This window comes from Anser brachyrhynchus (genome assembly GCF_964034855.1).
Source record: "Anser brachyrhynchus genome assembly, chromosome: 1".
Lineage (NCBI taxonomy): Eukaryota > Metazoa > Chordata > Aves > Anseriformes > Anatidae > Anser > Anser brachyrhynchus.
This window is the reverse complement of record NC_137694.1, coordinates 199219526-199291614: the sequence shown is the minus strand read 5'-3', so window position 1 is coordinate 199291614 and position 72089 is coordinate 199219526.

Sequence of the window (72089 nt, the reverse complement as noted above, 5' to 3'; positions counted from 1 at the left end):
CAAGGCTTCACAGGAGTTTAGAGAGAACAGTCAGTAATGGATGAGGGCTGAGACAGGTACGACTTGCAAGAATTCAGCCCAGAACAGATGTCCTTGCAAGGAGCCACTAACTAGTATCTTTGAAGGGTCATGGACATCTAGGGAGGTGCCTGGCAGATGGAGAAACATAAATATTTTTCATATTTTAAAGGAAAGCCTAAAGAATAATACATAGAACAACAGGTTGCTCAGCCTCATTTTTATCCCTGGAAAGCTCATGAAGTGAGTGTCCTTGAAGTACATTTCAAGGCAAATGAAAGAGAAAAAAGGTGATGAGGTTTTGCAGATTATAGGATTGTTTATTTCAGTTTTTAAAAGGCTTTCTTTCATCACTGTCTCCCCTGATATTCTTGTATCAAGTTGGTGTTGTGGTTTAACCCGGCTGGCAGCTAAACACCACACAGCTGTTCGCTCACCCTCCCCCCTCCCTCTCTGGGATGGGGGATAGAAACGGGAAAATGAAGCCGGTGAGTTGAGATAAAGACAGTTTATTAAGACACGAATATAATAATAACAATAATAATAATAGTGATAATGATAATAGCATTAATAATAATAATGTGTAAGAAACAAGTGATGCACAATGCAATTGCTCACCACCCGCTGACCGATGCCCAGCCTATCCCCGAGCAGCCGGCCCCCCACCCCGGCCAGCCACCCCTATATATTGTTTAGCATGACGTCAGATGGTATGGAATACCCCTTTGGCCAGTTTGGGTCAGCTGCCCTGGGTCTGTCCCCTCCCAGCTCCTGCTGCACCCCTAGCCTGCTCGCTGGCAGGACAGAGCGAGAAGCCGAAAAGTCCTTGGCCTGGTGTAAACACTGCTCTGCAACAATTAAAACATCAGCATATTATCAGCGCTCTTCTCATCCTAATCCAAAACATAGCACCCTACCAGCTACTATGAGGAAAAATTAACTCTGTCCTAACTGGAACCAGGACAGTTGGGTTGTTACAGTCTGGACTGGTGGAAAATTGAAGGGATAAAAAATAATTCCATGATTGTGCTCAAAGGATGACAGCTAATGGGCTATTCTTTACCTAGGACAACCATAGTACTACAGCGGTCTGTCCTGGGACTGTCTTGTTTAATATTGTCAAAGACCTGGAGGAGGAGATCAAGTGCACTTTTGTCAAGTTTGCAGATGCTGCCAGTCTGGAGGGAGTATTCAAGCAAATCCCAGACAGGCTGGAGGAGTGTGCCAACAGGAACTTGACAAAATTCACTAAGGACAATGCAATGTTTTTTATCTTGAGAGGACACACCAATGCAGCATCACAGGTTGTTGCCTACCTGGGGAGCAGCTCTGCGAGAAACCATTGGGAGTCCTGTTGGGTAGGAAAGATGAGGCACACAGGGTGCCCTGTCAGCAAGAGGCCAACAGTGACCTAGGCAGTGGGAACAGGGCCAGAACCAAGAGATCCAGGGAAGTTATATACCTCTCTACTCATCTTTAAATAGATCACTCCTATGTACTGTACACAGCTTCAGGACACCAGTGCAGGAAAGACATTGATAAACTACAGGTTGTTCAGGGCAGGTCCATCAAGATGGTCAGTACATCTGAATGAAGGAAACAAACCTGAGAACATTGTCACTTTAAGAAACAAGAGGGAAACGCTTGTGAGCTGTCCCAAAGCAATCAGGAAAGGTTCTTCTGGAAAAGTGATGCAACTGATAACCCAGCTGAAGTGCCTCTACACCAATGCACACAGCATGGAAAACAAACAGGAGTTAGAAACCATGGTATAATTAGACAAATATGACATGATTGCCATCACGGAAACATGGTGGGACGGATCACACAACTTCAACACTCAGAATAGAGGGCTACAAGCTCTTCAGAAGAGATAGGCAGGGAAGGAGGAGAGGATGTTTTGCCCTCTGTATTAGGGAAGGGATCAATTGCAAATAGAACTTGTGGGTGAAAGTAAAGGACCACACCGATAAAGGACACCTTCTGTTTGGGGTCTACTACAGGCCGCCTGAACAAGGGGAGCCTGCTGATGAGGCTTTCTTGCTTCAACTACGAGAAGCATCACGCTCACACACTGTCAGCCTGATAGGGGACTTCTACCACACGGATGTCTTCTGGAAAAGCTACACAGCAGGCTGTGAGCCTAAGAGCCTCTAAGGAGATTCCTAGAGTCCGTCAAGGATAACTTTCTGGTGCAGGTATTAGACAAACCAACCAGGGGAGAAGCATTACATCATCATTCTATGATGATTCTATGATTCTATGACTGGAAAAATTTCCTTGTGAGGAGAGGGCAGGAGAAATGGGCTTGTTCAGCCTTGAGTAGAAGTGGATTCAGGGGAACCTAACAGTAGCCTGAGTGACCAAAGGGAGGCTGGAGTAGTTCAAGACTCAACTGGATAAAGCCCTGAACAACCTGGTCTCACCTTGCAACTGACTGTTGTGAGCAAGAGGTTGAACTGGAGATCTTCTGTGGTCCATCCCAGCCTGAGCAATTCTGGGTTTCTGATATTGCTGTTCTGTTTCCTGAAAGACTTGAAAGTATTACAACTTTGAACGATTTTTGGGGCATGCAAAATTAATTGTCTTTTTCAGCTCAAGGTGCAGGTATTTGGGATCACAAAATGCCAACTATCACATATTAGTATTTTTAATTATTCAGCCTGCAAATACGTTCTGTAAGTATACCAAAACCAAATAACAGTCATTCACAGATCTCAGATATGAATCATGAATAAGTGAAGCAAACAGATCACCATAATTCACATAAATAAAATTCCATGAATACTGTAGAAATGATCCAATAATGACTACATTTACAGAAAATGGAATCAATCTCCTAAAAGCTTGCAGTCAATATTAATTAGATCATTTATCAATGAGATGATTTGATTAGTTCTACTATATACACCATATGTAATGTAAACAGTGCAAGATCACATTTGGCAAGTAAAATGTCATATTTGCACTGTGGATGATTTCTATTCACCCAAAACTGCTTTAGAAAAGTTGTACCAAAAACATTGCTATGCCTCGTCAAAGGGCTTTATTCCATCTTTTAATTACTACCTCAAGCTACACAGTAACAGTCTGTTTTTCTTCTCATCTTCAACATCAGACATGACATGCTTGTCTAAAAAGTGGTTTAGGGATTCCAGGGACACATGAAACTCACTTTTTTTTTTTTCTTTCTTTCTTCCTCTTTTCTAAATTACTAATTGCTTACTGACAGAAAAAAAAATCCAGCACAATGTATTTGCTTTTCTTATAAGGAAGAACTATGTTGGATATTCAAGCTTTTCACTGTTTCAGTTTTTCTCAGAGGCAAGTATATGCATCAGGTCTTTTAATTGTTCCATATCAAAAAGTAAACATCAGAATGCAATCTCAGAGAAACAAGTGCTAAAATAATTACGCTTCTAAACTACAAAAACAATGAGCCCAAAACCATAAATACTAATAGTCAGACATGACCTTCCAGTACTTCATTGTCTAGTTATTTCTACTTGGATAAATTTGAACTCTATTTGAATTTTACCCTAAAAAATCAGCATTGTTCTCTGTTTTTTTTGTTTGTTTGTTTGTTTTCCTGATGATATTTACACTACATATTTTGTAGTACTTTGCCTGACAAATCTAGTGGCCTTCTATGACAGGGTTACAGTGTTGGTGGATAGAGGAAAAGCAACTAACATCATCTACCTGGACTCGTGCAAAGCATTTGACACTGTCCCCCATGATATCCTTTTCTCTAAATTGGACAGACATGGATTTGACAGATGGACCACTCAATGTGTAAGAATTGACTGAATAGTCATACTCAGAGAGTTGTTGTCAACAGCTGAATGTCCAGGTGGCTATAGTAAAAAGTGATGTTCCTCAGGGGTTAGTACTGGGAATGGCACTGTTTAACATCTTTGTCAGTGACATGGACAGTGAAATTGAGTGCACCCTCAGCAAGTTTGTTGATGACATCAAGCTGTGTGGTACAGATCACATTCTGGCGGGAAGGGTTGCCATCCAGAGGGACCTTGACAGGCTTGAAACGTGGGTCTGTGTGAACCTCATGAAGTTCAACAAGGCCAAGTGTTCAACAAGGTCCCGCCTCTGGGCTGGGGCAATCCCAAGCACAAATACAGGCTGGGAGAATGGATTGAGAGCCGCCCTGATGAGAAGGACCTGGGGGTGTTGATTGACGAGAAGCTAAACATGAGACAGCAATGTGTGCTTGCAACATAGAAAGCCAACTGTATCCTGGGCTGCATCAAAAGAAGCATGTCCCAGGTTGAGGGACGTGATTCTTGCCCTCTTCTCTTGTGAGAAGCCACTTGGAGTACTGTGTTCAGCTCTGGGGACCCCAGCACAAGACTTGACTTGACTTGACTTGACTTTGCTTTTCCACAGTAAAACAAAAACAAAAACAAAAAACAGGGGATGACTCACAAATCAGCATGGTATTACAAGGACTATTAATGAAATCTCTACTTTCATTTATAAAATCTATAGCTTGGGTAAAACACAAACCAAACATTTAGTAAGCTCAGGCTTTTTAAATCCAACTCTCAAAGTCATAATTTCCTTGAAGCTGAAATGTTATTCACTGTGGAAAAGTAAACTATGAGGGTGGATAGAGCAGTGGAACAGGTTGCCCAGAGAGGTTGTGTAGTCTCCTCCAGGGCAACTTGCTGTGGGTGGCCCTGCTTGAGTAGGGGGGTTGGATCAGATGACCTCTAGAGGTCCCTTCCAACCTCAACCATTCTGTGAATCTGTGAAACATGAAAACTAAAAATGGGAATGCTACAGCAGCTCTTTTCTTGGTTTGTTTCTTTATCTATCTATCTATCTATCTATCTATCTATCTATTTATTTATTTATTCATTACATACAGGATGAGGAATGTCCATTTGTGTAAGACTTCTTAGAAATATGAGGAGCCACTGTGTGAGATAACACAGACCCAAGCAGAGATACCAAAACTAGTTCTATACCGACTAATGCTGATACCAAAATCTATACGTGTGCTTTATAGCGGCATGCTATCCAAGCAGATTCAACTTCACTTTTAGGTAACCCTGTACCTGAATCTGTCAACGAAGAATGTGAACCATAAACTGGTTATTTGTGCATGATCATGTGCAATTTATAGCTCAAAATTCTCATTATGGCAAAAGCCTCTATCTTAAAGATGCTCACTGTCTAATGAAAGCCTTAGCTCTTCAGTTTAAAAGAGATATATATTTCAATGAAAGGTTGAATGGGAATACTCTCAGAGAAAGGAAAGGGTTAATTTTGCCCCTTTCAAAGAGCTGGGGTGCTTTCTAACCACCAGGCAGCTATTACAAAGTGGTTATGTCTTCCTCTGACCATTATGAAAGAAACAAGTAGCTAAAAATATGCTTCGGGAAGATTTCAAACCTCTAACTGTGTATTAAGACTCTGAATGCCTACAAGACGAAAGCTCCTAAAGAAGTTAAAGAGACTGATTTCTGTAACCACATTAATTCAAACTTTGAGCTTTGCATTTTGTCTAAACTGTGACTTTTGCACCCCCCCCCACCCCCACCCCCCTCAGTCCTTCCAGAATACAAGTCTAGAAATCTATGTTTTTGCATTAGAATTGCCTACAGTATGTGAAGATCTCTAGGATTTGACAGCACTGTCATAACAGTTTTCAGAATAATGGGTTTCAAAATCAGAACCTAGAAGTCTAAGCTCCATCTTAAATTTTTTGGAGAGGAAGAGGTTTGAAGAGGTTAAAGGTGAGGTCCTAAATTTGAAGGAGAGCTGAAATAAAATTCCATGAGAAAATGTTCATCTGCAGAGGTGTAAAGGCAAGATGAGATGAGACAAAATAAGGCAAATTCAGAGAAGAAAACAGAAAATCTTCCCAGAAATCTGTCCTCTAGGGTAGGTGAAACAAAAAACAATTTAATAAAGCGCTAAAATTTGACCCTATTACTGTGAAATATTTCAGCAGCAAATGGTCCAAGAATATACAGTTGCCTAACTTTATTTTAATAGCAATTGATATCTCGGGACATTTAAAATAAAGTTCATGGAAATATACATTCAATAAGTGTCCTATGATAATTCAGTTATCCAAACAGTCTACAGTGAGAAAGGATAACATTTCTTCACTACAGAACTGACAACCATTTATAGGTAAGTTTAAAACACCACCACAAATCAGCGACCTGATCCAATATTAATACATAATCTTACACAGCATGCCTCCTGTTTTGTTTTCCAGCTACACTACAGACTGTTATGAATGTATTTAAGAGGAGAATCCTGCTTTACACATTATCAGTATATTTGCTAGTTCTGTGTATTTGTTAACATTTTGTCTTTGAACTGTACTATTACCTTTTACAGTTTCATGCTAGAGATGTTTCTCTTCTACAAAATTCATTGTTAAAAATATCAAAGCCTTTATTTTTTGTTATTTTAATATAAATGTTATTAGATAGTAGCTTGTCCATTCCATTATAAACTCTGAAGTTTGTTTCCAGAGTCCTGAAATCAAATCTCACTTATGATGATTTTATTTGAACTTTCTATCTGGTTTTATTTTTCGGTATGGTCAGATATACAAACAGTTCCTAGTCTGCATTTGAAGTTTTCACATTGACTTCATGTTACATTATTAACTTGCACTTTCCTTTTCATTATTAGCTTATTGTGTCCTATGGCAATATTTAATATCTTCATAGACAAGTTGACAAAGTACAGGTGAGATAAGTGAACAGTGATGTGGACGGAAAACTAGCTGAATCAGTGCTTCACCGTCAGTAGGTTTGCAGACAATACCAAGCTGAGTGGTGTAGTTGATAAAAGAGAAGGAAGGGATGCCCTCCAAAGGGACCTGGACAAGCTTACGAAGTGGGCCCACACAAACATAATGACGTTCATCAAGTCCAAGTCCAAGGTTCTGCACCAGGGCTGGAGCAATCCCAGACATGAGTTCCTCATACACCATTACATGCTGAGGATCTACCAGCTGCAAAGCAGTTCTGCAGAGCTGTGGGGGTCCTGGTAGACACAAAATTGACCATGAGTCAGCAATGATACCTTACGGCAAAGATGCCAGTGGCGTCCTGGGCTGCATTAGGAGGAGTACTGCTGACAGCTCAAAGGAGGCAATTCTTTCTCTCTAGTCAGTCCTGGTGAGACACATCTGGAGTGCTTTGTCTTGTTCTGGGCTTCCTGGTGAAAAAAAGATACCAGGTTAGTGGAGTAAGTCCAGTGTAGGGCTTTGAAGATGATTAAAGGACTGAAACTTCTGTCATACAAGGAAAAGCTGAGAGATGTGACATTGTTCAATCCAGACAAGAAAAGGCTCGGGGGGATCTCATCAGTGTGTAAAAATACTTGATGGGAGGTAGTGAAGAGGGAGCCAGACTCTCCTCAGCAGTGCTGGGTGAATGGACCATGTGAAAACAACAAAATATTTTTATTACTTTGAGGGAGGTCAAAAACTGGTACAGGTTTCCTAGAGAGGTGCTGTTATCTCCATCCTTGGATATAATCAAAATCTGACTGGACAGGTTCCTGGGCTATGTGTTCTATCGGAATGCTTGAGCAGAGGAGTTGGATTAGATGACCTTAAGACATCCCTTCCAACTTAAACAATTCCAGGTTTATTGTGGGCCAGTCAATCAACTCACATTCCAGAAGGAATTTCACTCCTTGCTGAGATTAGTCAAAGTTTAAGTCCATATATTTATCAGTCAAAAAGATTAGAAGAGGGTTAAGTCTGTTAGAGAGATCAAAAGATTGATACAAAGATAAAAAAGATTGTTAAAAAAAAAGTAAAAGAGCATCTTTAAGTCATCTTAGCAAACCTAAGTGAACCTCAAAATGCTCAGCAGATAAGAATCTGGATGCTAATGTAGATGACATTTACCTATATAAATATGTGAGCAGGCATATGTTCACATATATACAAATAATTTCTATGAGTGGTAAGACTTTTTGCTGTTTGAAACATTTCAAGTCTGTTATTACGTTTTGAATTTTTCATAGGTCTGTTCTAATTTTATCTAATTGTGTTTGATTAACTCCCTCATTTTCAACAACAAAAACAGTACAAAACCAGTATTACTTAACCTTATGACAAATACCCAGGGAGGCTTCCAAATAGAAATGGATATTCATGTAGGTGCTCATATGCTCTGGCAATGATGAGCATATACAGAACCTCAGATAGAGACCTACCTGATGAAGAAAAAAATGTCAGTTTATTACTCTCCAAAAGGTTGCAAGCAGTAGTAGAGTCCTCAGACAGGATTTTTACCACTTACTCCAATGTGTAGCTCCATCTCTAAGTACTACCCAGACCCAGAACTCATCTTGCTAAAAAAACATACAAGTCCACAAAAAATGGTTGCTATGTCCCAACCTAGCACGTGGAGTAAAAATCAAGGCTGAGACAACGTTTCAATTCAAGGCATGTTATAGGTTTATTTGTCTGTTTATCTTCTACACGATAATAATTGGTTATAACTAAAGGATCTGGAGTATTTCAGTTTTTTATGTTGGGAAGTTAGGATTTAGATTCTAAACATCTAAAGATGATGTAGAGAAGAGGATGCCCGAGAGTTTCCATTCTGACAGTCCTTGAGGAAGCAAGCACAGCAGATTGCTCCTGGTGTTGTAAGGATAAAACCAAATTGTGAGTAGAGTGCCATTTTAATAAATATTCTAATAGAAGACTAAAAAAAAAAAAAAAAAAGAAGAAAATGCTGATGGCAACAGAGTGAAATTCTGGATATGCACCTTTCAATCTGGAAATACAGCAGGAAAGAAAAGCAAAACAAAACACAACAAAATAAAAACAGAAACAAAAACCCAGAAAAGATGATGAACAATATGCTCCTGTTTGGTTAACTGGTGACTTGAGGCCATCGATGCACAGCCATCTTGAGGAATTCATTCCCAGAAATATAGGAGGAGTGATTTCCCACTGCATCAATTTGCCTTGCTTTCTTAGCCTACCAAGCACAGTACACACAGAATGTCCCAACAGGTCTAAAATGTATCTTCAACTGTCTCAGCTAGTCATGTAGTTTAGACTGAGCTTGCTTTTATTTTTGCTGTGGGAAATATTGAAAGGCTATCAAAGCTACCAAGGTTCTTTCTTAGTAGAAAGATATCTTTAGTGTCAACCTCAAAGGAGATTGTATTTGTATGTGTATGTGTGTGTGTGGGGGAGGCTGTTGGTAGTATATTACATGGGCATCCCAACAGAAAGTGTTTTCCTGTGTATACTCTATATATTAACAGAAAAGTCATTTTTTGCGTACATACATTCCCTTGCCTTTGTAGAGTACCACAACTTTACCTTGGTGACTTTACTGTGTGAGTAAGCTGAGTGAAACTCTTTCTCCACTGCAACTGAATATTTCTTTCATTTGCTTCTAAATAGCACATCTGCACATTATGTTCTTGTGTACCACTTGCTGGTATGATAATCAACTTCAAAACAGTGTAGCTGTTAAAACAGCAGTATTCATTGTAAGCAGTAAATATAAAAGCAATCATCAAAGTAGAAATAGAGATTTTTTTTTTCCTGTGTAGTATGGGTTCATATTAAACAAATGAAAAATTTACAATGAACATATTGCATTTGAAAGGCTATATTACAGCCAGCTTTCTAAGATCAGGAGCTACCTGCTCTAATCTTATGTGCAGAAAGAGAGGTGATGGCAACCTTTGGCATCTCTTCCATTACAAGTGATGTCCAGTGTTCAAACTGTGTAGAATACCTGATGAGGTGTACTTCAATGAGACCTCAGTTGCCACAGTGGAAAATCAATGAAAATGGAGGCTATCAGTGCTTCTCTTTATGAAGGTATGGAGCTAAATCCACAAAAGGACCTAAGGACTCCACTGAGTCTCATAGGGCTTTCTTTTCTGATTTTCTCATTTGAAATCTATAGCACTGAGTAAAATGTGTAGGTTCCCTGATACACTGCAAAGTATTCACAGATCACAGCAGGTAGATGCACAGGAGAGAGAGCACAGGGAGTTCATGAACAATACTGAACAACCCATCCAAGCAACTTCTCAGCTGGAATTGTTTGTCTCTTCTGAAAACTTGCATATCAGCCAGTAAATTGGTTCAATTTCATACTAGTTAAAACAGGATTACAGGAGTATTTTCTGGTGCTTGCCTAAAAGAGTTTTCTAACAGTCAAAACAAAGCCATTCCTCAACATCATCTTCCCTGTTACAACCTTGTTACAACAAAATTCACTGAACAAAATAATTCTCGAGGAAGAAACCCACCTTTCATAAGTATCCTACCTGATTTATAACCTAATATGAATTACTCAGTGTAAAACAACTTTCTAACAGAAATATTTCCATTTGTTTATAACCCTGATAAGGTCCTGTACTGATCAATGGTTAAAACAATAAACAAAAAAAATACCTATCCTAACACTAAGCTATGAAGACAGACAATTCTCTCCAAACTGCCTGTTAAACTTATGAAAGTACTAAGGGGGAAAAAACAAACAAACAAAACAAAACAAAACATAAAAAACAACCAACCAACAACAATGAAACACTTGTAAAATCTCTACCCTCTTCTATTATTGCAGGAAAAAAAATAAAAAAAGAATACTATACAATAGTCAAAAATGTGGAAACTATATTCAGTCACTGACTCCTCACTAAAGGATAGAAACTGCTTATCACTATCTGTTACACTGTGACCACAATTGAAATTGTCTAAAATAATACCTTCCTTGAGTAAAGACCATATACTTAAAGAAATGTACCTAGAGTCCTCTCTTTGTGATTTCATGAGCACATGCTCACTGTCAGTTTCCCCAGCCTGGTACACAACTTCACCATTTCTACTACCAGTGTAGTTATTTCCTCCAAAAAATAATCATAGTTTTTTCCCTATTCTGCTTTTGCATTGTTTTTATTCTTATAAGTTCGTAAAAGTGTTTTTTGTGTGTGTGTGTGTGTGAGAGAGAGAGAGAGAAAAAACAAACAAACAACAAAAACAAAACAACACAACCTTTTTCATCTGACATGAAAGGAAACTGATTTATTTTATGCCTTTTTTTCTGGAAAAATGTTTTTTATTATTATTTCAGTTCAAGGAGGACTAATTATTATTGTTATTGTTATTTCTCTACCAGCCATGCATTGTGGTTTAAATGATAGTCCCTTCTGTGACAAATCTGGTATAACAAATGGCTGCTGTTTCCACAAAGATCCAGTTACTTCTCAGATTGAGAACACTCAGTGGCCAGAGCAACAGCTGAATCTGCACAGTGCAGGAGGTGCAATCACTGCCATGAAACAGGGGTAATAGGCAGAAAAGCATGTCTGAAAAACAGGCAGTGAATAACATCAAGCAGTAGCCTGGAAACGGGGCATGGTTTCTAACTCCTGACTTCTTTTACTTTATATTCCCTTCATAATCAACCCACCTCTTAATCATCATTGACTCAGGAATGAGTCACACTATTAATCACAATGTTTATGATTTTCTCCTGCACACAACATTTTATCACATTATGAAGATTCTCCAAACTCCCTCTTTCTGCATTCTTTCTTCTATCCCCAGATAGCTGCCATGAATAGCAACACCCTTACTGGAGTATTACTTTACTTGTTATCATTTCTAGTGTTACAGAGGAAATCTAAATGCAGTCTTTGAAATGTAACATGAGCTACAGTCAGGATCCATTCCAGTTAAGCCCTTTCATTAACTTCATTGTATTTATAGTGACTGTTATCCTGAGTATTTCTCTTCAGTTCTAAGTCCTTTTGTTTCCAAAAAATGTCCTTTAACACCAATACTCTAAATTGTGAATGCAGTTGGCTTTGAAATTGGAAATGTTTTCATGGAAAATAAATAAAAAGGAAGAGCCAATTTTATCATTTTAATACTTATATTTCAATATTATCTGTCTGAATTTCTGATAAGACTTTTCTTATACTATAGTAATAATGATTTTCTGTACTGCAACAGTGATCTTTAATTTAATTACCATCAAGTGCTGATCACTGTAGTATTTAAAACCCTTGCATTCTCCTAGGAACTTTTCTCTACAGTTGCTATGATGTGCTTCAACAGTTTGAAAGTTTTTACACTTCATTGAGCTTCTTTCTGTTCTCGTCTTAGAAATAAAAGCATTTATTTTCTTTCATTACTATACCTTCATAAATAAGTTAAATTCTATCATAAGTTGAGATCATAACTTGCCCTGTTCTTGCATGAAGTTAACCCAAAATCCCTTCTGTGTGTGCTACTTATCATTTGGAGATCCTCATCCTCCATAGTTACTCCAGAAATTCTTGATACTAAATAATTTAAATAGAAATGGTGAAAAAACATAAAGGAATTGACTGTTATCTATATGTATGTGAGCAGTAATTTTCAGCTGGCACAAGACTGGGAAGTATATCTTTTTCTCTAACTGCTTGTGCTTCCATTCAGAGTAAACTTGACAGGCTGTAAAACTGGGCAGGGAGGAACCTCATGAAGTTCAACAAAAGGGAAATGCCAAGTCTTCCCATGGAGAGGAATACCCAGGATAAGTTTGGGGAAGTAACTCTACAGAAAAGGATCTATGGCTCCTGGTGGGCAGCAAGCCTACCACAAGCCAGCAACATGCTTGTATGAGAAAGGTCAACAGCCTCCTGGACTGCATTAGAGAGAATATTGTCACTGAGCTGAAGGAGGTGATCCTTCTCCTCTGCTTAGCCTTGGTGAGAGATCTCTGGAGTGCTTTGTCCAGTGCTGGGCCACAAAGATGATGAAGGTCTTGGAGCATCTGTCATGTGGGGAGATACTGACAGCTGAAATTATTCAGCCTGGTGAAGAGAAGTCTCAGGGGTTTCTCATGAATAAATACCTGATGGAGGGATTAAGAATATGGAACCAGACTCTTATCAGTTGTGCTCAGTGGCAGGACAAGAGCCAATAGACACAAAACGAAAAACAGAAAAATGCTGAAAGAGATTATCCATAGAGATTGTGAGTCCCCATCCTTTGGAGACATTCAAGAACAGCCAGGGCAGTGTCCTGAGCAACCTGTTCTTGGTGACCCTGCTTTGAACTAGGGGATCAAACCAGGCAATCTCCAGAGTCCTTCTCCCATCTCTACAATCCCATGATTATGTGATCCTTTGTTTTGTGCAATCACAACTTAGTTTAATTCTTTGTTTAAGCAAATAAAATGCTTTAACTATATTCACTGGGAGAATCATACTTGTGCTGATTGTGTTACATGCCCCGTACTGCTGGGAAGGGGAAATTGTTGAGTTATGACTAGTAACCTTCACAACCTCCCTGTTGGAAAGGTCTGACTTTTCAATTCCTTCTGGCATTGGTCTGTAACTTACATTTTGTTATCACTACCTTGAAACACTTATGGAGTCTTTCTGAAAGAGTTTCTGGGCCACACTTGTATCTCTCGTTGAAATAGATGCTGAGATGATCAGATTTTAGGAGATTTCTAGTCATGTAAATAAGAGAAAACTTCCAGGGTTTTGGAAGCATTTGCATCAAAACTAAGTTCCTGGTCGCTTCAACTCTAGCTTAATCTTATTATAATTTTCTAAGTTTTTTGCTGTTTGAATCAGTAACATATTTTTCCCAATTACGGTGAGCCTAAGGTGAACAGAATCTCAACTAAAGTCCCTTGGTGCTTAGGGACTTAGCTCCCTTAAACTTAGGCACCCTGGTCACTTAGTGGTGACTAAAATCAGATGATGAGAGATATCCCTGAAGAGTAAAAAACAGTGGAAAGACTTCTGTCAGCTTAATGTAATTTAGGATCCAGACTTTTTTTTTTTTTTTTTTTTTTTTATGAACAACCTTGTGTTTCTATAGGTGGTATAAAAATACCATAGATGTTACATTATTTTCAGGATATTATATTATTATGTTGTTGTATTATATACAGGATATTTTTATGCTATATACAGGATAATAGCATTAATATAGTATAATATAATATATTCAAGGTTATGTTGAAGCAAGATTGTAACCTTGAGTATGAAAGAGATCTTTAAATGGAGAGACCCATAACAGCATTTACTAACTGCTGATATGAGAGAAATAGATGTTTTAGGACCTTATCCATCCAACATATTTCAAATATTTATTTTAGTTTGAGGTAAATCACACCCTAAAATATCTAATTCTCACCAGCACTGTAAAGGGATACTCAATGACTAGCTCAGATTTAGGTTTCTACATTGTAAATAGTTATTAATGTCTAATTAAAAACCAAACACCCAAGTGTCCAGAAATAATATATATTCAGAAAATCTTCCTTCTGTTTGGCATATTCACTGTGCATGCAGCACAGAATTAGAATTTTTAATGAATCTGATATAGACAGAAAAACATTGTATATAGCAGTCTTTATTTAATGTTTCACTTAGGAAAATAAAAAATAAAAATAAAAATAAAATAAAAATAAATTTAAAAAAAAATCTGGAAACCTTCCAAAATTATACATCTGTTCCTTTTAATTTACTGCTCAGAAGAATGGGAAGACTAAAGAAAGCTAAACTGAATACATTGACTAAATTTACTGGTAACTGGTGCTCTCTCTCTAAACCATTTAAATGATTTTTTTCTGATAGAGAAAAACCTCTGGCTACACTTTTAGTGGTAGGACGTGTGGTCAAAACACTTCATTTTGAAGCCAGAGAAACCTTGAGGATAATGGAAATTCTTCCTGTACTTTGAAAGTTTTAATTTGGACCCCCATTGTGGATACAACGGGGTACAACAGGATGTAATTACATAGCAGACGCAGTTAAACATAACTTACTACATTTACGAAGCTTTGGGTTGGTTTGCAATAGTGTTTAGTCATAAAATAAATGAGCAAAAGGGTGCAATCTCTTCTTTTGGGCCCAAAAGGCACAACAGGAAAAAAATATGTTATTGCGATATACCTTCATAAGTAAGAACTTTTAACATAAATACTGTCTCAGCTATTTGCTGCACACCCTGGATAAAAATGTGTACACTGACTTCTCTAATAAACTGCAAATTATAATTACTGTGGGATTGAAAGTGGTGCTAACCATTCCAAGATATTGTTGGAGTTACCTGCAGTAGGAGGAGTAGCTTGCTGAGGTTAGGTTGATAAGGCCACCACTAAAGAAATCAGATACCTTTTCCTTGGATACAATTTGTATTGCTGTTGTTATTTTATCAAACAATTCAGGGTTGTTTTGTTTCATGAGCTGACTTTAGTCTGGCTGGATTTCCCCATAAATTCTTGAGGTTCTCTGGAAATACGTTGCCATTCATTGTACAATCTATAATGGTTAGAAGCTATGAAATAAGAAAAGGGAATAAGAAAAAGAATAAGAAAGATTATGCCATCACCCATCATGCTGACTGTAAAAAATATCAGGCAAGAATTTTTCATTGTGTAGTCTGATTTAAAGAAAACAATTTAAGATAATGTCTAGTTCACTTTCGGCATTGCATATCTGGAGCAGTATAGGGCGTTTTTTTTGGTTTTCTGCTCCTAGTCCTTGAAGTCTCCTCCTAATATTTACATTCCAATAGCATTATTTATTTTATTTTATTTTATTTTATTTTATTTTATTTTATTTTATTTTATTTTATTTTATTTTATTTCTTTATTTTATTTTATTTTATTTCTTTATTTTATGTTATTTTATGTTATTTTATTATTTTATTTTATTTTATTTTATTTTATTTTATTTTATTTTATTTTATTTTATTTTATTTTTTGTTGTCAAGATTGTTCCCTTCATTTCTCAGTGTGACAAGGTCAGAGTTCTTACTGCTGTTTTGATAATCATCTTGATCTGTCTATTCCCTATCACTCCGTTTGCTTTTTCCCACATCATTTGGGACATTTTTATAAATTTTAGATACTCTTTATTCTTTTAACTAGGTAATTTCAGCTGAATGTAAGTTATATCTAATCGTGATAAAGAGAAATAAATACCAATAAATAAATAGTCAGCAGGGGAGGGATATGCAGTCTCTTAAATGTATCTAAAGTATTTTTCTACCACATCTTTCATTTTTATAGAATATGAATCATGTGTGGTCTCTTCAAACAGCTGGTAATATACCAGATACCAAGGCAGCCTTGGCTTTTTTAGTATTCAGTATGATGTAGTGAGATTCCTGCTGGAATTAGAGAATTAATTAAACAGCCCGTATTTGGCAAAGGTAGCTAACTATTGGGCTGAGTAGGAGTGACCCAAATATAATAACCTGTAAGTACCCAAGGCACTCAGTCCTAGGGAAGGCCAGCAAGATAACAGCATAGATCTCTTAAAATCAGCTCTGAAAGACAAGGGAAATGTAGGGAGATGAATCAGCAAAGCTGTGACTGATTTGAAAACAGAGAGAGAGAATGAAAATGACTGATATTCACAGGGTATGAGATCTTTAAATTACGGAAACAAAAAATCTGAGGAAATTGCTGAAAGAACAGCACTGCAGAACAACGAGTGACTCTGGGCTAGCTTTAGTTTCACGTTTTAGGGCAGCTGGGGCTTCTGCTTACAGAAAAGATGGGACTTGTTTTTGGACCATACAGTTAGAAAAGTAATGAGTCATTCAACTAGGCCAAAATAATTTCTGTATTGATTTGTTAGTTACCCACTTTTTACACACTGTTGAATGAAGCCCTGACTTTAGGTGGTGCTTAATAAATATACTCTGTTTTTATTTTGAAGATTGCTCAGTCTTTGGGGGAGGAGGTTAACTGGAGATGAAAATGAGATCTTAAAGAGTCTCTCCAGTAAAGCAAGCATAAATATTATAGTGGCACACACACCTTCGAGGGAATAAATACCCCAAAACATCTTTACAAAAACCATTGAGTGAAGAGTGCTTCCTGCCAAACTGCCAGGAGCTTAAGCAGGAGTTAGTACTGCCTAATGCCAAGTTCATCTAAAGAATTCACTGACAGCTGCAGACCAGCATTTTTCCTGCATTTTAAGAGAGTCAATAGGGCTCTTACTGCTCTAGATAAACCCAACAGCATCATCACACTTTTTTTTTTCCTCAGATTGAAGATCTTCAGCCACAGTTGAGATGCCATAGCAATATTTCCCATCTGTATTATACAGAGAATTATATAGCGATATTATGCAACCCATTAATTAGAAAAAAGATTTCACATCATGTTGTGAAAAGAAAGAAAAAAAAAAATCTTTCCAGAAGTAATCTGTAATATCATTGACCCAGTGTGCTACCCAATGACTGTAGTAGGTGTGAGAATGCAACCATTGCTTCACTAAACTTTTAATATGGTAAATTTGAAACATCTGGCTTTTGAAATAGGGCTGAATTCACATGGGAAAAACTGATACCAGTTACTATAGAACTTTTAATGTTTCAAAAATCTCCCCAAAATATTTGTTCAAACAATATTCAAATTCAATATTCAAATTATATAGTCAAACAATTCCCTCAAGAGTGGAAGAGGCTTTGCAGAGAGATCTTGAATATTTAGAGGGCTGGACAATCTCTAATCACATGAAATTTGACAAGAACAAGTGTGGGATTCTGCACCTAGGATGGGGAAATCTTGGCTGTGTGTACAGGCTAGGGGATGAGAGACTGAAGAGCAGCCCCATGGAAAGGGATATGAGGGTTCTGATCAACAGAAAGCTGAATATAAGTCAACAGTGTGCCCTGGCAGCACAACCATACCATGGGGTGCGTCACGTATGGCATTGCTAGCTGGTCAAGGGAAGTGACTCTCCTGCTCTGCTCTTCACTGGTGCAGCCTCACCTCAAGCACCGTGAGCAGTTTTGGGCACCACAATATAAGAAGGACATAAAACTATTAGTGTCCAAAAAGGGCTACAAAGATAGTGAAGGGTCTAGAGGGCAAGATGTATGAGGAGCAGCAGAAGTCACTTGTTTTGTTTAGCCCAGAGAAGAGGAGGCTGAGGGGAGGCCTCATGGTGACCTGCAGCTTCCTCATGAGGGGAGCAGAGGGGCTCTCTCTGGTGACCAGTGATAGTACTGAAGGGAATAGCATGAAGCTGCATCAGAGGTTCGAGGAAAGGGTTCGAGGAAAAGGTTCTTCACTGAAAGGGTTGTTGGGCACTGGAACAGGCTCCCCAGGGCAGTGGTCACAGCACCAAGCTTACTGGAGTCCACAAAGTACTTGGACAATGCTCTCAGAAATATTGTTTGATTTTTGGGTGGTACTGCAAGGAGACAGGAGTTGGGCTCCTTGATCTTTGTCGGGTCCCTTCCAAATTAGAATATTCTATGATTCTGTGATTCTAGTAAAAAATATCAAGATTTTTAGAAGTGATTAGCCGTAGTGAATATACCAAATTTAGATACCCACATGAAGAATAAATAACTTTCTGGGGTGAAGGATCAAAGGCTTGATTTAAAGTTTACACTGATATACCTTTTAAAGAAAATGGCACAGATTTTCTTGATGACAGCTTTTATAGGAAGATGTCAGTTTTAGATTGCTTGACACTAGGATACCAAATTTGAGAAAACAGAAGGGACGGTAATCAGGATGTGCTCATGGATCTTTTTGGAAAGTCTTGAGTTCATGGAAAATACAGAAAATATTCATAATTATCCATACTTATCCTTGTTTATTTTCAGGGAAGTTCCTTCGTGGTATTTGTGAAAGTAGATTTCAATTATACTTCAGCAGATACATGGATGTTCTGAGGTGATACTATGTGATGACTGCAATGTGGCTTTGAGTTTGTTGCAATACCCCGTGAAACAACAAAAGAAAACTTAACGTGCCATCTAAGAGTCTTTCAAAAATTAAGCAAACAGACATATACCATGTCTGTTAACACAATGTGATAACATATTCTAATTATTTTTCTTATATCAGAAGTATTACTAAAAGATAAAGCTATAGGCAAATCATTCATAGAAGTTTTCAGAAATAACATGAGAAATAACATCCTAATGTATTTTAGGATCCTTTATTTATTTCTTACCCCCCTAAAAAGTGAAATGTTTCAGTAAAACTTGGCAGCAAGTTAAACATTTATCCAAGGGAAAGAAGGTGAAGTAGTGAAGCTACTCATTAAATAAGTTGTTCATATAACTATAAATCATACAATCGTGGACACATTACATTTAAGCAATGGAAGACATCTGATAACAAAAAATAAATAAAAGTATTGTTACTTTTATGAAAACATAAGAGCACAACAATAAATAAACAAATAAATAAACAAACAAATAAATAAATAAATAAGAGTACATTGGAAAGTGTTCTCACCTACCTACCTGCTGTGAGCACCAATCCTTAAACTGTGGGGATACAAATTAACGATGAATTATGGTATGAAGTGAAATGAATTTTGTAGGATCAGCTCCAGCTCAGAAAATAGTGTATGTCTCAAACCTTTAAGTTTTAATTCAACACAACTGACAGGCCTGTTCACGAAGTCCCCAGCACTAAGCTCCCTTCAGTAAACATTTTTTATTGGACATCAGGGTCAGAGAAAGTTTTAAAAATACAACTAGTTCCTTGACCTTTGTTAGGTCAAATACATTCACTTTTCTGTAAAATGATCGTGCCTGCTGTATGACTTAGCAATATCAGCACAGCTTTTTGCCATGTAATAGAATAGCTGAAGGCTCTTATTCGCTACCCCAGTGGACACTGAGTGCTTACTGATATAACACAATTGATACTGATAAAGAAAGCTAATGACTACGTGTGACTATGTGTCCCTCTTTATGAGGTGACCCACAGAACCACATTCCTGATTCTTTAGGCATGAGAAGACTTCATGGTTTAGTCTATAGCTGTCTCCCGTCAAGACCCCATTTAAGCATATAATAGTAAAAAGAGAGAATAACTAAACTTAGCTCCAGCTGACATCAATTGACCAGGTTTTTATCCTGACATGTACAATTGGGTGGATTTGTACGTATGCTCCAAAAGCAGTTCTTTTGGTGCACACATAGACCACTGAAAATGGTGCAGACTTCCTTTAATTAAGAGAGCTACATGCCAATTGGTACAGTACATTAAGTGGGACTGGAGCTGTGGTTTGTCCCTAGGCCTCCCAAACATGTGCTGTGCCAGATGAGCTCATGAAGCAGCTGTGACAGCTCATGCTGGCAGACATGTCTTTATAGATTGCCTATGCATTCCCTTACCTAAATTGTAGACAGAACAGGGTTACAACTATAAGAGAGGAAAAAAAAATCTTTAAAAAGCTCCTGATCTCTTAAAGAAAGAGAAACTCATAGTGAAACTTTTTATTTCAGAGGCACCAGGAGGATTGTATCCCCAGAGCTTCTTGTTTCTAAAAGTTGTTGACAAGCTCAGGGGAGCAATTACTTCCAACAGAGATGTCGGTGTTTGTAAGGCAAGAAAGCTTCTGCACAAGCAAACACAGGTGTAGTAATCAGAGACTGCAGAGCAGCCTTTTGATAAAGTTTATTCTTTTCACAGTTCATGGTCAAGACTCCCATGTTCGGACATCTTTTTAAATATTTGTAGGCGATCAGATACTACTTTCTAACAACAACAAAAAAAACGACTAACAAACAAGAAGCACTGTACAGTCACTTCATCTCTAGACAATACAGTACTACCTTTTTAAAGACATATTTGACCATATGAAAAGAAGAGCTTTCTTTTAAGAAAACTGCCATTTACCTTGAAGAGCTATATGAAAAGATGTTAATTGATATCAATAATGTAGGGTTCGGAATGAAGAAGATTCAGTAACACCAGACAAACAAACAAGAATGTAAGTACTTCAGTTTATTATTATGACAAACTTTCTTGAATAGAGGATGAAGATGCTGAAGATTAACCTGAGAGTCTGGTTTATTGGCTTGATAAAGACAGTCAAGGTCTGTTCTGTTCTCATGAAACCTGTTGATACTACAGCTTTTTGCTTGTCTTTGTCCTTCACATAATAGTTTAAATTGTGCTCTGAATTATCTCTACATCAGCTGTCCTTTTTGACTTCACTGGTGAACAGTTAAAAGGAGAAGTTAATCCAATTTTCTTGCTTTTGCATTAAAGGTATACATTCATAGAAATTCAGAGCACATGCTCAGTGAAGGGTGGTCACACCTGGAACGTGAGTAGCCTTTGGAATAGAGGTGTGTTTTGGCATTATAATGAGATTATAATGAGCAAAGTTCACCCAAAGTTCACCACGTTTTTTTTTATTGGTTCGGCTCAGGGCTGGGCATACAGTCTATCAGTTCCATAGTACCATCAAGTTCCCCATCCCTGTGGTGATATCACAGAGACTGGCTGTGGTGTCTTCATGCTGCTACACACTCCGTGCTATTTCTCAGAGTCAGCACACCAAGCTCCCCTGGTGTTGCCAATACCTAAGGTTGAAGGTTATGTTGCCAAGGGGACTATCATGGAACAGATTCCTCGCATATCTGCCACATCCCACCCTGGAAGTTTCATTGATGCTCTACTTTTTCTTAAGGTATAGACATACACTTAGTCTCAATAAATAACCTCCAGCAATTATTCCACAGCAGTAGCAGACAATAAAGCGATGGAAAATGCCCACATTTTTTGTCTTGGAGGTCTAGGTTGGATGTCAGGAAGAAGAAAATTTGGAGGAGATTAGTGTAGCCCAGGAACAGGGTCATAAGGAAGATTCAGGGAACTAGAGGCGTGTCAGCCTGACCTCAGTGTCAAGAAAGGTGATGGAACAGGTCATCTTGAATGCAATCACACAGCATATGCGGGACAACATGGGGATCAGGCTCAGTCAGCATGGGTTCATGAAAGGCAAGTCCTGCCTGACCAACCTCATCTCCTTCTATGACTGGGTGACCCACCTGTTGGATGAGGGAAAGGCTGTTGACAGTCTACCTAGACTTCAGCAAGGCCTTTGACACTGTCTCCCATAGTATCCTCCTGGAGAAGCTGGCAGCCCATGGCTTGGACAGGTACATGCTTTGCTGGGTTAAAAACTGGCTGGACAGCCAGAGCTAGAGAGTAGTGGTGAATGGAGTGAAATCCAGCTGGTGACCATTCACCAGTGGTGTTCCCCAGGGGTTGGTGTTGGGGCCCATCCTCTTTAATATCTTTATTGATGACTTGGATGAGGGAATTGAGTGCACCCTCAGTAAGTTTGCAGATGACACCAAACTGGGGGGAAGTGTCAATCTGCTGGAGGGAGGAAGGCCCTCCAGAAGGACCTGGATAGAATGGGTTGATGGGCAGAGGCCAATGGGATGAGGTTCAACATTCCATTGAGGTTGAGGTTCAACTTACTGAGGTTCACCTTGTTGAGGTTCAGCAAGTACCAGGTCCTGCACTTTGGCCACAACAACCCCATGCAAAGCTACAGGCTTGGGGCACAGTGCCTGGAAAGCAGTGCACAGGAAAAGGATCTGGGGGCGTTGCTTGATCCTGAACATCAGCCCGAAGTGTGTCCAGGTGGTCAAGAAGGACAACGGCATCCTGGCTTCTATCAGGAATAGTGTAGTCAGCAGGACCAGGGAGGTGATCGTTCCCCTGTACTCTGCTCTGGTGAGGCTGCACCTTGAGTACTGTGTTCAGTTTTGGGCTCCTCACTACAAGAAGGACATCGAGAGCCTGGAATGTATCCAGAGAAGGGCTACGGAGCTTCTGAAGGGCCTGGAATGCCCTGGAAGTCCTATGAGGAATGACTGAGGGAAATGGGGTCATTTAGGCTGGAGAAGAGGAGGCTCAGGGGAGACCTGATTGCTCTCTACAACTAACTGAAAGGGGGGTATGGGGAGCTGTTTGTCAGCCTCTTCTCACAGATAAGCAGTGATAGGACTAGAGGGAATGGCCTCAAGTTGCACCAGGGGAGGTTTAGGTTAGAAATTCGGAGACTTTTTTTCTCAGAAAGAGTAGTCAGGCATTGGGATGGGTTGCCCAGGGAGGTGGTGGAGTCACCGTCCCTGGGGGTGTTCAAGGAAAGGTTGGACGTGGTACTTAAGGACATTGTTTAGTGGGTGACATTGGTAGGATGATGGCTGAACCAGATGATCTTGGAGGTCTTTTCCAACCTTATGATTCTATGATACTATGATACTAAGAGGGATAGTAAAAACTTCATGCACAGAGGTTTTCATGCCTTGGCTAGCAAAGCCAGGGCTGATCTGATCTAATGTTGGTTCTAGTTGTAGGCTGACCTTGGCTGGCTGCGAGATACCCAACCAGTTGCTCTCTTACTCACACTTCTCAACAGGACAGGGGTAGACAACCTTATGAGTTGAGATAAAGGCAATTTAGTAAGAAAAGAAAAAGCTGTGCATAGAAGCAAAGTGAAAAGAAGAATTTGTTTGCTACTTCCCAATGACAGGCAGATGTTCAGCCACTTCCTAGGAAGCAAGGGCTCAGTACATGTAGCATTTGCTTCAGAACACAAACATCATAAATCATGAGTGTCCCACCCCGTCTTCCTTTCACCTAGCTTTTATTTCAGAGCATGATGTCATATAGTATGGAAAATCCCTTTTGCCAGTTTAGGTCAGCTGTCCTGGTTCTGTCTCTTCCCAACCTTTTGCCCACCCGGAGCCTACATGCCTTTGGCTGGAATAGAGTTTTGGACCGAAAGCATTGATACTGTGTGAGTGCTTTTCAGCAATAGTGTAAACATTGGTGTATTGTCAACACTGTTTAAGTTACAAATGTGAAGTACAGCATTATGTGGACTGCTCTGAGGAAAATTAACTCCATCCCAGACAGACCTACTGTAGTGGTTTGCCTCTAAATAGGCAGCTGGGCTAGATGACCTCTAGAGATACCTTCCAAACAATTTTTCTACAATTTCATGATTCCTATCTTGCATCCCAAAATCCTGTGCTATATGAAGTCATTCTGGATTTAATGATTCACTTTTAATCTTTTATGACCACTTGAATGTCATAAATTTGCTAAATGCTCTTATCATGACATGAAAAAACAAGTCTTACACAATATTTAATTTACAGAATTATGCAACCACTAACACTTTAACCTGAAAAAACAAACTACACAATAGCAATAGTCAGTCACTGTCAGCTGTCAAAACCCATTTGACAATATCCAGGTCAGCAGATAATTTTAACCAAAAGATGATTCTACATTGCCTTCTATCTTGCTTTGTAACCTGACAATACTTTGGCCTAAATTTCTGTCTCTATTTCTTCAAAATTCCTTGGGGGACACTATCTCAGTTTTATCTTTGCAGAGGAAATGAAAAAGACTGTCTTTATTTGTCTTATTGCTCATGGAATTAAAAAAAAAAAAAAATCTCATCCCCTGACATACAACAAAATCTTTCCTTTTTGTTAAAGACAAATATGCTTTTAGAGAGTGCAACACCATAATGGTCATGATGAAAAAAATCTGAAAGACTTCTGAAGCTTTTTAAATTATTACAGCCACATTGTCATCACCTTTTCTTTTTCTATTCAAGTCAATCTAGCTGGTGAAATGCTAGAATTTGCATGACCCATTTCCTATAGTTTGAAAACCCAGTTAGTGATTCCTTTCTTCACATTCATTTTGCTGAAGCTGACTGAATTCTCCTAGAGAATGGATGTCACTGAGGTTAGATTTACATCAAGGAATGCAGATATGAGATCATTTGTAAAAACAGTCCAAACTCATGTCTACATCAAAATAAGTTTTAAAGGCTTTAGGCAAAACAATCAAATTAAGTTTTGAAAAATTACATGTTGCTGGCATTTCCAAAATACTATTTTTTTGAAATTAGACATGATATTTTTGCAACTCAATTATTGTTTGTTATATACTTTCTGTCTGTTTTCTCAAATATTGTCATACGACAGTGGTGTAACAAAACTTTTCCATTGCTGTATCCCTGCAAGAGAACAGTCCCCAACTCCATGTAAATATGACATCCCCCAATCTAACTTGTTGCAATATGTATTCAAGAGGTAAGAAGCCAAAAATGAAGACACCTATATTCACTATATAGCTGCAGCCTGTGAGAAATGAAATTACTATTTCAGTTTCTCAGCTTATCTGTGAAAAAACAGTAGGCCTCTACCTTCTCTTCTACAGCACCGGAGAATGAGATTGCTGATGTGGGGGAGATAAAAAATGAAAAAAGGTTGTTTATATGTTAATAAGGTTTCTTAAAGAAATTAACTCATGGAATCACGCTTTTTTTTTTTTTTTTTTAACTTACCTTCCACTAATTTTCAACCAAATTTGACAGTGATACAGGTTATACAAATTTCAGTTGAAGATGATGACATTCGGGTTAAAGAGTGTGTACACTAGTGGGGAAAAGGCTTCCCAAATAACTCATTTGGTATTAAGTACAAAATTTATACTCAACAGAACAGAACAAAAGTGCCAAGAACAGAAGTGTCAAGTGCCACAGGACACTCTCTGTGAGGTAGCTAATCTAACTCAGAATGAGGGTCATGTATACCTTCTGAATAGGCTACTTGAGACATGACAGGATAGTCCATAGCACCTAAGATGGCATTCAACATGTTTAGGCAATTTATGTATCATGCTGGTAGCACTGCTAAACTTTCTGTAGAATAGACTGTCATTTTTTAGCATTGCTGAACCTGAAAGAGTAATTAATACCCATTTAGACTAACTGGTGGTAGCATCCCAGTCTAAATGGCTAATATTCTCCCTTTTAACAACTGTAGTGTCCATCCATGAATGCCTTAACTTTAAATAGGCAGTTGTGTCATATTTTCTTCCTTCAAAGTTTTAATAAGCATCGCCAAAATTATTTAAAAGCTATTCTATGTTTTACAAATATTTGGCCAGTACTACGATCTTGTTGGGCACACATAAAAGCAAAACACATTAGAATGAGTTGCTCAATTCTGAACAGTATCACCATACAACCAATTTTGCTTTTCTTAGACAGAACACTAAATACAAATAAATTGCTACTTTTAGGTTGAGGCTCTAAATGTCATCAAGCCAATATCAGAATCAAGGCAGTGATGAGCTATTCACAGGTTTGACCAATTCCAAAGGCTTAGGGTTTCTGGCATGGTTTAGTGAAGTTTAGTTTATAATTCAAAGTTGGACATTGCTTTCCAATGTACCTTTATGTGCCCTTGCCTTATGAAAATGTTGGAGAACGGGCCATATGGTTTATTCCTGATCTTTCCAGTGTGCATGGAATCATCACTTTCTTCCTTATTGGCATCATATCTGAGCAAATGGAGTTACTGAACATCAGGTTCATACCAGTCCAGTTTTTCAAAAGTACCAGTATGAAGAACATTGGTGGGTGTTTTTCATAAAGCTTTATAAAGTCAGACATCTGGAACATGTTTAGCCATTTTTTGCATGATCTGAGAATAAAGTGCATTCAGTATGACATGATACTTGGTGACTAGAGAATTCAGTGATTGCCACTGCATGGCAATATGTTCTCTACAGTAAATTTAAACATATCACATGACCATCAGAATGAAAAATAACCAATTTGATTTGTAAGCACTTTGTTCCCTGAGGAACTTTTCCTGATAATCAAGTACTACAGTAGTTACTGCCTGCCAGGTTTTTAATATCCTCTCCTTAATTCTACTTCGGAGAGCCAACAGCTTTTTCAGGATAATTTTGTATCCAGAGACTCTTTTACAATATTAGGTCAATCTTCATCTCCAGTAGGTTACATGTTATTCTTGATCTTCCCTGTTTGAAATAAGTCTTCCATTTAAACTCCTGCTTAAACATTGCTTCTAATTGAGCCTTTCCACTGACATCAAGGGCTTAGGAGACTACCACCTAGGTCTCCATCCTCCTTTGCCTCTTTAAGTTTACATGTTTTATTTTGGAAACTAGTCTGGAAAATAAGCATGTAGATTACTAAAAATCACATTTGTTGTTGTTCTTTCCGTTGTTCTCTGGTCTCTAAAGGGTTGTCTACACAATGTGAAGATACCAAGCTGTCTAAGATATCAGTGAACAAGCTGGTAATCCTGTCTGGTCCTGTGCTGTGAGGGGATCTCAGCATGACATTGCACCTCGGTTAGTCATTGTTACCCTTCCTCCAGCCTGACTGGTGGTGATGTCACTTTGCTATTTCCAGTCTAGATGAGGTACCCTTGGCATTAGCTTAGGTTTGTGCTTTTCCAGTTTATGCTCTGCACCACGTGTGGTAGAACTTCATGTACAAACTCTCTTGCTTCGTTATAGATTTTCCCACTGATTTACTCTTCAGCTGAAAGTAGAAGATTGTCAGAAATTAGACTGAGTGGATGGTCAAATGTATGGTTCTCATGTTTCTCAAATACCTCACAACTGGCAGCTTGACTACCAATATCACTTCATATGCCATATTCTCAGTTTTCCAATTATTATTGCCCTTCTTTTTGAAAAATAGAATGGAAAAAAAAATGGACTCAAGGATTAGAGTAAAATATTTGGTTTGGGAAACAGCATGTCCACTCTAAAAATATTCCATAATGTAGAATCTGAGCTCTATAAAACTGATGGAGAAATATTTTCATAGGGAATTTAAAAAATATTTAAAACATCAACATTAATGGTTTTCTGCATTACTATTGTTTACATCTCTATATATTTATACATATATTTAGGATGCAGAAACACCATTTCCCAGACTTCTCCTGTTCTGATTTATTTTTAGTCTTATTGCTGTGGTTCACTTTTCAGTGAATTTACACAAAAATTGTATCTCAAATTCTTTCTCCTTTATTCTGAAGACATTCTTCCAACTTATGGAATACTTCCAGGTTGTTTGCATCCTTCCCTAGATAGTCCTGGTCTGATCTTTCATTCTTTCTCACACACTGCTTCAACAAATTGTCTTAGCCACTTTAACATATATATATATATATAATTTATTTATTTATCTTTTTTTTCTGTCACGTTTAATTTGCAATTCTGAGCCGCCCAGGAAAGATTTCCCCAGAGTAGCAGCAAAAACGCTATTATGAATATTCATAGATTGCTATGATCTTGGAGTTTTAAAAAAGAACTGACTATTGTCATAGCAATGCTTATTCTCTCTATTATAAAATATTCAGTGTTGCCTATGGTTGATCTTCAACATCTAGGGCACTAGTCCTTTTTTTTTTCTTTTTTTTTTTAAATCTTTTTCAAGAGCACTTTATTAATTACTACATGCCATAGCAAGGCATAGCAATTTGGCACTTTAATGGCCTCTTTCTTCTTTGAGATTTAGAGATAGCTGATGTTCTAGAGAAAGAAAGAAAAAAAAAAGGAAAAAAAAAGAAAAAAAAGATTTGGTTTCGTTTTGGATTAGAACCATTTATTTATTTATCTATTTATTTGCCCATCAATTTCTGTCACCATCACTAACTAGAATCAATTTCTTTCCAAATCTTTCTTTTTAACACTTCATTTCTAATATTTAGTCTGGACAGATTGTTTGCTTCATCTTCTTCTAGAAGTTTGATTTTCTATTCTCCAAAATGAAAACACTTTTCATGTTTTAAATGATGGATCCAACTATACAGGTCACAGGTTGCTGCTTGAACACCCCTGAATAACAGTTCCTCCTTTGTTTTCCTCCTCATCATCCATCCATTCATACCTATTAATAGAACAGAACAGAACAGAACAGAATAGTTCAGTTGGAGAGAACCTGCAAAGATCATCAAGTCCAACTGCCTGACGACTTCAGGGCTAACCAAAAGTTATCCTCAAAAGGGTATTATTTAGCAATGACCCAAATGGACATCATGCCCTCTTGAACACTGACAGGCATGGGGCATCAACCACCTCACTAGGAAACCTATTCCAGTGTCTGACCACCTTCACAGCAAGGAAATTTTTCCTAATATCAATTCTAAACCTCCCCTGGTGCAGTTTTTTGCCATTCCCATGTGTTCTGTCATTGGTTCCCAGGTAGCAGAGACTGGTGCCTTCCTCTGCACTTCACCTCCTCAGGAAGCTGCAGAGAGCAATGAGGTTGCCTCCCAGCCTTATCTTCTCCAGACTGGACAACCCAGGGGTCCTCAGCGTCTCATGCATTTTTTGAGTTATGAATCATGAAGTACTAGCACTGGGGGATTTTTTGCTTTAGGCATTTTATATACATAATAAAAAAGAAAGTCTCACTCTCTCAAAGGGCTTACAGGAAGAAAGACTGTAAATGAATAAACATATGAGGTATGAGGTTAAAAAAATGACATAGAAATACTGTGCTTAATATAACACAAAGCAGTACTGTACAGCCAGTATACAGCTGCTTCTAGCTACCATTTGGACTTCTTATAAGTTCTGGAAACATTTCAAGTCCTCTCACAGTGTTTTATGATTTTAGAAGTACTGTTCCCCATACCTAGAGATATTTCTGTTGCTTAAACACAACTCTCAACTATTATCTGTGATTTCTTCATTCTCTTTTTTAGGTGCAGAACTCTCAGCAAGGCTATTCTTACCATAACAGACTACAAAGTGCAGTTGAAGGAGAGACTCTACTGTTATAACACTTTGTAAGAATGCAGTATTTATTTAAAGTTTTGTCTGGAAAATTTGCAATTTTACAACACTGTCTTTTCAAAACATTTTCTTACCCATATCTGTGACCGGTTCTGCTCCTGGGACTTTGAGTTGGCTGTAGCTCATGCTGATGTAGTAACCTGCAGTTCAGATATGACAAACAAAGACATTTCAAGCTCTTTATTTAGAAGGTAGAAATATCTTTTCAATTGAAGTTGGACTAAGGGGAGAAGAACTCTCAGAGAAAACAAAGTAATGAGCCCATGGCAGAAAGGGTTATTGAAGCCATTGGGTTGAATGGTGGCTGCAGCAGAAAAAGAAGCAACAACACAGAGATCTGTGGAGCTAATAACTAAGCTATGCATAGAGTGTTCTTTTATCAGAGCAGATAATGCAGATATACAACAATTAAAGTCTTTCTGTTTCTTGTGCTCCCACTAACCAACATGAGCAATAATATCTAATTCTTCCAGGCAAACTAGAGACAAAAGCTAATGAAAACTATTTTGTTTCTGAACTAAAAAATAGTTATTTGGACTGGAAATAATTTATGGCTACAGTTAGCAGATTTGCTTTGTAATGTTTTCTATCCCTGACAAGATTTATCTGTTTGTTACAAAATTAGAACTACAAGATCAAATAAGGGCCATCGGGGCAGGAAGGCTACCATACATCTTCTGAAGGATATGACAGAAACTAGAAATGCAGAGGGGGAATTTCTGCCCACATATTTATTCAATAACATGCCCTTCTCTTTCAGTATTGGTCTGATTGCAGGCATGTAACACGCATATTTGCCAGCTAAATTTAGCTTTCCTGCTGCATACAGAAAAAGGCTAAAATATTAGTGTTACTCAAGCACTTTGGATTTGATTCCCAGATATCCAAAACATAGATGATAAATCCACACTGAATATGTCATATTACATTGAGTGCCACCAGTAAACAAGATTGAGAAAATTGATATCACAGTAGAGAGAATGATGGAGGAAAAGTCTGGTGATTATACTGAAGGGTTTTGTGTGTGTGTGTGTGTGTGTGTGTGTGTGTGATTAATGAAACATAAATATTCTTCTTAATAAAAAAAAAAATCTAAAGAGAGAAGGAGTTTGACAGAGAAATATAAGACCCTGAAATCTGAGAAAACTGTCACAAAAAAAAAAAAAATCATCAACAGAAAAACAAAAAGAAAGAAATTACCTTCCATGATGCACAGCAAAAGTGACAAGCAGCAGGATATAAAATATCTGTAAGGCCACACATTACACTGAAAGCTAAATTTGAGACCTCAGGGTTCTTGTAGTGAGAAGATGAGCTACAGGTTTGCATAAGCAGAAGTCAAAAGTTTGATATCTTTACAGATATCAGTTGAAATAATGTGCGATTATAACCTCAATTTAACATGAATTAATATTTTGTGTTAAATCTGAATAGCTACAAATATGTGTATTGAAAAATACGTTAAACTCAAATAAAATGTGTGGTATTTAATGTGGTAGATTATTTTTTCTTATTTTATGTCTTGTTCATATATATGTGTGCACATTCCTAAATTGCACTTCTGTGCAATTTACGATTTTTGTGCAATTTGTTTGTTTAAAACAAAAGATGCAAAAGTATTTATGTCAAAAAGTACAGAAATCAACACACTTGACATGGCTTTAATTCAGAAAATCCTCAAGTGCACAGGTAAATTTATCAATAACTATAATATTATTTTAATTTTGTTACACTGAATGAGCCATTCTTAGTACAGAGGTGTCCATGAACAGAATTGTCAATGTATTACAAGACATGGATTGTGTCTATACTACAGAACTATGTCATCTGTAGCATGTCAGTTTTAAGTTGCTAATAAGCATTCAAAACAGTCCACCCCCTCCCCCATCTCCAATGTCCATCCCCCAAAAATGTGTTTTACTAGTCAAAAAAGCATGCAGATCATTGTTATTGGGCTGGCATTCAAAGTAGTCTTAGGGTTGTTTGTACTCAGCTGGTCCATTTTTTTTATGCCTAGGGTAAGCTAAAACTTGAACAGTTGTGTCCATATTAGAGCAGCAGTCAAATGTTAGCGACCCCACAGATGTAATGTCTGCAGAACAATCTGAGGCATTGAAAATGCCACCCACTCAAGTAGTAAGGAGCAACCATTCCTCTCTCTAATATTCCTACAGACAATGTAAAGATAAATGGTTTGTAAGTGCTTCTCATTTGCCTTTGTAAACTCAGTTTAAACAATTTCACTAGTAGCCAGACACTTGAATGATTTCACACAGAAATACATGAGGAGAGGAGACTGTCTTAAAGCTGAACAATGAGAGTAGTAGTGTCTGTAGGTGTAGTAAATAACAAAGAACTGAGAGAGGGTGTCTTCTGACGCTCTGACAACTGTTTCTGGGTGGACTGTCTGACCACAACATGTAACAGCACAATGAGTGCAGAAATTACATGTACAGCTTTGCATATTCATTTCCACCTACTTGCAGGAAGGGCTTTATGAGCACGTAGTAGATGCTAAGAAACAGAAAACTTGTTAAATTTGTGAGGCATGATTTTAGCAGGTATGAGCTGTCTTTTTCTGACTGGTAAATCATGCCAAAAGGATGCTACAAGCTTCTGTCTTGTAAACAAGACAGAGATGAAGGGTATCCCTTGAAATTATAACTTAAGTTTACACTGAAGACAAACTCCTTGAAGCTGTAGTCACAGCAGGAAGCTTTCTCAAACATAAATACAAAAAGGTTAAACTCCTAGATTGCTTTTATCTTTTGTTTTGTTTTGTTTTGTTTTGTAGAGAGATTTATTGAATATAATAATTTTCAGTTTTCAGTTCTCATGTTTGTATAAGTCTTGACATATCCCAAAGCTTAAAGAAAACCACTACAATGTATTGAAGCAGAGCATCCTTGAATTTCTATCAAAAAGAACAATTATCAATAACTTAGGTTTCAGTTTTTACTTTGCTAAAATGGAATTTCAATTAGGTAGGGATAAAAGCACTTAATTTGCTATGTAAGAGTTTTATACATAAATACTCTTTTTAAAAAAGTAATATTTTCTTCTATACAAGTTTTTAGTAGCTCTTCTTGTGACTCCAAATCTACATCAGCTTCATATATACAGAACATCAAAGTCCTTGCTTGGTTCAGGTGGATTTTTCTGTTGTCACATCTCCCAGAGCTGCCTGTTAAGCTAGGTAAATATGCCCTCTTTTCCTAGTGTATTAAAACAGTTGTCAAAGGAGATATAAAAATTACTATCTACAGATCACCCATTTTTGTAAGGCATACAAAAAAAAAAAAATCAAGAGCATTTACAAGTAATTCAAGCAGTTTGTGATTAACTATTTATTTACTTATTTTTAAACTAAAATGTACAGGATTTTGTGTTTGGAAATTTTGAGTCTGCAAAGACAGTATACTGTTTACACATCAACACTGCTCTTTGAAACAATGCTTTCATTCCTTATTCTTCAGCATCTAGTTTGTCAGGATTTAAAAACATGTGTAGCATGCTTTCTGATTAAATAAAGTCCTTCCTTTTTTCCAAAAAGGCAAAAATGATTAATTCTGTATTCATCCCTGACAATCTTCTCTTTCTTCCATTACCTGGTGTAATGGTTAGTATTCACTGAAACAATTCACCCTGGAATGGGTCTAAATAAGCTTGATTTAATTGCTGTCATTTCCAATAGCTTCTTTACTCAGGGGACATTCTTTTTTGTTGGAACTCTATCGGATATTTTATTGCCAATAAAAAAAAAAAAAACTTTTTAGACATCATTAAGCTAGATTTTAAGGGTGAATGATGCTGTGGGATTTTTTTCCTGATGGCTGTTAATTTCATATCTACAATATTTATTCCTCTTGCAAATCTTAGATTCACTTCAGGCATAACAAACCAAACAATGCTCAAGTAGCATGTACACACTTACCTGTTTTTATTTGAATGTTAATCACTTTTGTCTGCTCTGCTATGGACAATTTTATTCTCTGTGCATATTTTCAACAAACATAAGTATCAGAGAAAAAAAAAGAGCTAAGCAAAGCAAAACAAAGTGAAGCGAAGGGGAGGGGACAGAAGGGAAGGGACAGGAGGAGAGCGAAAAGGAGAGGAGAGGAAATAGGTTCCACAATCTAATATAAAAAAAAATCATATGCTAATATTATGTTGATTCTGCATATTGCTTGTTTTAATCATTTTAATAAACTCTTTACTGAAATTAGATTTGAAAATGCATTCATTTACTGTACTTAAATCTGGTTAGATTTTTCAGTCAGAAAATAGTAAATGTTATTAAAACATTCAAAGACTCTAGACCTTCTTTGGAAATGATCAAATGGAATATTATTTCAAACCTTTCAAAGTTCCATGTGTCCTCGTATCTATGTTTACATGTGAAGATAATATATTTATCCATACAGATATTTAGCCATAAATTTTAGCAGTGAAATCAAGTGACAGTATTTTGTTCACATCTGTAACTGTATGCATGTTTAGTTGTAATGTATGCAACTAAACTTATATGTCTGGATTGGTAGTAAGGTGATGGTTGGACCAGATGATCTTGAAGGTCTCTTCCAACCTTAATGATTCTATGATTCTATGATAAACGTATTATCAACTAAAAAAAGCAGCAAAACTACTGCAATTTAGAAAACAAGAAGAAAGATGACAGGGAAGGGGAATGTTAATAAGCATATTTAAATAAAAATAGAATCACAGAGCCATAGAGTCATTCAGGCTGGAAAAGACCTCTGAGATCATCTAGTTTAACCTTTAACATAGTACTAAAGTCCACCACTAAACCATGTCACTAAGGTCTACAACCACACCTTTCCTGAAGACCTCCAGGGATGGTGACTCAATCCCTTTCCCGGGCAGACTATTTCAATGCTGCATAACCCTTTCAATAAAGAAATGGCACAAATTGAGGTCATTTCCCCTCGTTTTACCACTTGGTGCTTGGGAGGGCACTTCTTTACTGTGAGGGTGACAGAGCACGGGAACAGGTTGCCCAGAGAGGTTGTGGAGTCTCCTTCTCTAGAAATATCCAAAACATGCCTGGATGCCATCCTACACAACATGCTATCGGGGATCCTGCTTGGCAGGGGGGTTGGACTAGATGATCTTCAGAGATTCTTTCCAACCTTAACCATTTTGTGATTCTGTGGGAGAAGAGCCCAACCCCCACCTCATTACAACCACCTTTAGGGCAACTGTAAAGTACAATAAGGTCTCCCCTGAGCCTTCTTTCCTCTAAACTAAACAATCCCAGCTTCCTCAGCTGCTCCTCACAAGACTTGTTCTGTAGAGGAAACCTTAATAGTTCTTCCTTTGAAGAATTTCTGTTGCAGTTTTCTGACCAAACAGTCCAAATTTGTGGACTTGAAAAAAATAATTAATAATAGTGATAATACAAATTAATAATAATAATAATAATAATAATAATAATAATAATGCTTTCTATAAAGCCAAAGCTTATGTGGGAAGTGTTATTTTATGGATAATATGATGGTTGCCTTTTCTGATGTTTTAAGATATTTTTAAAGCTATTTTAAGTATGAAACAAAATACAAAGAAGTAAAAGTAGTTTTATTTCTTCCTGCCATTTGAAAAGTGCCAAAAATTATTCACTAATATATATAATATAATATATATATCTCTTATATGTAAAATAAGATATATATGCACTAATATCTATAATACATGTAATATCTATATATCTCAGACTAGACATCAAGAAGAGGTTCTTCTCTGAGAGGGTTGTCGCACACTGGAACAGGCTCTCCAGGGAAGTAGTCACTGCACCAAGCCTGTTGGAGTTTAAGAAGCGTTTGGACTGTGCACTTAGTCATGTGGTCTGAATTTCTGGGTGGATCTGTGTGGTGCCAGGAGTTGGACTCGATGACTGTTGTGGGTCCCTTCCAACTCGGGATATTCTATGATTCTATGATATCATAAATATATATGTGTATTTGTACCCACATAATTGGCCTGATTTTATATATGTGCAGATTAACTTGCTGATTTGATTTACAGTTATATATATATATATATGATTTTCACCTACTTTTTTGTATTTTCTTTTCTACTTTGATCAAGCATCTCATTCCAGTATGAGCTTTATTTACAATCCATTTAAAAATGAAGAGAGGTATCTATAAAAGAAATCATTAGTCCTATAAAAAAAGCAGTACTGTAACACACATCAGTGGACAAAACCATCAGGAGACTCAAAGGGTTTTGTCCTGACAGGTAATATAAAAAAAACATATAATCCCAATGACTGAAATTTCCTGTGGTCATATCCCTGTTTTACAGGTTCTATCCCTTTCACACAACATCAAATCTGATTGCTTTTTTTTTTTTTTTTCCCAAAGATATAAAAAATGCTGGGCCAAAACATCTTAATGGAAGAAGTCAGTTCACATGTTGTACCTGTAAGCTCTCATGGAGCCTATTTGAAGTGTGTAGCTCTGTTGATGATAGCAAGTTGTGTGGACCAGCAAGGATGGGTCTGTATACCCAAACAGTTCATACCGAGGACCAGACGTCTACACTATGCATATTTCAGAAAATTGTACTTCATAGGGATTTTAGTCTGCTGACTTGGACTGAGCACCCTTTACCAGTTCAAGTGTGTTAAATATCCTCCTTGAGTGAACCTTCTGGTTAAATTTTGTTAGAAGGAATCTCTGTGGTCTGAAAAATGAAATTGTCATGAAGTAGGATTGTTTTGCTCTAGTAGGCTCATTCTCAAGTCTTGTTTAAGTTGTAAGTCTCAAAAGCAGTTCACATGCACATGCATTATTTCTCTGTTTCTTGGTCTTGTGCTTTGAAAAATTGTTTCAAACATTTTTGAATATTACATAAAAATTCTGAACAGACATGTTTTGGGTTGATGTGTACAAATTATGTCCCCGAACCTTTTTAAACATATAGGCAGATTATATGTGGCAAACATTTATAGTATGTGACATTCAATAAATAATCCTCCTTCTGTTCACAAGACAGTATGTCTTTGCTTATATACAATGCTTCAAATCAGGTCTTGAATATTGTGGTAAATAGTAGAGAATCACAAAAATAATAGCAAATAGGAAGTTTAAAGAGAGAGAGAATTACTTAAAAGGAAATAACTGTGACATTTTCAAAATTAAAACAACAACAACAACAGCAACAACAACTAACTATCATGGCTCATATCTCCAGTAAGATCCAAGATTCTGTCCTCTTCCCTACCACACCCTCTCTATCACTCCTACTCCGTTTCCCTTCCCCTTTCCTCCCTCTTCTCACTATATTGTTGTGTCACAAATTACCGCTACAGCATTTGAGAACCTTCTGAGAACTTCTGAAAACACAGTGTTTATGTTGTAATTAATTTAGCTACGAAAATATAGAAGAAACATTAAAGGAAAGAATCCTGGAAATAAATTAACATTAGAAGAAACTGTATTCCCTCGATCAAGAGGTCTAAAATTAATTATAGCAAAGTCTTCCAAATTGGAAGCTACTGAAATAATAAACAATAAACATACGGAAGGGATAAATTGAGACACAGAGCGTACCTTGTAACACAACATGTGCTGTGTAAATCATATACCAGTTCAGGTAATTACTCCCACACTGTTAAGCATAAACTGTAGTTTATTTCAAGCTTTCCCCTGACATATGATATTAAAAAATGATATGCAGGTAACACACTGTGGTAAAAATGTGTAAGCGTGATATAGTTAACCTAAACAATTAACTGAAAATTGGGACCTTGATAATTATTTCCACTATAAAGAGAATGTGATGATGAAGTTCAGTTCTTGCTGTAATTCTAACATTTTCCCAGCCTCCATGGTCAGGCTATTAATTCTTTCAGTTTATTTTTGTTTTTGCTTCATTTCTGTTCCTTAATTTTATTCACAGAGATGTATATAATTCAAACCTTCCCCATACCGTTGTCTGTATCATAACCAAAGATTCAGCTCTCACCAAGGCTTTATAGGAGGTTCACACTGTAAAGGAAATCTGGAAGCACATATCACAGGAAAAAAAAAAAAAAGATTGGAAGAGACATCAGAAGGATAGTTAATACACATGTCTTGAACATTCATTGCAGTGCTTCATTATGAAATTAACGGGTAGTGGCTGTTCTTAGAAATATGACATCACCTGATTTTGGTGTTCAGTTCTGGGAGATGGAAAAAAAAGTTTGGGTTATAATTTCCTATTGTCCTGGTTAATTCATTCATACAGAACTCCAGTGCAATTTTCACATTCTTTCTTCAAAATAGAGACTTAAACCTCACAGCCTAGTGAGCTCTATAAACAATGCTTTGTCCCAACTTACACTAATTCCAAATGTGATAGGACTCAAAATAACATAACTTGTATGACTCCAAGCAGAATGAAATGAAATATTTCACTCACAGTTACTTTGTGAACAGGGCTGAAATGTGGTGATATTCCACATTCAGTAGGACATTGCACTTCTCTCTAACCACCCATTTAGTCAGAATAATTCTGTCTCTAAACTTCCCCATGGGATCAAACACAAATTCTTCTCTCTTTGTTCCTCCACTTTGAAAACCAACACACACACATATGCCACAAACCCACTCAAACTACAACCTCAGTTGCCGTGAAACTCTGGGAGATTACTTGGATAGGAGAGCTTTATTTTCTATCATCTCTTAGTTTATAGGTTCTATTTTTTGCATTAATGTCTATTGTAACCGTTTTCTCCATCATAGAAGTCATTTGCTTTTAAAAATAAATCTAACTTACATTTATCATTAATGAAGCCAGCTGTTTTACTCAACAGCATTATTATGGTTTTGTCCAATCCCCAGACCAAAAATAACCAGGACAATGTTTGCATTAAGGAAAAAAATCTTAAATCTTTTCTAAATTTGAGGGAGTGCAGATGTGAAGCAGAAGTATGTGAGAGGACAGAAGCCTTAAACAGAAGCACGTAGACTTCTGGGCATATTTTTGTCAGTGTTCTGTAAAAATTGGTAGAATAATGCCATTTCTGAGTGGGCATGCAATTCCCAAGAACCCAAGAACCTGGACTGAATTTTCACTAATAGAGTCTGTAGTAAGAAAAATAATAATAATAATAAAAAATGATAGTTATGCATGAAAATCCTTACTGACAGTGTTTAACAAAAGAGTAGGGCTCAGTATGTCAAAATAAATAAACAAATAAATAAATATTGATAAAGCAGATCCTGTATTAGATAAATTATATAATTGAAAACAAACACACACAAACCAAAAAACATTCAGGTAACTTTTTTAGATTTATGCATTTGGAAAGGAGCTTTGAAGACTTCTTTTAAGAACAAAGCTTTTGAGAGCTTGGTTAAGTGGATGCTTTGCGAACAAACAAATAAACACAAACACACACAAAAAAACATTTAAGGCAAATTATTTGTTTTTTCCTTTATCTATTTTCTGTTTGAACTCACCTTTGTGTATTGTGCTTGTTCATATTGAACCTGAAAGCACAACAAGTAGTCTGGGGTGGGGTGGGGGTGATGGGGGCGAATATTTGAAACATAGATATCTGAAAATGTATTTTGAGATATGAATATTGTTTGTTTAATAACTTCTAGCAGTTCGTTTAGGCTATGGTGTTATATGATTACTAGTGGAGTCCTGTCAGTGGAGTGAGTTTTTGCATGTATTGTGCTAAGTTTCTATATATTTCTTCAGGAGATCATTCAAATATGCAGTCTGGAGAACAGCTAAGTAATGTTGGTTTCTTTTACTTGGACGAACTGGGTATCTCAAACAAATGCTTTAATGCCCTGTCTGTACATCACACCCTTTCTGATGTTCAGACATTTGCTGGCTTTCCTGATTTGTGTGTTTTTGTAAAGAGCAATTTTTGCATTTTATCATCTTTTATGCTGTCTCTGGTGTCTAAATTAATATCAAAGAGGCTGAGGCTAAGGTTGATGCAGGAGCATTTCAGAACTGTTTCATGGATAGATGGTAGCTTGGAATTTGTAATAAAAATTGGTAAGAGAAGTCAAGTATAGATGCCATCTAAATAAGTTAGCTACACTAAAATACAGTTATTTAGAATTATTTCCTTTAAATGGCTCATGAAATGAAAGGCATATTATGGACTATTTATGTGTACCATCTTGATGGTAGTAGCTGTGCAGTCTGGTGAAAGATAAAATTCTTGAGGATGAGAGCATATTGGATGAGTGTGCCACTGTTTAAACTGGAATTCCAAGTGCTTGTTCTTAGCTATTGCTGTGTTACATATGCGATGGACCAAATTAGTTATGACACTAGTGCTTCTTCTATTTAGGAAAATGAGACATCCTACCACTCATAAGAGTAAAATCAGACCAAGATTTTTTAAATTTCTAGCTCTCCATTTAAGACAATTCTTGCATGGGAACCTTCCAACCTTTCAACCTATCAAGAACTGTGAATGCAGTCTGGAAATCATATGCTTCTTTTTCAGGATGTAAATTATTCTACCACAGACAGAGTCATGATTTATCCTTCCAAAGTTAAGCATATGCTTTGGCAGTCAGATCCAAGTATGGTGAGACTTTGCGACAGTCATAGTTTTGGTTGGGAAAAAGTTAATTTTCTTTGTAGAGGCTCATATGATGATGTGTTTTGGATTTTTGAAGAAAATAGTGGTGATAACACACCAGCAGTTTCAGTTATTGCAGAGCAGTGCTCACACAGAGCCAAGGGCTGTTCAGCTCCTCGTGCTGCCCTGCTAGCAAGGTAGCTGGGGGTACACAAGGAGCTGGGAGGGGACATAGCCGGGAGTTGATCCAGACTCACCAGAGGGATGTCCTGTACCCTATGTCAGCATGCTCAGCAATAAAAGCTGGGGTGAAGAAGGAAGCAGGGTGGAGGTGGCATTTGGAGTCTTCCTCAGAAAACATTATGTGTGATGAACCCTACTTTCCTGGAAGTGGCTGAACACCTGCCTGACATTGAGAAGGAATAATTCCTTGATTTGATTTGCTTCTGCTCGTGGCTTTTGCTTTACCTTTTTGATTTTCTTCCAAATCCTACCTGGGGAGACTGAGCAAATGGCTGTGTCATACTTTGCTGCTTCCTGTGTTTAAATCACAACAGCAATGTTTCCCTAAAACTTCACTAGCAGCAGCAGGACTTTACTGAATAATCACAGTGAACAGAACATAGCATTCATAAATTCCTTTAATTAGGGCCTACTCTACTCCCATTTAAGAGAATACAAATGTCTCAGAGTTTACAGATCTCATGATCACATACATATTGATTACAATGACAGCTAAAGTCGCATCATTTCTCATCTTAAATCAACAAGTTGTATATCTGTTAGCTCTATGACCTTTATAGAGGTCTTAGAGTGTGGTGAAGCACTGCCACAGGCTGCCCAGAGAAGCTGTGGATGCCCCATCCCTGGAGGTGTTCAAGGCCAGGCTGGATGGGGCTATGAGCAACCCGGTCTAATGGAGGTGTCCCTGCCCAGGGCAGGGGTGTTGGAACTTGAAGGTCTCTTCCAACCCAAACCATTCTATGATTCTATGCTTCAAACATTTAGAACAAAAATAATGTAAGAAGATAAATAATGGTTACAAAAATACTATGGAAACAACACATGCAGTGTATTTATTTATATCTATCTCAGTAAGCCAGCAAGTGAATTCTTTTCAGATCATTTTAGAATACCAACAGAGTGTACATGGATATATAATCACTAATGAGAGCAAGAAAGGATGTCAAAAACTGTAATCGTACTTTGAGTTTTGTAACTGTCCATTAATGGAAAGCTCTTTCACTTCTGGACTGAAAGGACTGAAAGGGTCACTGTAAATCTACATCTCCAGATGAAAAAAAAAAAAAAAAAAAGAAGGACATTTTACATCTAATAATATCTACCCTACATTAGGGACTGTTATCGTGGTGAAGGATTTTTCCTTTGAATAAAACATTAAATCAGTCTTTTCTGCTCAGTAGGCTTTATGGGTAACATGACATGACTAAAAGGGGAGTAATAATGATTAGAAATCTCCAAAGACTATTGGCTTAATGCTTATCAACTGTACATAGTGGATAATGAAAGCAGTTCATAAAGACTTCAGCATTAAAAAGCTTAATACATGGAAAAGGAAGATGGAGTTGTTGGGGAAAAAAATATTTCTTTTTATATTAAACACAGACTCAATCTATAGAGGAGTCTTAGGCTAAACCAGGAAATTTCTAGAGCACCTAAGTGGCTTTCTGTGTCCAATCTGTTCTACTGAATGTAAAAATTATCATTTTTATGACTGTTTTAACATTCCTAATAAGCAGAAGGCAGTGGAAAGATGTTAAAAAAAATAATAATAAAAAAAGATTTTAGAAACCTTAAAAGAAAGTAAAAATGTGGGGCAGAACTCTGAGTAAATTTTAATGTTAATTTAGCTCGTAAACAGAAGATAAATGATTTACCTGTGCTCCACTGCCATATCTAATGCTCCATGTACTCATGTATATTCCAAAGCTACAGTCCATTAAGTATATTTTTGTTTCCCACAAATTAAATTTCTAAGCTTGCAAAAGAAGTTATCTGTATTGGTTGTCATGTTTCTGTGAAATGATGTGGATTTCAGTAAGGCTGTACAAGACTACAAAAATGAAACCCCCAAACTGAGTTGTAATATACTACTTTTAAATGAGGTATCCCATTCAGTCCTAAACTCTAATTTTCACATATGACAGAACTTGAAACGTGGCCTGAAGTCTTCCAGTTTTGTTGTAAATCATTGTCAAATGCAAAAGAGAATTTTTCTGTTTTGAAAAAACAAACAAACAAACAAAAAAACACATTTAGTTTCTTTTGGTCATTATATTAACATCTGTGATTTTAGGGGAAAAAAAAAGAATAGAGTTAGATAATAATCCTCATTTATTTATTTATTTATTATTTAACCAACAAAATGAGCTTTGAAGAGAGCAGTAGGTTTCAGAGGGCTTCAACCCACGAAGTATTCCTTCCCAGCAACTGGAGAGTCCCAAAGTCATGACAGTGAGCATACAGAGACTGGTTATGGGAATCACCTTTGTATTGAGGTTCAAATTTATCTTGCAATTGCCACACAGTGCTTGCACTGGGATTTCAGTACAAGACTGTATCACTCTGCTAAATCCAAATCCTGTGTAATATGCTGTGGTTTAACACCATGAGGCAGCTCAGCACAATACACCCGCTCACACTTCCCACCAGTGGGAGAGAAGAGATAATCAGAAAGGTAAAAATTGAAGAACTTGTGGGTTGAGATAAAGAAAGGTTAATGGGTAACGAAAAAGCTGCATGCGCAAGCAAAGCACAATAAGGAATTCATTCAGTACTTCCCATTGGCAGGTAGATATTTAATCATTTCCAGGAAAGCAAGGCTCATCAAGTATAATGGTTACTGGGGAAGACAAATATCAAAACTCTGAAATTCCTTCTTCCTCCTTCCGCAGCTTTTATTGCTGAGCACACTGTCATGTGGTATGGGACCTCCCTTTGGTTAGTCTGGGTGAGCTGTCCTGGCTGTGTCCCCTCCCAGCTCCTTGTTTAACCCAACCTCTTTGTTGGCAGGGCAGCATGAGAACATGAAAAGTCCTCGACTCAGTGTAAGCACTGCTCAGCAGCAGCTAAAACATTGGTGTGCTATCAACACTGTTTTCATCAAAAATCCAAAACAGACCACCATATGAGCTACAGTGAAGAAAATTAACTTCATCTCAGCCAAAACCAGCACATATAAAATATACGCAAATAAGTAAATTTAGTATATCATTAAACCCTCCTCATTTATTATATCTAAAAGAATCTGGTCATACAGCATTAGACTGACAACTACTAGAAGTTAGACTGCAATATATGAAGGGTATGCCTCTATATTTTAGCATTCCTGTTTATAAAAAAAAATATTTTTTCACACTTACATACAAAATCTAGTAAATAATGTGAATTTCCCACATTTCATTGAATTACGTATTACTTATGAGGTTGGCCTCCTTTTTACAAGTAAGAACATTTTAATGCACTGAGCAGAATTAAGAAAAGCTTAGAGCCATATGCTTAGTACCATGTCCAAATGGCTTTAAATATCTCCAGTGATGGAGACTCCACAACATCGCTGGGCAACCTGTTCTAGTGCTTGGTCACCTGCATCATAAAGAAGAGCTTCCTGATGTTCAGATGGAACAGGAAATAAGGAGTAAACTGTTTCAGCTTCTGCCTACCACGTCTTGCCCATTCAATGGACACCTCTAGAGGGAGCCTGGTTCTATCTTCTTTGCAACTTCCATTCAGTTATTTATACACATTTATGAGATTCACCTTGAGACTTCTCTTCTCTAGCCAAAATAGTCCCAGATCTCTCAACATCTCATCATAGGAGAATTGTTCAAGTCCCTTAACCATGACATGGACTCCTCTCCACGGGCTGCAGCTCCGGCCTGGGGACTGCTCCTGCAGGGGCTCTCCATGGGCCACAGCCTCCTCCAGGCCACATCCACCTGCTCCACCGGGGGCTCCTCCACGGGCTGCAGCGTGGAGATCTGCTCCGTGTGGGACCCGTGGGCTGCAGGGGGACAGCCTGCTCCACCAGGGGCCTCTCCACGGGCCTCAGGGGAACTTGTGCTGCGTGCCTGGAGCACCTCCTGCCCTCCTGCTGCACTCACCTTGGGGGCTGCAGGGCTGCTTCTCTCTCAGCTCTCACCCTGCTCTCCTAGCTGCTGTAGCACAGCAGTTTTATTTATTTATTATTATTTTCTTACATCTACTCTCACAGAGGCTCATACAACATTGCTTATTGGCTCAGCCCTGGTCAGCAGCGGGTCCCTTTGGAGCCTGCTGAGACAGGCCCTTATCTAACATGAGGCAGCTTCTGGACTCTTCTCACAGAGGCCACCCCTCCAGCCCCCGGCTACCAAAACCTTGCTTTGTAAAACCAATACAACTTAGTAACATTCATTCAAATTCTAGTGCTAGACAACATACTCCAGAACTTCTAAAGGGAACAGCATGAATACAAGACTACTGTACATCTGAGCTGCACAGAGAACGGATGACAGGAGCTGTTATTGTTAAATGGTTGTGGAGAGGATCTACCACACATTACAAACAATGAAAATGTACAGCACATCCCCCCACAATTCTGTTGATATATCAGGTGTACCTGTGAAACAGAAATGCAAGCTAGCAAATGGCTGACAAACATATATAAAAACACGATAAGAAAACAAACTGAAAAACAAAAACAGTGCTTTTGGGGGGGTGGGGGGGGAGTGGAATTGAGAGTGAGGGAGAGAGAGAGAGACCAGTTTCCCAGCTCTTGCTTATCTGACACAATTCTTTCATTCTTTTGGAGACATGGGAGAAATGGACATTAGGGTAGATAGCTCCAGCTACACAACAACCAGCACTTGGTCTGAATTCCTTAATGCTTTAGCTGTGTCTTTTTACTTTCTGATATGTTTTCTGAGTAAAAAGAGAGTGTGACACAAGGTGAACACGTCTATGTAAGAGCAAACTGGGTGCAGAAGGAGCAGATGAACAAATGGCAGCAGTTCTTGTAGTGGCCCTTTTGTCTTAATAAGACTGAGTTGAATATCCCCCCCTTACCCTGAAACTGTCTGAAACTAATCATTGACTCACGCTATTACAGCTTTATTAGAGAAGGGAATGTGTTTATGCACGTCAAATTAGATCTTCCATTTTAATTTCCTTAAAAAGGAATCTAGTTTGTACACAGTAAAACTGCTTTTCAAAGTGAGCCATCAAAGAGCAAGTGATATGTGTGGATACATAGCATGTGGATATCTGGACCAAAACTGTGCTGTTGATCTGAACTCGTGTTTCAGTGTTTTTCTAAAATGTAATGGAATGTTTCTGACTAATTCTCAGAGTACTCTTAGCATCTGGGAGCGTATGTGCATGTGTGCACATGCATTCACAATGGCTCCCAGATTAAAACGGTGATTCTAAAATGCACTACAGGAACTAAAAGTAAGGACTGGGTTAACAATCTACTTGATAGTTTCATTTGTAATCATCCCTGCAACATGGCTTCTACTAATGAAAGCCACTCTTCTGCTTTCTGTTTCCAAACAACTGCCCAGAAGTAAGGACACTTGGGAGTTTTCTTTCATCTTTTGATTTGAGTGAATAACCAGAAGTAGTCTGAATACGATCTTGTACCAAATCTCTCAGCAAAAACAATCGTGCAAACATTCATGCCAGAAGAATTTTACATTCTACAAGTCCATTTTTCCCCCTCCCCCCGAGTTTCATGTTAAACTTTTCTTATTATTTCAACATTTACCTTTTGTTTTTACTGATTTCCCTTCCCCTGCCCAAGTGGTCATTTTCTTCTCAGGTCTTTTGCCATTCTTTTGTCTAGATTCATTACAACTCATCTAAAATGATGACAATATTATCTCGATGAAACTTACTAATTCTTTTTTGTTTGTTTGTTTTTGTTTTGTTTTCAGGTCAAGTATAATTCTTCCATGAAATAGAAAACCAAAAGATGTCATACTAATTTAACCTGAACATGCTTTAAATATAAATTCAGAAAGATGGATTTAATGTATTGATTTTTGAAGACTTGAACATCATTGTTTTCATAATAATAGATCACAGAGGAAATCAAAACACAATACTTTGACACCCCATATATCAAACTGACACAGCAGTTTAGCATAAACACGTGCTATTTCATTTTAGAAATATGTAGATATATTTTATTTTGATGCTAGTAGAGAATTGAAAATACATAGTCTGTCATAAACTCATAATGTTTTTTTCCCATTGTTTTAGCCTTAATTTGGATGAAACATGAAGAATACTAAGCAATCACATATAAGGCAAAGTTAGTATGACTTAAGGTTTTAGATCACATGGACAATTTTGAAAATCCATCTTATCAACTAATATCAAAAGAGAAAGGAAACTATAGGTTTTAAAACACTAATCATTATCTCTAATTTTTCATTCTTAAACTGTAAAGAAGAAAGGTGGAAAAGGTGAAAAAGCTGCATTTAAGTAGCTCATAGATTGTACAGTATCACTATTCTGCAATTTAGAGTCAGACAAATTCAAATGACAAACTACAATTCAGAGATTAACTATTGAAAGTAGCAAAGGCAGATTCTACTCAAAGCTTAGAAGCAGTGAAAATACAAAACTAACATTAATATTATTTACTTCTGTTTTGTTCTGTTTCAGGACCAAAGATTACTCGAGTCATCACAGGATTAAACCACAATTGTTTAGGAACAAGTAGGACAGTAAATCTAATCTCCATGTTTTTCAAAATGATGTAAAAATAATTCGGCTATTTTCAGTCAGTAGAACTGTGCAGACGGATGTTTTATTGTTTTTGTTTATTGTCTTTAAAATTTATTTTAGGCCTCCCCAGTCATCAGTCAGGGCTATAGACACAATCACTTTAATATTGCATTCCATATATACATTTTTTGGCTATCCAAGAAACTGCAATTATATTTAATATCAGTTTGGGTGGCTACATGCCACTTCCTAATTAAGATTGCCTAATTAATACAAAAAATATCCTTCTTTTAAGGAGAAAGAAAGGCTTACAGCTAGAGAAGTATTAAAGAACAGTATTAGAATAAATGATAAAAAAAGAAACAACGTGCAAATGACTAGTGTCTTATGTTGGAGTCCTTTTTCACTCTTCCGCTTGTTTGACGTACCCAGTTGTATCACCAAGCTGATAAACGACATAGTAATTTTTTTTAATGGTGTCAGACAGACCCTCAAATGATCCCACTACTAATATTCTACATTAAAATAACTTGAATTTTGTTTTCCAACTACATACATATCTGTAGTTTGATTTCCTAAACTCATATGTGAGTGAGCTATTTGGAGTGAAACTAAGTTGTTTTTGACCCCCCCCCCCTTTTTTTTTTTTCCACAAATAAAACATACAATTAGTATGGCTGATAACACTAAGTTATGGAAAAACAAACAAACAATTTTTCCTTTGTGTCTTCCCTATAATATAAAATTGGTGCCTGTGTCCATTTTGTAGATAATAATTCATGCTGAAAAACCTACCATAAGGGGTATACAGAGGTCAGCAGAAAGTCTGCCTTTGCTTCTAGGTGCAGCAAATAACATGAAACAGTTAAGATTAACTGAGTACTAATCTAAAGAATGAAAAGACACTGGAGTAAATATAAATTCAAAGAACAAATGCAAATTTAATCTCTCTCTCTCTGTCTCTCTCTCTCTCCTAAGATACAGGAAGAGCAGAAACATAGGTCTCTAGGATGTGATGTTTGCTGTAAGAAAGACAGTGTTGTCATTATAATCTTATTACATAATAATTTGGGATAATCAGAAGTCTCTGTACAATACAAACATGAACGAACTCTATGCTGAATAGAGATGGTCATTCTTGTAACACTGTAAATTTATAGGTTCCTGTTCAAAAAAGTGAAGCAATTCAGGCTGGTTGTTGTTATGCTGGAGTCTGATTTAAGGTTTAATAAAACAATACAAGGAAAATGATGATAAATCCAAATGGCTGCACAAAAAAAATATTAATATTTTACTAAATTATACTTTAAATATGTCTAAGCTAATAGGCAGTCTCATATTTAATGATACTATCTTGTCTCAGCTGTATGTCTTACCATCTCTTTTGTTTACAAGTTTGATAATACTTCATATGGTTTTATCAATACTTCACTTTCAAAAATATACAGTTTTTCTCTCTTTGAGTCAGTCAAGCACCTGGCTAAATTATACTCAATTTAATGAGCAGTCACATCTCACCTGTGTCTCCTAATGAATCAGGGCATGATTTACCTCATCTAAATTTAGACACCTACAGTGCATTTATTCATCTGACCTAGTTCAGCCAGATGCTTTTCAGTAAGATGAATCCCTCCTTAAGCATGTTTTCCCAGCTAAACTATGTAAGTTTATACTCAGTGAATAAACTTGAAAGAACTCTGAAAGAACATATCTCACTTAGACCCAGATATTTCCCTTATAGAGTTTTAATTCCAGGAATCCTTGAGCCTGCCAAGTTACAAGCTAGTATTTAACCCAAATGACCTATTTCAAAGAATGTTAAAAATAAATAAATAAATATATAAATATTTTTAAAAGCATGTTTTTTGGGGCAGGAAAAGTATGTTTGGCTCAGTTAGACTTAATGTTGTAGTGTACCTACTATGACTGAAGTGTTTAATTTCTTTTCTGAATTCTGATAATTGATCAAGTAAATTATTGAGGTTGATATGAGAGAATATCAACATGGGAATTGAGTACCTCAGTGATGGAAAGGGAAGGGGAGGGAAGGGGAGGGAAGGGAAGGGAAGGGAAGGGAAGGGAAGGGAAGGGAAGGGAAGGGAAGGGAAGGGAAGGGAAGGGAAGGGAAGGGAAGGGAAGGGAAGGGAAGGAGACACTTAAAATGCTGTTCTAAGAACTGGCTACTATATACACACAAATTTTTTAAACACTGCAGTTAATACTGCCACCTGGCAGGTATACAAACAATTCTTTTCCAATTTTCCCTGCAATTGCTAAGTATTATCTTGCACTTGATTAATAGATTCTGGTCTATTTTTTTAAATATATATATGTATATTTGACACTAAATTAATATCTGTTGTTTGTCTGCCTCCCAAGATTAGTAGGTCTCTAATAGGAGCTTACATTATTCTGGACTCTCCAAATGTGAGAAAAAAAAAAAAAAAAAGTTGGTTAAGCCACAAGCTCAGATTTGGGAAAAAAATTAAAAAAAAAAAAAGTTGAAGGAAGAAAAAGGAGAAGAAGGAGAAGGAGAAGGAGAAGAAATATTTAGTTAGCAAAACGTGGAAAATCTGGAAGTCCAAGGCTACAGAGGAACAATTTTAAGAACATATATGGAACTGGTTCAAGATAAGGCAACTGAACTCCATTTAATGAAGATAATGATATGAGAAATCCAGGACTAATGCTAAAGGAGGGACTGTTACCAAGGTATGGATGCTGTGCTGTGATATCAGCCATAATGCATCTTCTGACTCATGACACTTCAGAAAAACAAGGCTGGAAGGTAGCATCAGAGCACCCATAAGAAGTAGACACTTTTCATTTTCCTGAGACTGATAACAGGATTATTTCCTCTAATGAGGGTTAAGCACATTTCCCAGGACTGGTAAAACTGAAATTGTAATTGTCACAAATGTTGGAGAAGGCTCATTTTCACTTAACAAGCTATTTTCCAATGAAGAAATGCCATTGTTGCTACTCTAGTTAGGTAAACATTTCCTCTTCTCATTCTCACACACTTATTTCTACTTTTAAGCTACTTACAGAGAAACAAAATTCTTCGGATTTTCTCCATAGATTTGTTCATCAAACATTGACATATTTTCCTTAGATGATCTACTGCCTAAATATGGGTATTTAGCTTAGATTAGGAAACCAACAATGCAGGTTTTTTGTTGTTGTTGGTTTTTTTTAGTGACTATAAATGAAACAAGAAAATAAATTTTGATTTTTAATCTGAAAGATTCATATATTATATTAAGGCAAAAAAAAGTTAGTATGTGACCTTAAGAGGCATTTTAGAGTAACCAGGCTTGACAGAACCCCAGACTTTGACATAATTCTCCAAGAAGCAGAAAAGTCAAAATAAAATAAAATAAAATAATATTTTTATAGGATTGGATGAATGATACTGATTAGGCTCTGCTACTAGAAAGAGCGTTACAGTCAGAACTGTGCAAAAATATACAAAAATAATAGTAGATATCTGTGCAAAATTCTGTATTAGTTTTATCGAGAAATACCAGGTAAAGTTTGGATGTTTAACTTAGTCAATATCCAAAGATACAATACAGCTTTGTAACCCAAAGAGTTCTGAGTTATTAAATATATTAAGTATCTGTTTGAAAAAATGTTTACTTATCCTCTCTCTTGTTTTCCTTTCTCTCTACTTTGTTTTTGTCCTTTCTGTTCACTAGTTTCTCTTTCTACCTTTCTTCGTCAGCCAGAAAATCTTTCAGTAATGTTGTCTTGGCCACTCAGAACAGCTTTTGCTCAAACCATTGACACAGAACAAGGTCAATACTCATCAGAAACAAAGCTAGATTCAGTTTTTGAGAAGTGACAGAGTAGGTTCTGAAAGAGAAGAAAAAAGAGCTGGCAATTCAGTTGAACAGCGGTAATTTATTGGGGCTGAAAATAATGGGGTTTGAGCTGTGAGGGAAAAGAAATCTAAGAGGGGTCATTGAAAGATCTGGGAAAGTCAGTGAGTTTCAAAGGGCTCAAGAGGAGGCTGGAAGGGTGGTGTTTGTGAAGGTGTGGCTGGGAGAAGTAAAGAGAAACTGGGAGATGTTTGGAAGCTGATGGTGGTAGTTAGAACTGATTTTTTTTTTTTCTGTCTGACAAAAAATGCATTAGTGTTATGATTTTAGTTCTTAATTTTTCAATTATAAGTATTTTTAGAATAGTTAAGTTAAGTGAGCCATGATCCAGCACCATGCCTAGGACCTTAAGTTATGCTCCTGGGCATATATATAGAACCTCAAGTATGTGGGAATACTCACAGGCTTATGGTTTTACATTGTCTAGAGATATATCATAATTTAAGTGCTGTCAACAGAACTATTTATGCATATTTTTATCTTAGAAAGAAACCTACATTTTTTTTTTATTTTTTTTTTTTTGTTGTTGTTGAGCTATAGCTCCCATCCAATTTAATTATGTTTTTTAGGAAGCATGGTTTAGTTTCACTGCCAGAACCAGATCTCAAACGTCTCCAGTGTGTTGTAGTATACAATGTGAAAAGAACCTGCATCCCCCATCTCTTTTGTTCTTAGAATAAGGGCAGTACTCTTGCTTTTTCTGGGGGTGTAAACATCTACAGACCACATCTCATCATATTGGCCTTGTCCTGCAGAATGTGAAATGCCTCTCTACATATTTTCAAGTCCCATGATTTAGGGGAAAGAACGCTCTGTGTGGCACAGTACCTGTTTAGCATTGTAAAACCACTGGTCTGTATAATCATGCTATTGTTATCACTATCATGCTTTAACAGGTTCTAAAACCTCCACTATTTCACCACACTTGTCTATATGAAGCCAGTCATCTGTTTCAGCTGTTTACTCGGTACTAAATCAGCAACTAAAAAAGCACTCTGGTGTTTCTGCTTCCAAAGGTGTTGCTTGAACACAGCACAGAGGCGGCTGCTTGTCTCAGCAGAGGTAGGAAAGATTAAAACAGGCATCTGTGCCTCCATCAGTGTGTTACATAAACATACAAATATGTCACAAATGAAGATGGGAGAGAAAACATTCAGATCCTGAAGAAAAAAAGGATAAATAGGATAAATAGGTCATAGTTTAAATACACTCATCTGAGTGAAGGAATAACTCTGAAAGTTTCAGCTAGCAATAAAAGGCTGCACAGATGCAGCAGAAAACTGTTCCAAGGAAACGACTTATTACATATTTGCATTCTCATGTAAATAATGGATACATTTCTTTGTACAAATCAGAAGGTGGGTTGCAACCATTGAGTTGTTCTGGTTCTATTTTTACTTTTATCAAAAATGGCAAGGTAGCAGACAGAAAACTTGACACTTCAGGTCTATGGTGAAGTCTCAAAAATTTAGCAGATGGAGTTAACACCTGGCAAAATGTGGATGCATTTTGGTGCAAAGATAGGTTTGCATGAAGTGATATATTTGTTCAAAGGAGACAGCAACACTGGACATCACAGAAATGATCACATAAACTTTCATATATTAGAACTAAAGGGCTGAACTGGGGATGAACCCTGAAGTGAGAGGTGGGAATAGAGTTCATCAGCCGTAAGGACTGTGGACCCATTTGATATTAATGAAGAGGAAAATAGTTTGAATATGTCAATATATTTATCATACAAAAATAGTATATATTAAAAAGAGATAAAGCTATTGATACAGTGTTCCTCTGTGCATTAGAGATGGCCATTCACACTTTATATTCATAGAGCTGATGCAGTAGCCTTTGGCAGGTCGGTGTGGGTGTAAGTCTGCATACACAAACAACAATCAACGGACCACAAATATATGTGTGTCAAAGAACAGTGCTATCTCAAAATGAGCACGATGCTAGCTCTCTGACAAATTTTCATAAAGCAGCTTTTGTCTGAATTAAGAATGTCCATAGGTATGTTGGTTTTCTTGGGGAAAAAAAAAAAAAAGGATTATTTTCCAAAGGTCTTGTTTACAGAATACTGTGACATCAAGAATACTTGTGACATCAAGGACTGCTCAGTACATTTAAAAGTAATAATTTAAATTTAAATTTAAATAATAATTAAGTAATATTTTTAATAATAATAATAATAAATATAATAAATAATTTTAATAATAAGTAATATTAAGTAATAATTTAAATTTAATTTAAAGTAATAATTTAAATTTAAAAATTTAAATACATTTAAAAATATAGCAACATTTAAGTTGCTATATTTTTAAAAGCAAACACAACCAGATTGTGTGAATAGCCACAGAGGCTTGCTAAATGCTTGATTAAAAGCAATGTGGAGACAGAAGTGATCCGTCCTCATGAGGGAAGAACAAGGAAAGGAGAGCAAACAGTTGCTTGTGCAGAGATATTAAAGATGTACACAGATGTTTCATCTTATTGGTATGAAGAGAAATTTGAAGTGTTGGAAAACAGATATTTACCAAGACTTTCTAATTTCCTATGGCAAGAATTAATTCAATATTTCCCCAAATTCAATATAAATGTCTGGAGGCATTTTGTAAGGAGCAGAAAATGGGCATTTCCAACTTTACAGTAAGTCTAAGTGTCAGTAAATAAAAAGCCCAAGGAAGAAATGCACTTTTTTTCTCCAGAATTTCTCAGAAACACTACATAGTATTAAGCCTTTGGAATACTCATTTCACCAATTCACACAGACTCAGCATCAAAGAATCACAGAATCACTGAGAATGGAAGAGTCCAGAAGCTGCCCCATGTTAGACAAGGGCCAGTTTCAGCACGGATCTGCCACTGGCCACAGCCAAGCCAATAAGCAACATTGTTTGCACCTTTGTGAGAGCAGACTTAAGGAAAAAAAATCTGCTGTGCAACAGCAGCTGGGAGAGTAAGGAGTGAGAACCAGCCCTGCAGAGATCAAGGTCAGTGAAGAGGGAGACGGAGGAAGTGCTCCAGTTGCATTAACCTCCCTATGCTGAGTCTGTTTTGACCCTGACAATAATGGCTGAGTGATCTCCTTGTCCTTATCTCAACCCTTGAGCCCTTTTCATTGTATTTTCTCCCCCTTTCCCTTTGAGGAGGGGGAATGAGGGAGTGGTTGTGATGGAGCTGAGCTGCCCAGCTGAGTTAAACCACCACACCTGTGTAAACAGGTCTTTCATTTAATTTAGCAGAAGGCCTACATTTTCTCAGCCTTCCTTCTGTCACTTATGTACAGTTTCCATAAATTCTGATAGAAAATATATATGAAAATGTGATGGTATACTTTCTACATGCTTTCTTGTTACAAATAGTTCTTGTTATGTAGTTTAAACGAAATATTTCAGTCTTATATGTGAACCTTTGCATTTTAATAACATGAATAACTCCACTCTCTGATATTCTTTCAGAGATTATTTTCTCTGTGTATATTTCAGTTCTGAAAACCTTCTTTGAATGATGAAGGTGGAACTGAAGCTAACAAAATAGAATAATTAATCTGATCTTCAATCTCAGCTAATTTCCAAACATTTAAGCATCCTGCCAACAGACAGCCTTGAGCATCAGCACAGCCTATATAATTTCAGCCATTGGGTTACATTCTACTTCTCTTCAAGGTACTGATGAAACATAAAGGTCTATACTCATCTAACCTACTACCCTTTTAGCAACAGAATTTGAAAAAAAAAAAAAAGAGGCAAAAAAGCAAGGCACAACTATTTATGTTTCTGTTTTGCTGCCACTCTCTAGTGCTTCCTAATCACCTAAAAAGTCAGTTCAAACAGAGACTTATATGTGACCTTACATAACTCACCTGTGTGCCTGTCTTTTAAAAATACGACAGAGCAACAGTTTACAACAGTCAGCTGGGATGTGCAGAGGCTGGAGCTGTTCTACTTCCAGAAACATCTGCAAGTCCCCAAATTCCCTCTGATAAATTACTGAATTAATGGATTAACATTTTCCCTACTAAACAAAATCAAGATGTGTTCACCTCTACGTAACCAAAATACCACTCACCAGTAAAAACAATTAAAAAGAGCAGCAGAGTCATACTTCAAAGCAGAAAAAAATTACTGACAAGCAAATTAGTGCAACTATCTTTAAAATCCTCAATTTATGACCTTTTTACTTTTGTTTACTGATTAAAGACTGTTTACCACCTATACTGCCTATAAATAAATGTATACTGTTTTATAGCTTTGTCCACAGCTACTGAACATGTCTTGTAAGAACCCCCTTTTTTTCAGTACCTTCTCATTGAACATCCCTGCTCCAAACTCAAGTGAACTACAATGAACAGTATTTCAGCCAGAAATGTGTCTCAAAATAAGCATTCCAGTTCACTGCTGCTTCTTCCCTGGTTAAAGGCAAATGATAAACAGAATGGGGATCAAACAAGCATGCAGAAACAGAGCACTGATCATCGAAACGACAACAGTTCTGACTCATTCAATACCAGCCAAGCTTGAGGAAATCCTGCAAGAAGTGAGAATTCACCATCCAGCAAGGTGTTTTGCAAAAGTGTACATGGAATTCTGAAATGGTACTGAAGGTCATTGCCAGAGATACACAAACAGTGGATCTGAGGACAACTGCAGTAGAAAAGACTGATTCCCTGTAAAATCTCGCGGGCCATGAGACATTCATATCTCGCAATCAGTTAACATTCTCTCAATCTTTCATCTTGCCTGGTAGTAAAGTGGAACTAACAACCTCGGTCATTAAAAAAATATATAAAAAAATATATTTTATGTCCTAATTGCTCAGTCTTACCCACAGATATGGATCTCAGACATGGCCAGACAGAACTGACATGCAAACATAAACAGTTGACTGGCAAGCTGGAAAAATAAAGGAGAAAATTTTAATTGCTTAATTAGGCTACAGACATAAAGCTTATTTGAGTACGTAGGTTTATTTTTGTATTCTTCCCATTCCAGAACTAACCACAGATCTTTCTTTTACAATTAGTGAATCTCAAATTATAAATATTCTACTACTTTATTTAATATAACAAATATATTTAGTAGCATTAGTGCATTCATTACAAGAGTGTCACTCAGCTCTAAACATAAACAGCTTTTTCTATCAATTCTTCATCTCCTTTATTCTGATAGAGTAGCTTTAAATTTATATTGTCTGAAAAAAATCTTCTTTAAAAAACAGTGCAGTTTAAGTTCTTTTATGCTCTAGGAATATGTTCATCATAATCATTTTAAAAGATTCTATTTTTTTTTTAATTGAACACAAGTGACATTACATTACGAATAGGATAGAATATTATATGCATTTTGAGACGTTCATATTTCAATAGCTAAAGGACCCAGAACTGAAATACAAGGGAAATTAAAAGTAACCTTCTATATGTTTATACTGCTTCACTGTTGACCACCTTTTATATAAATATAATCTCCACGTGATTAAATCAAGTCTTCATTGGTCTAAAATCTATATAAATAGCTATAAAAGACAGTTACTAAAAAAAGGCTATTTCCTTTAGAAATAAAGACCAAGTCTTTATTTCAAACTTGTTAAAGATATTGTAAAAAGCAGTACTTAGATAATTTTCATTTATAAGTAATTTATATATGCAACCTGTTAGAAATAAAACTTTCTGATAGTGCCCATAAAAGTATGATTAGTAACAGACAGCACTACCCTAAAGTCTGCAATTTAGTATAGCTCCTTAATTGGATACTACTACTGAAGCGGATATTTTGAAATACATAGAATTCAAATGAAGTTGGCAAATCTTCAACTCCATAAACTCACTATTTTGACCAAACAGTCTGTACACCTATGTAAACCCAAAAGACAAAGAACTTCCACTGTTGGAAGTACCTTTAAAAACACATATTATCAAAACCTTCTGTTTTTATTAAACAGAATGTTTTATTATTTGGGAAAAAATATATTTTCTTAATATTAATGTGATCAAAATCTGATAAAGTTTCATTCTCACTCATGGATTTTATTTCAAAATAAGAATGTTTTCGTCAAAGCAGTTTCATTGTTTTGTGTCTCAGTCCCCCTAGATAAGGTCTAAATAATCACATTTGTAATTTCTGATAGTTCCTGGTGAATTATTCACCTTTAAAGGTAGGTGAAAACTTTGGAAAAAAAAATATCTAATTTTGATATGGCAAATTTTTAATTATTGTTCTCTGTTATTAATTCAGTTAATTTCTGGCAATATAAATGATGGACTGAGACATCACTGAGTATATAAAAGGGCATGGGGATACCTTCTAGACATAAAATAATGTATTGATAAAATATATTGATGATTTAATCAGCAATAACAAAAATAGAAGAGATAAAGTATGGGACATTCAAGTGAAGATTAGGAAAATAAATATTTCAATACATTTTAAAATGTTTCAGATTGATCAGTATAATTCTATCATTAACTGATGTAAAAATATCAGTCTGTTTAAATGTTGTATTTTGCTGAATAACTATGTAAGGCTAGCCTATTCAAATATAAACCTACTCAGCACAGGCAGCAAGATGCATAGGCTCATTAGATAACTGCATAAATTCTTCTCAACTCTTAACTTCCATGATGCCTCCTATAGAGGCTTCAGTAAAGTGAGTAACATAAATTGCAGCCAAAAGGAAAAGATGGCAAAGGCTTACATTTAGGCCAAAATGAGACATGATGAAGTGCTATATGAAAATAAAATCCTAGCTTGAGAAATAAGGAGTCTTGTCAGGAAATAACAGTCTGCTACAAGTATTAGAAAAGAATGGGAGTATTAGAGAATTCTGGAGCTGTGGTGGCCATTTTAGGTTGCAAGGCTGGTGGAAATAGATTCTTTGTATGTGGGCTTGAACTGCAAGTAAAAATGAAGTGAGCTGGTCCATAATTTGTGAATGTGGAACTGTGATAAAATTCCTTTTTTTTTTTTTTTTTTGGCAGGGGGGGGACTTGTTTGTTTGTTTTGTTTTTGGATTGGCTTCTGGCTTCTCAATTCTATTGATCGTAGAATCATAGAATCATAGAATGGCTTGGGTTGGAAGGGACCTTAAAGATCATCTAACTCCAACCCTCCTGCCATAGGCAGGGATGGCACCCACTAGACCAGGTTGGACAAAGCCCTATCCAGCCTGGCCTTGAACACCTCAAGGGATGATGCATCCACAACTTCTCTGGGCAACCTGTTCCAGTGCCTCACCACTCTCTGAGTGAATAATTTCCTCCTAATCTCTAGTCTAAATGTATCCTCTTTTAGTTCAAGACCATTCCTCCTTGTCCTATCATTATCCACCTGAGTAAAGAGCCCTTCTCCATCCTTTTTATAAGACCCCTTTAAGCATTGAAAGGCCGCAATGAGGTCTCCCTGGAGCCTTCTCTTCTCCAGGTTGAACATGCCCAGCTCTCTCAGTCTTTCTTCATAAGAGAGGTGCTCCAGCCCTCTGAGCATCTTTGTAGCCCTCCTCTGGACTCACTCTAACAGGTCCACATCTTTCTTGTGCTGGGGGTCCCAAACCTGGATGCAGTACTCCAAGTGAGGCCTCACAAGGACAGAATAGAGGGGCACAATCACCTCCCTCGACCTGCTGGTCACACCTCTTTTGATTCAGCCCAGGATGCAGTTGGCCTTCTGAGCTGCAGGCACGCACTGGTGGCTTATGTCGAGTCTTTCATTCACTAGAACCCCCAAGTCCTTCTCTGCAGGACTGCTCTCAATGATTTCTTCCAGTCTGTACCTCTGTCTGGGATTACCCTTACCCAGGTGCAACACCTTGCACTAGGACTTGTTGAACCTCATGTTGTTCACGTGGTTCCACTTCTCCAGCCTGTCCAAGTCCCTTTGAATGGCATCTCTTCCTTCTTGATGTTGTAGCAATTCAAATAAACGCAGTTACCTAAAGAAAATCTGACCTTACATTTGGACTGTATAAAATATTTTCCAGTTAAATACGCATATTTTTGTTAGTCTTTAGAAATCTCCCAATTCTGTCTGGAACCTGTCTTTTTTTTTTTTTTTTTTTCCTGGTCTGTCTTTTGGCTTTACTGATTTACCCATTGGAAATATGTCTGCCTGATAAAGAACAAGATTTCATCCATTAACACTTGGGTACTGAAACCATCACAAGTTCATACAAACCCACCATGGTAGTGCTTTCCTGTGAGAGTCAATGAGACTTTTAAAGTGAATTGTAAGACTGAAGCAAAGTGCAAGGAGGTGAATAAAATGTATAATATCGGATTGCCTTATTTAAATTAGATCATTGATTTTGCTCTGATGTTCAGCTATTTGAATTTCATTTGTAAATATTTTATCTTTTGGAGAACAGAGATATATTTTTGATTCATGGGATTTTAATAGAATTATTTCAGACATATCAAGTTTATTACAGAAGATTGGCTAACAGCTTTAAAGCTGTCACACTGGAAGAATTTATACAATTTCCTTGCACATTCAGGAAGCTTAAGGTATACATAAATAGACAGAAGTTTTATTTTAAGACATCATCACAGTGAAGGAATAAGGTAATGACAAAAGAAATTCTTTGTGTTGTAGGATTTGCTGTAGAATACTTTATTTTGGTAGTCTAAACACAGCACACATACTTTCTTCAAATGTCTAGGGCCTGCTCAAATATACTACAAAACCCAGGGGCTATGGATTTCAATAATGACCACAAACAGTAAGAGGTCAAGTAAATCTTTGATTAAGTAATCTTAACTTCTAAAGAATTTGGTCCAGCAAAATATGGGAAATCTTTGGGGATGTGAAGAGTCACTTCTGCTTCCTTGGAAATTGCAAGGTAAGTAGGCATCAATGTGAACTTTCTGAAGTTGAGCAGTTTTCAAAACTGCAATTCCAGAGTGCTAAATGGAGGTTAAAGCTGACCTTTCCAGATGTCACTGGTGCTAAGCACAAGGTTAGAAAGATTAAAAAGATCAAGTGTGCATTTCAGCATTAGTGGATTTCACATCAAAATCATGTGTACCAAAGTTTTCATCTTCAAAACGTTTTTCAAATATTAGCTAGTTAATAGCTTTTATTTGAATATAACTCCACTTATGTGGTGTTATGCTGAAATGGGTAATTGACAAATTCAGCTTCATGTGAGAATGGAAATATAAGGAACAAAACTGATCCACTCACCTCAAAATGTAAATCTGTGTCAGAAACAGTCTAATTATTTGTAATTTCAGCCTAGGCAATCACAGTGGTGCTTCGTAGATTTAAGACAGCTTAACTGATCTTGAAATAACCAGCCATACATAAAGATTTTGGGTATCTGAGTCTACAGGAGAAGAATAATCATGCTTTCTATCAGTGTGTTCATTTTTCAGTTTCCTGCTAATGGTAGTACAGTTTGTCATTTCCCATGGGGTTCACCACATCTGAAAATGTGTAATGTTTTGCAAGGTCAAAGACTTTGAAGCAGCAGATTTACTAATGCAGATCATCGCAGACTGATCACTCAAAGAAATCTTTTAAAAGTACTGATTGTGTTAAATGAAAAGTAATAAATGAACATGATAGAGAGGCCTGTAGAAGGTCAGGTTGTAAGTGATAGAGACCAGCAATAAAGTTACATTTTATAGAACCAGTGGGAAATGTGAGAGTGAGACCTTGGCCCTATTAAAATCAATGAGATTTCTTCTTTTGACTTCAGTTTCATTCTGAGAAGTTACACGCAACATTTTTCTAAGGTTTTAACCAAGCAGAATAGTTATATAGAGAGTTCCCTTATGCATTTTTCAAGCCTGAAAAATTACATTGTTAAATGTCTCTTTCAATGAAATAAGACATTTATAATTTGTTAAATAATTCCAGTGTACAAGATAAAGGTGAATAGTCAATCAGGAAAATTAACAGAATTTTAGATTTTACCTTTGATAGTGTCTCAGTGGATTAAATAATTAAAATATGGAAGCAAGGATTACCGTAGGTTGCTTTTTTTTTTTTTTTTTCCACACAAATCATCTGGAAATTTTCTAATTTATCTAATAGTTGAGAAAAAGAAAAAAACTGTGATAGTAGCAAAAAATAACAGTAGAAAAAACATTTATTTCCAGTTTAGACCACAAATACCATTTTGTTGTTGTTGTTGTTGCAGATCTTACCATGTTTACAAAATATATTAATTGTCCGTGCTCATAACAAAAAACAATGTCCCCTTTCATATAGACATTTCGTATAAGTTCACCTACTATTCCTTCTGACTTTATGGAGTGTAATGTATTGCAGTGCCTTGACTTGTACTAAGCTACATATACATAGACACAGATTCATAGAATTCAGATTATTGTCTCCTAGGCCGTTGCTCAGAATTCAGGTGCTGTTCCCTATAAGCGATTAAAATAGATGAAAAGAAGCTTGCTTATAATGATTCTAACAAAAGAAGTAGCATGGTGGAGACCAAATACATTGTCATGAGAAGCCAACTTAAAGAGAGAGAAAAAAGTCCTACTACATTGTCACATATGGAGTGTATGGAAATATCAAGACTCACTTCAAAAGGCAAAAAGAGGAAAGAACTCACAACAATATGATTAACATTTTCCCCAAGAGAGGATTTAACAAGCATCCCAGGGGAAGGATTTTAGGAGCTGTGAAACATGATGGTCATGCTTTGAATGTTTGTGACAGTTGGGGCTTGTTCTCATTTATGATTTTTTATTTTCTTTTTAAATATTGTGAAATAGAGATGTGGGGGAAGGGTGAGAGAAAGATAAAGAGCAGAAAGGAGTTGTATAATGGCAGCAGGATCAATTTTAGGTAGAAAAAAATTTACAAACAAGGTAGCATTTGTCTCCTTATGACAATCCTGAAAAGCAGGAAATATAAAACTTCCCTTTGCTGCTCAGGTACTACGGCACACACATAATAAATAAATAATAACAAAAATTGCACCTCTGAAAAAGATTCCACTGTCCTTAAGGAACTGAACCTTCTGTAATGTCCAGGAAAGTGTGTGAAAGAGGACTACAACAAGTCCTGTAACTCTGCCTTTGCAGTAGGCCTGAATCATGCCACTATCCCAGAAATGAGAAGATTCCTTACCACATTACTGTGATAATTTAATTGTGAATCTGAGCCCTTACATGAGATGTATGTAAAATGTAGTATCTTCTATGTGTTTCAAAACACAAAAATTTATGTATTTTCTCCCAGAAGTAAAAATGTAGACAAACTGACCTCCCACCGGAAGAGCAATGGAAAGAGATGCAGAGACAGGATGAGAAAGATGAAACATGTAGAACTGCTCAAAGAAAGGCTGGTCAAGAAAAGGTCATGAAAATCTTGTGCAAGGAGAGCTTATTCAGTCCCGTGAATCCCAGGGAGGGTCCTAGTCCTCCCTTTGTGTGTTGGCTGGAGCCCCTTTTTCATGATGACTGTGGCCTGAGCTGGCTTCATCAGACAGCTCCAATAAGCTTTAAACACTCATGTCTTGGTCTTGACTATTACTGTCCTTGCAAGATATCTCTCCATACATCAATTGCTTGTGACAGGTGGAGGAGGATACGTTCCCCAGATTTCTGCATGCTTTTAAAGACTCAAAATTCAAGTTTCTTCCTTTCCTGAATTTATGAGTTTGGGTTTATTCCTACTGGGTTTAATTTATTTCCTAAATATGCAATTTATTCTTTCTAAGAAAGATGAGCTCTTTGAAGATGTTACCTCTTTGTAATTCTATCATGATTGCTGAAATTGGTTATCATCTCCCTGTGGTGTCTTCTAGTAAGACCATGAAACTGTTCCTGAAACTATGTATTACAGCTAGAGAGCTCCAATATTCCTCACAAACTGATAATTTTATTCATGGAAATAGATTTATTTTTATCTAAATTCTGATACACTTTGTGCTGAGAACAGGCTTTCTACAGCACAGTTTGGAAGATCTGGGTTCAAATGATCATTTAAACTCTAGAGGCTAGATTCACAGCAGGAATTAAGGTTCAGCACTGCAATGCCTAAGTTTAAGACATCCTGTAGCTTAGAGGTTTTCTTTACCCCAAGTATTAGGGCTCAATCTAATATGGAATGTAAGCGTTTAAAATATACCTTCAGGCAAATGGTCCTTGGGGTGCACTTCAAGCCCCTAAATTAGGCACTTACATTTATTTATTTAGTTAGTTAGTTAGTTTTTATCGTGCATGTTACAGAGAGAGAAACCAAGGAATGTGATCTACTCAGTATGCTGACTGCAGACTCTATCTAAGCTAACCTTTAAAAAAATGCGGAAGAGCAGTATATCAAAAGAATACATGGTAGAAGTGGGATTTACATCTAAATATTCACTAGAACATGGTAAGAAAGGGAAGTGAGTGAAAACTTCTGACAGACTTTGTTATTATGATAGTTCGAGAGGCAGTAGAAGAGGTATGACTGATCCTCTGTGCCAATTATTGGTGGACGTTGTTTAATTCTAAGACAACTTGATGTTTAAACTATTCTTTTCAATTCCCTCTTATCTCCCTAAACTTTGAAAGAGAAATAAAAAAAAAAAAAAAAAAGATAAGTATCTGAAGTATCTGGCTAAAACAAAGAAGGCTCAAAGAGAGATTTATGTATTTGAAAACTTTTGTTTTACCCAGCTATGTCAATAGCTTAATAAAAAACACTTGTCTTACTAAAAACCTATCATGTTTATATTATTAGATCATCATGGCTACATCAGCTCTAAAAAGTTGAAAAAATAGTTGTTAGTAAACACATTAGTCAAGTTTCAAAATTCCTTAATTTGCACAAAAAAATAATTTCAGGACTGATGCCCTGTATCAGATAAATTTAAGAAGATGCTCAGCACCTTGGAAAAGCTTACTATCAATTTAGATCTCTCCAGCCTAACCTGCTTACAGAAGGGGTTGAGACAGAAGTTATTGTAGTACCATTTAAGTTCATGCACAACTACATTTTATCACCCATTTCAGCCCTCTTACCCATGTCCTCTGTGTTTGCATTACCTTTGCATTGTTTTATTATCGAGGTAAAAAGGGTTGAGTCATTATGCTGGGTCTGGTTGGGATGGAGTTAATTTTCTTCACAGCTGCCTTTACAGTGTTGTGTTTTGGTTTTCTGATGAAAAGAGTGTTTGTACCACATGAGCATGTTGGCTGTTACTGAACAGTACTGGCAGAGCATCGAGGATTTCTTTTTCCTGCTCTGACCCAAAAGTGCGTAGTCTGGGGAAGAATGGAAATTGGGAAGGGATGCAGCCAGGACAGCTGACCTGAACTGACCAAAGGGATACTTCATTTCTTATGTGTGGTGGTTTCACATTGATGGCTAGCTAAACTCCACCACTCCCTAACTCTCCCTCCTCAAAGGAACAGGGGGAGAAGATAGGATGAAAAAGGGCTCAAGAGTTGAGATAAGTACAGGAAAATAACTTGCCAATTACCATCATCCAGGGTTAGGGGTGAGTGCAATGGCGAAACTGAAGTGCATCTACACCAACACATGCAGCATGAGCAACAAACAGGAGGAGCTGGAAGCCATTGTGCAGCAGGCAAACTATCACCTAGTTGGCATCACTGAAACGTGATGGCAGACCACTCCGATGACTGGAGTGCTGCAACGGATGACTATAAGCTCTTCAGAAGGGACAGGCAACAAAGAAGGGGCGGTGGCGTGGCTCTCTGTGTTAGAGTGTTTCAATGTTGTTGAGCTCGGGGTTGGTAATGATAAGGTAGGGTCCCTATGGATAAGAATCAGGGGGATGGCAACAAGGCAGACATCCTGGTGGGGGTCTGTTAGAGACTGCCAAACCAGGATGAAGAGAAGGATGAGGCATTCTATAAGCAGCTGGTGGAAGTTGCACAATCACCAGCACTTCTTCTCATGGGAGAATTTAACTTCCTGGACATATGCTGGAAATACAATACAGCACTGAGGTTACAGTCTAGGAGGTTCCTGGTGTGCATGGAAGACAGCTTGCAGACTCAGCCAGTTAGTGAGCCTACCATAGGGGGTGCCCCGCTAAACCTGCTGTTCATGAACAGAGAAGGACTGGTGGGAGATATAGTGGTAGGGAGCTGTCTTGGGCAGAGTGACCACAAAATGGTAGAGTTCTCTATTCTTGGTGAAGTCAGTAGGGAAGTCAGTAAAACTGCTACCTTGGACTTCTGAAAGGAGGACACTGTTGTTCAGGACAGAATTGTTCAGGACACTGGTAGGGAGGATCCCTTGAACCTCAGTCCTGAAGAGCAGAGGGCACCAGGAATGCTGGATGCTCCTCAAGAAAGAAGTCTTAAAGGCACAGGAGCTGGCTATCCCCATGTGCCGTAAGATGAGTTGTCAGGGAAGAAGACCAATGTGTCTGAACAGAGAACTTTTGCTGTGTATTTGGGAGAAAAAGAGTTTATATCTGGTGGAAGAAGGGACAGGCAACTCGGGGAGAGTACAAGGAAGTTGCCAGCATATGCAGAGAAAAAATCAGGAAGGCTAAAACCCAGCAGGAGCTCAACCTGGCCACTATGGTTAAGGATAACAAAAATTGTTTCAATAAAAATATTAATGGTAAGAGGAAGGCCAAGGAGAATCTCCACCCTTTATCGGACGCAGAGGGGAATATGACTTCAGAGGATAAGGAAAAGGCTGAGGTTCTTAATGTCTTCTTTACATCTGACTTTACTAGTCAGACCACTTATCCTCAGCGTACTCAGGAATAACTTCCCAGACCTGGAAGTCTGGGACAGGGAGCAGAAGAACCCCCCCACAGTTCAGGTGGAAACAGTTAGAGACCTGCTGCTCCACCTGGACTGTCACAAATCCATGGGGCCAGATGGGATCCATCCAAGGGTACTGACAGAGTTGGCGGATGTGACTGTTGGGCCGCTTTCCATCATCTATTAGCAGTCATGGTTATCCGGAGAGGTCCTGGATGATCGGAGACTTGCTAATGTGACACTCATCTATAAGAAGGATTGTAAGGAGGACCAGGGGAACTACAGGCCTGTCAGCCTGACCTCGGTGCCAAGAAAGATGATGGAACAGGTCATCTTGAATGCAATCACACAGCACATGCGGGACAACATGGGGATCAGGCTCAGTCAGCATGGGTTCATGAAAGGCAAGTCCTGCCTGACCAACCTCATCTCCTTCTATGACTGGGTGACCCACCTGTTGGATGAGGGAAAGGCTGTTGACATAGTCTACCTAGACTTCAGCAAGGCCTTTGACACTGTCTCCCATAGTATTCTCCTGGAGAAGCTGGCAGCCCATGGCTTGGACAGGTACATGCTTTGCTGGGTTAAAAACTGGCTGGACAGCCAGAGCTAGAGAGTAGTGGTGAATGGAGTGAAATCCAGCTGGTGACCATTCACCAGTGGTGTTCCCCAGGGGTTGGTGTTGGGGCCCATCCTCTTTAATATCTTTATTGATGACTTGGATGAGGGAATTGAGTGCACCCTCAGTAAATTTGCAGATGACACCAAACTGGGGGGAAGTGTCAATCTGCTGGAGGGAGGAAGGCCCTCCAGAAGGACCTGGATAGAATGGGTTGATGGGCAGAGGCCGATGGGATGAGGTTCAACATGGCTAAGTGCCAGGTCCTACACTTTGGCCATAACAACCCCATGCAACGCTACAGGCTTGGGGCACAGTGCCTGGAAAGCAGTGCACAGGAAAAGGATCTGGGGGCGTTGCTTGATCCTGAACATCAGCCCGAAGTGTGTCCAGGTGGTCAAGAAGGACAACGGCATCCTGGCTTCTATCAGGAATAGTGTAGTCAGCAGGACCAGGGAGGTGATCGTTCCCCTGTACTCTGCTCTGGTGAGGCTGCACCTCAAGTACTGTGTTCAGCTTTGGGCTCCTCAGTGCAAGAAGGACATCGAGGCCTTGGAACGTGTCCAGAGAAGGGCTATGAAGCTCGTGAAGGGTCTGGAACAGAAATGCTATGAGGGGAAGCTTAAGGAACTGGGGTTGTTTAGTCTGGAGAAGAAGAGACTCGGGGGAGACCTGGTTGTTCTCTACCTCTACCTGAAAGGAAGGTATGGAGAGCTGGGGGTCAACCTCTTCTAATGGGTAAGCAGTGATAGGACTAGAGGGAATGCCCTCAGTTTGTGCCAGGGGAGGTTCAGGTTAGAAATTAGGAGACATTTCTTCTCAGAAAGAGTGGTCAGGCATTGGAATAGGTTGCTCAGGGAATTGATGGAGTCACCATCCCTGGGGGTGTTTAAAGAAAGGCTGGACGTGGTGCTTAGGGACATGGTTTAGTGGGTGATAGTGGTGGTAGGGTGATGGTTGGACGAGATGGTCTTACAGGTTTCTTCCAACCTTAATGATTCTATGATTCTATGATCATGGGCAAACAAACTCTGCGTGGGGAGTTTAATACAATTTATTGACTATTATTGACAGACTAGAGCAGTGAGAAACTAAAAACATATTAAAAACATCTCCCTTCATCCACCCTCTTCTACATCCTCCCCCTGAGTGGCGCAGGGGAACACGGAAAGGGGGCTGCGGTCAGTCCATGGTGCTTCATCTCTGCCACTCCTTCACGGTCACTCTCTGCCCCTGCTCCATGTGGGGTCCCTCCCACAGGATGCCGTCCTTCCCAAACTGAGCCTGCGGGGGCTGCCCACAGGCTGCAGCTCTTCAAGAACTGCTCTCACTTGGCTCCGTACCACGGGGTCTATCCGTGAGGAGCAAACTGATCCAGCACGGGTCCCCCACGGGTAGCAGCTCCCCCCAGACCCCCTGCTCCTGCGTGGGCTCCTCTCCACGGGCTGCAGCTCTGGCCTGGGGCCTGCTCCTGCAGGGGCTCTCCATGGGCCACAGCCTCCTCCAGGCCATATCCACCTGCTCCACCGGGGCCTCCTCCCGGGCTGCAGTGTGGAGATCTGCTCCATGTGGGACCCATGGGCTACAGGGGGACAGCCTGCTCCACCAGGGGCCTCTCCATGGGCTGTGGGAGAACTTGTGCTGCGTGCCTGGAGCACCTCCTGCCCTCCTGCTGCATTCACCTTGGGGGACTGCTGCAGGGCTGCTTCTCTCTCAGCTCTCACCCCTCTCTTCCAGCTGCTGTAGCAATTTTGGAGGCAGCTGGAACTGATTCTGATCTGACGTTAGGCAGTTTCTGTAGTCTTCTCACAGAGGACAACCCTGCAGCCTGTCTCACTACTGAAACCTTGCCACATAAACCCAGGAAGGTATGACATCATACCCAGCAGTAAAAGTCCACAGAAAGGAGAAGAAAGTAGGAATTTTTGCGGTTATGGTGCTTGTCTTCCCAAGAAACTGCTATGTATGCTGAGGCCCTGCTGTCAAGGAAGTTGTTGGCATCTGCTTGCCAATGGCTTCCCATAGTGAACAAATTCTTCTTTTTCATTGCTTATGCACACAGCTTTGATTCACTTACTAATCTTCATTTCAACCCATGAGTTTTCAGTTTTTGCTTTTTCAATTCTCTCCCCATCTCACTGAAGGGATGGTGAGTGAACAACAGGGTGCTGTACTTAGCTGCTGGTGAGGGTCAATCCAACACAGTCATTCTTCAAAATACTACCTAATAATGAGAAGAGGAAAATCTGTATAAAGAACCAAGGCATGCATCATCTACACATAAACAGGCATCACAATCACTGGTTTAATTCACATAAACTATTACTGAAAATCAGATTGTATTAGGCAACTGATAACTTTTCCTGCAGGAGAGAAAAAGTCTCCTAGGGGATAATATAGTATAACGTTCAAGTTCTACATGATTTTAATGTGAGTAAGGAGATGTTCTAAAAAAGTAGACAAAACAAATCGTGTAATCATTTGAGGACTTTATTGATTAAGGCACAAAGACAGGTAGGACACTTCGGCAGGGAAGTGACCGATGTATTTGTACAGGTCAGTGAGATGCTTCACTCCTTGCTTGTATTTTAATCCTGCTGTTAGAGTCAGATAAATGATTGCCCACCTGTGTACTGTCAAAAGCACTAGTCAGGTACTTGGATTAGCTAAACGAATAAAATCTAAAAGATGTTTTTCATATATGCGTTTGGCTACCTCAGCACATCCAAAGAGCACAAAGACTATCATGAGATATTTAAATCATGGTATTTGTCCACACAGATTCCTTTCTGTTTGAATAATCCTTTGAATATGACTCTTCTAACTTGCTCTCATATGGGAATAATAATGCTTTTCTTACCAGTCAACTCCAACAGGGCCAGAAACAGAAGTGGTGAAGGACTGAGAGCAGAACCCTTCCAGCCATCTTTCCTGAAGCACTGCTTAGCTGCTTGAGAAAGAAGAGTTTAGTATGTTCTTACACAAAGCTGTTTGCATCATATCACTGAAAACAAACCTTATTTTTTACTTTGTTAATGCAGCTGTTCTGTGGGTCACTCATTGGAGTAAACAAAACAGGAAACAGAGATCTCAAACTCTTGCTTTATCTTCCTTTTCATTTCTCTGGCCTTAAAAGAAAAAAAAGAAAAGTTCCAGCCACTGGAGTGTGACTTCTCTCTGTATGTTTTTTCTAACATTTTTAAAGAACACAGATGTGGTTAGAAAAAAGAAGGTGAAGCTACTATTTCTGAGATTCCTGTTGCCAGAAGTAATGCCTCTAATATACAGCCAAATTATGCAGAGACACAATAAATCTTAAATGTGCTGAGCTCCCCTGTAAATTCCTGTCTCCCCCCTTTATCTCTTGTGTATCTTTAAGATTAGTAGCTCTCTGGTGTAGTTATCATTTCCAATCTATGTTAATAAAACACAGAACAAACCAGGGTCCCTTTTCCTGATGCAAATAATTCCTACAGGAACTATTTGAAAATTTCCTAAAGGACCATCCTCAATCCAAGATTACTGCTCCATCAGTATTAAAAAATCCTCTGGGAAACAGATGATTTTGCTGAAATAGGGGTTGAAATAAAAAAGTCATTAAAATGTTTCAAAAATAACAAAAAAGTTTCATTTCTTTTATTGTAAATAAGCATTTTGATTTTTTAGTTTCTTCATATTAAAACCAAGAGTATTTCTTCCAGACTGTAAATTAGAGAACCTTAGTATCACAGGATAACATGGGTTGGAAGGGACTTCAGGAGGTTTCTAGTACAAACTTTTATTCCAAGCAGGGTTCCCAAGGGATCTGACCAGGCTGGTCAGGGCTTCATCTAGTTGAGTCCTGAACAACTCCATAGGTGGAGGCTACATAATCTCTCTGGACAGCCTGTGACAGTGCTTAATTTCCCTCATGGGAAAATGTTTCTCCAGTCTGAACCTTTGCTTTTTTTTTCTCTTTCTACCTGGTCTTGTCATCCTGCCCTGCACTGCTGTGAAGAGCTCAGCTATGGCTCTAGCTCCTTGATAACCTCCCCGTAGGTACTGGGAACTGCTATTAGCTCCTCCCCAAACTATTTCTGCTCCAGACCGAACAAGCATTGCTCTCCTAGTCTCTCCTCACAGGGCAAGTGCTTCAGCCCATGGTGACATCCACTGTCTTTTTGTGGTGACATCCACTGCCATTGTCATGCTTGTGTTTTCACCGTCTTGGTGACATCCACTAAACTCTCTTCAGTTTACCAATGCCTTCCTTGTAGTGGGGAGTCTCAGACTGGACACAGTATCTATGATCTAACAAGTGCAGAATAGAGGGGTATAAAAATTTCCTGGATTTCCTGGCTCTGCCCCTGTCCCTACAGCCCAGGGTGATGGCTCCCTGCTTTCAGGGCTCCCGGTGGGCCCTGCTCAGCTTTGCGTCCTGGCAGGACCCCCAGGTCCTCTCCAGCAGCGCTGCTCCTCAGGCAGGCAGTGCCCAGCTTGTGCTGCTGCAGGAGCTTGTCCATCCCAGGTGAGGAACTTTGCACATGTTGAACTTCATCATTGTCCTTCTAGCCTACTGCTCTGTCCTGTCTTGGTTGCCCTTGAATGACAACACAGCCCTAGAGCACATCTTCAGAAAAGATAGGAAAAGACTGGATAGGAGAGTATTGTGGTATACAGTGTCAAATCACCTTTTCTCCTTCATTTTCTCAGAAATCATAATATACATTTCTCAAGACAAAAGCAGAAAGTATTTTGACTCTGTCAAAGAACATTATTTTAAATGGTTTAAAATGTTTCCAAATTCAAATTTTATGGAAAACTATGACAGTTTTTGGATACTGACCTGAAACCAAAACAATTTCCCTTTGGAACAAAATGTCTGTGTTTTGAACAGATATATTCAATATGGAATCTGTACTGAATGACAAAGGTGTTTCGGGACAGTTCCTGTTGTCCAGGCAAGGCATCCTGGTAAATCTTTATTTCCCTCTAACAATGCCTCATCAACACAGTCCAGATTGTAGCATTATTATTTGCACTGGATTTTTACTCATAGCAGTGAACGGGTTGGTTCATTTTATTGTTCTGTTATACTTCTATCCAGTCAAACTTTTCTTTTCACTTCTGAATTGCTGCCATTCTCAGCAAGGTTTGGCACATCCAGGCTCTGACCACTAATTTCCTTTGCATTATAGATGAAGCAATAAATGGTGGTACTATAAAGTATTTTGGATGTTACTCCCTATGCCTTTCCATGTAATTTATTTACCATTTTACAATGGGATGGCAGATGCTCACATGCTCATGCTGTGTGCCTTACATGATTGTGTGATAAGGCATTATTTCCATTTTGTAACTCTGCTGAGACCTGGCATCTTTGCAGAACCAAGGCCTTTGCTTTGAAAGGTCTGAAAAAAAAAATACTTACTAGGGACATAGCTGAGGCTGCTCTAAACAGAGTACTAGCCCTTAGCTAGCTAAACAGTGGCTTATGACATGAAACATTGACTATTATTAAAACTTTTCATCAAGCACCTTAAGGACTCGAAAGTTATATAAAACCTTAGAGACTTTGGGGGTAAGTTGAGTTATGTTTTAAATGACCAAGCACAGTGGAGCACTGATGTCAGATTATTTAGCCTTGCCAAGGGACAGAATAGGGACACAGCTCAACACTCGCTTGGTTGGATTGCTCTGAGGATGCTGATTCGCCCCTCTGCCCTCCCTGCCTTGTGCTGTTGTGGAGGAACCTTCCCCGCTCCCATATGAGTTCAGGGACATGCAGCAGTGTGCACAGGACATACAGCATCCGTTTTAACTGATTTATTAGACAGTGGAAGCTGTTGTTTATCACTGACCATTGCTGGCCTCTTAGTAATTCACGGGTGGTTGAGCTGATAGATGGGTGAACTCCTTAATTCTCATACTGATCTTAGTTCTACAAAGGTCAAAGCATAGTCTTTTAGTAAGCTTATATTACTTTACCTGCACTGGATAAAGGTAGATTGTAGCATGATTAAAATTCTGATTTACCATCAAACCATTTAACTTTGAAGGTAATGACTGGTTATTTAGATCCTTCAAGTAAACAAATGGATCCTGTTAGAGAATACAAATATCACCACCCTGCCAGCATTCTTATAAAGAAAAAAAA